Genomic DNA, 68,083 nt, shown 5'->3' on the forward strand with positions numbered 1-68,083 from the left:
GCTGGGATCGAACTCGGGTCTGGTCATGAGAGGGAAGGTGGGAAGGGTTGCATGATGCATCTGTGCTTAGTTCTTGTGGCCCTTTCTGATCTCGCCACTTTGGGGTCAGGCAGCAATTTTCTCCAGGCCAGTTTTTTGTCTTAGCTCAGGAAGGATGACCCTAGAGCACAATAATTTGTGCAGTAGTTCACAACTTTAATGGCAGTAGCTCACAAAGTAGAATTTTTGCTCACAAGTCTCTGTAGCTTAGAGGGAACATTGCTGGGGGTATGAGGGGAAGGTAGTTGTGAATTTCCTGCCTTGTTTAGGGGGTTGGACTGGATGACCCTGGAGCTCCCTTCCAACTCTGTGATTCTTTTTAGAAAGTGGGCAGGACTGGATGGGACTTTTGCCCAACTGGCAGCAGCAGGGCTTCTGACTTGACCACTGCAGATCTTCTTGGCTATGTTGTATTTTTAAAAGTTGCTTCTGCAGCAGCATCCACCGCAGTACAAGGAACTTTCACTGCATGACTGAAGTGGTTGCGTATGCAAGAAAATATTTCTAAACAACAGGTTCATTTTAAAAGGCATCATTTAAAAAGGCACTGTTAGCACTTCTGCCTGAAATCAACACCACTAACGCCACTCCCGGGCTACAGATGAACCTCTCACCACTAGCTGGCCAAAGGCAATATGTGCACGATGCATCATGCTTGCTTCCTACGTTCCTGTTATGGTTATGTTTGGTCTTGAAGCCTTGTTCTTATTGATTCCGCAAAGGCCTCTTCCTTTTTTGTGTATGATCTTAACCACCCCTCCCCCCCCCCAGCAGCCTACTTCTCATTCTCAGCATAGCCTACCTCACAGGGTGGTTGTGGCACAGAACAGAAGGACAAAGAATGATGCTTTAACCTGCGATCCTATAAACGCTTCTCCCCTGGAAGAAAGCCTCAACGAATGAAATTGGAAATGGTATTTAAATACATACATAGCCACTTTAAACAAATTAACTGCCCCCCCCCGCAAAATCAACACCACCCTCCCCTTCTAACCCCGCCCACCTCTGCCCCGCCTTAATCTCCGCCCCGCCCACTTCCCCAACCCTGCCCCCTCCTTATTCGCCCTTCGCCACCCTGCGCCCCGCCCACCTCCCCCACCGTCGCTAAGCACCGCCCATTATAACCCAGCCCCGCCCCCCCGCTCTCCCTGGGCTGCTTGGGATTGCACTTCGGCGTTCCATCGGCCCGGCTGCCGGGAGAGGCGGTGGCCGCAGCCGCCGGGAAGGAGGGAGGCGCAGCAGCAGAGGGGAGAGGCCGGCAGGAAGCGCCCGCCCGGCCCGGCCCCGTGGTCATCTGATCCCCGGCCAGCGTCCGGCAGGGAGAGCGAGCGCCAGGCGGCGAGGAGGACGAGAGGGCAGCCGGCCAGCTGCAGTTGCCGCAAGACCCGTCGCCGGAGCGCTCGTTGCATTCCTCTCTCTCCCCACCTTCCGTCGGTCTTTCTTTCCCTCCGGCAAGCATGCATCCCGCCCTCCTCCTCCCCTGGCTGCGGCCGCCCTTCCAGTGATTCCTGCCGCGGCCGCCACCCCTTTCCTTGCCACTTGCTTCCCCTCCTTCTTGGCGGAACTTTAAAGGCCACCCCTCCGGTCGGGGGAGTAGCTCTTGAGGAAGGTCTGCTGGGTACCCCCCTCCCTCTTTTTTCCTTCCTCCCCCCCAATATATTGATATCCCCTCCCTCTTCTGCTAGGGAAAGTTTCTGTCAAATTCGGATTGGCGCCCCTCCCCTTTAAAAGAATTATTAGGGGAGGAGGGCTTCGGTTTTCTCATCTCCCCCCCCCCCCGCCCCACCCAGAGTTTCTTACCGTTTTCTGTTCTCCTTGATTTTCACTTTTTTTTTTTTTGCAAATCAAAATTTTTGATCTGGGGACTGGACTTTTCATTTTCCTGTCTTGAATGCTGGCCCTGGCGCCTAAACCCTCTCTTCCTTTGAAGAAGAGCTCTCTACACCCTGGTTTGAGTTCTCTCCGCCTGGATTTCATGTGCTTCCTCTCCGGGACACCTTAGACTCACCTCATTCACTTTCAATGCCAGTCAGCACTCTTGGTTTTGAATTTAGGGGAAATTACTCTTTCTGGAAGCAGCCTCGCGTTATTTCCCACCATCCACCTCCCCCCCCCCCATCCCTCCCCTCGCCCATCCTATTGGAAGAAAGTCAAGATTTTGATCAACTCGAGATCTGGCTGTTACGTCTGAGGACGACTCATTAATTTCAGCAACCTCATTTCAACTTTATTCTGCAGCTTCCTGGCATTGTGGAAAGGCACTCTCTTGGCACGCAGTGGTGTGTGGCTTTTTCCAGACGTTTTGTTTTTCTTGTAAGGACACAACAGCATCTGGAAGACACAGAGGCTGTGCGCTGTGAAACCCCTTCCCCAGAATTGGGAGGGGGCACCTGGCAGAAACAGTCAGCCTTCATGTTCTTTGAGGCACCCATTTGAAGAAAAACAAAGGTGTGTTTGTGTCTTACACAGGCAGTTGCATTCAACAGGGTTTTGCACTCCAAGGCTTCATTGTGGGCGATCTTTATAGGAGATCCCTGTTAGCTGCCATGGGGCTTTAAGGCAGCTCAGCTTTCCCACTGGCGAGTGTGGGAGTGGTGGCGAATCTCTACAGGAAGGAAGGAAGGAGTGTGACAGAAACCGGGAGGAGGAGCTGACCCAGCACGTGAATGGCTGCCAAGGATTATGACCACTTGTTCAAACTACTCATCATCGGGGACTCCGGTAAGGACTCCACACGTCCCATGTTCTCTCCTCCTTCCTCTGCTTCGCTGTCCTCCCCCCGCCATATCTTTCTGTCACTGTTCATTTTCTCATTCCTGACTGTTTGATCCTGCCATTCTCCAGTTTCACTCATGTCCTCAATTCAAAACAACAATATCCATTTCTTCCATTTTTTTTCATGGTGATTTTCTATCTTCATCCTCTTTCATCTCCTTCTGCAATTTTGCTTGCTTCCTACCTTCCCATTATGGTTATATTTGGTTTTCTCTGGACCGTCTTGAAGCCTTGTTCTTATTCATTCCGCAAAGTCCTCTTCCCTTTTTGTGTGTGATCTTCACCACCACCCCAAAAACCCCTAGCAGCCTACTTCTTGTTTCTCCCCTCTGTGCCTGCTGATGTTCTCAGGCAAGTGCAATGAACTCATCCAATGTAGCTTGTGATGTTCAGAGTAATGGATAAAATTGGCATCTTTGTCCTTCTGTCTCATTCTTTAAAGTTACTGCTGGATGCAATCCCTGGAGGACATGTGTAACAGAAAGCTAAATTGTGGTTTTGTGTTGGCTTGAGAAAATGCAGGTTGTCTTGTTCTCCACAACTCAATTGTACTGGAGTGTAGGATTCCCAGCATTCTTTGGGCCTGACTGTGCCAATCTGTGGGCGGCTTGCCACCTGCCAGCATTCACAGGTGGCTTTTTTGGGTAGGGAAATGGTCCTTGTCAGTTCACTAAGTGTGTTCCATTTTACTCTGAGGTGGGGTGAATTAAACTAAAGCCAACCAACATTCATGCAGTTAACATTTTTAATTGCTTCATAATGTCACAGCCAAGCCACTCAATTCTTGGTAAGCTTTAGAAAGCTTTTCCTCACGGTCATTTGCGTCTGGCAAGTTCCCCTCCATTAACCAGTTTTCTAGGTTACTGGGGGAAAAGGCAGCTTCCTTCAGAGGACAGAGGCTTCCAATTTTCACTGGCCACAATTTTCCTATTGCACTTAACAAAAAAGAAAACTGATGTGAAAATTTTGAGTTTTGCTACCAAGGTTGTCGTTGATACTCATAGTATCAAATCTAGCACTACGAGGTGACAATGCGGCTGCGGGATTCTTGAATACGGCGGGAAACTGTTGTCCTTCACTGCACTTATATCCTACTTTTCAGATAAAAAATGGCCTCTCAAAGCAGCTCACAGCATTTCAACATCCCTGTGCTGGCAGGGAAATGACTATGAATGAAAACAGGGCAGGCCTTGCCTCCAGTCTTCAAAGCACAGAGGCAAAAGGATAGAATCATAGAGTTGGAAGGGACCCCCAGAGTAATCTAGCCCAACCCTTTGCACAATGCAGGAAATTCACAAATATTTCCCCCTAAGTGCACAGGATCTTCATTGCTGTCAGATGGCCATCTAGCCTCTGTTTAAAAACCTCCAAGGAAGGAGAGTCCACCGCCTCCCGAGGAAGCCTCCACTGAGGAACTGCTCTGTCAGAAAGTTGTTCCATATGTTGAGCTGGAAACATCTTCTGATTTAATTTCAACCCATTGGTCCTGGTCCTACCTTCTGGGGCAACAGAAAACAATACCACACAATCCTCTATAGGATATTGGGGAAGGCAATCGCAAACCACCCTGTAAAAAGTCTGCTGCGAAAACGTTGTGAAAGCAACGTCACCCCAGAGTTGGAAATGACTGGTACTTGCATAGGGGACCTTTCCTTTCCCTCTTCAAGTACTTGAAGATGGTGATCCTACCACCTCTCCGTGATGCTCTCCCCATTAGGGAACCATGTGACGCTGCCTAAGGCCTCTTCAGTGGATGAAAGGACACATGGAGGGAGAAGATCAGTTTGAGGAGGTCAGAAGCTAGGGAGCTGTTAAGTGGCCATGGAAGTCACGTTTTCTTCACTTGCTAGCATGGAGGCAGTGCCATCCTCCAGCATCCCTTGGCCTTTTTTTGGTTGGTGAGAGGAGCCTCCCCCCCCTTGCCCTTCCTGTCACTTCAGCCTTGAGGGCAGTTGGAATAGAGACCTTTCTGGCCCAAAGGAAGGAAGCAACATCTGTGCAGCTGCTTCTTTGACTGACAGCTGGAGACAGGCTGACCTTGACCTTGCTGTGGAAGGGAGCCATGCAGGGCTGATTTTTTGGCCAAGCATCTGCTTGGGACAGCACAGTGATGAAGGTGCTGATGCACTGCAGGAAAGAGTTTCCCAGCCATTGGCCGTGCTGGAGGTGATGAGCGTTGCCTCCTGGATCCATCCTGGCCAGGTTGAAGCCAAACCTCTTAGCCTGGCCCATGCTAGCAGTGCAGGAGGGGCAATGAGTGTGCTTTGCTTGGGGGTGCCCAGCTAGTCTTATACCAGCCCTGGAGGGCCATCAGCCTAGGTTGGTTGGCTTCTGAGCAGTCAGCCCCTTACTTTGTTCCTGCTTTCCTAACGCTGTTTGAGATACCTCTAGCTAAGCATGGCAGATTTGAACTTTTCTGGGGAAAGGGGCAGGAAGCTGTTGATTGTGTGCCTCATTGCTAGGGTTGCCAACTCTGGGTTGGGAATTCTTGGAGATTTAGGGAGTGGAGCCTAAGGAGGGTGGGATTTGGAAAGGACCTCAGCAGAGCATAGTGTCAAGGAGTCCACCCTCCAAAGCTGCCCTTTTCTTCGTGGGAAGCGATCTCTGTCACCTAGAGGTCCAGTTGTAATTCCAGGAGATTGCTAGACACCACCTGTAGGTTGGCAACCCTACCTGTTGCCCCCCCCCCACAGCTGCTTTTTTGTTAGTGAGGTCAACAGATTTGGATGGGTGGAGGGGCAACCGGGCTTTCTAGTGCCAGGAGACCGAGATCTTTCAAGAGCCCCTTCAGTAGCACCAGGGCTTCTTTTTTTGAGCAGGAACGCAGAGTTCCGGCTGCCTTGGCATCAGGGGTGTGATCTAATATGCAAATGAGTTCCTGCTGGCCTTTTTCTACAGAAAAACCCTTTGCGAAACAACTGTGACATCAGGGTGTGTGGCCTAATAAACAAATAAGTTCCTGCTGGGCCTTTTCTACCTAAAACCCCTGGGTATCACCAAATGGGTGAAGGAGCCTGGAGATCTTATAACTGAATTGAGGAGAACGTTTGATTATCAGCTGTTGGTATGGTATGTATGTGCTGTTTGCCACAAACCAGCGCACAACCCAGAAAGACACATGTGGCTTTCTCTTTCAGTCTTGCTGTGCTCTAGAGACCAAACATGGGGTAGACCATAAATGGCAAAGCTGCAAAAGAGGGACAAGCCTATGCTCTGCCTCCACTGCAAAGGCTGTTTTTAAGGAGGGGAAGGAAAAGCCTTGACAAGCTGAAAGGGCAATGCTTCCCCCATTAGGGAGCCCTGTGACACTGCGTAAGGCCCAGGACCTTTTTTTGTAGCAGGAACTCCTTTGCATATTAGGCCATACCCCCTTGATGTAGCCAATCCTCTTGGAGTTTACAGGGCTCTTAGTACAGGACCTACTGTAAGCTCCAGAAGGATTGGCTACATCAGGGGGTGCATGGCCTAATAAGCAAAGGAGTTCCTGCTACAAAAAAAGCCCTGGTAAGGCCTCTTCAGCAGATGATTTAGGGGTTGCCTGGATGCAGTCATGTCTGCTTTTGCATCCGAGCCCGGGTAGATGCATTCGCTGCCACCCATCCACAGGCTACCAGTCGTGCCCCAAAATGCCGTTTGCAACCCAGGTTGTATTTTGCAAACCTTGGGGAACAAAGGTGGGGCTTGTGGGATTGTTCACCTTTTGCAAAACCCATCTTGCTTCCTCCTGAGGATCGTGTTCGGCAAGATAATCGCACTTCCGGGTTTTTTTTATTCCAAGTTTACAATGACATGTGCTGTACCCACCCTTGGGGTCACAATAGCTGTCGGTGGGTGTGGCCGCTCTTGAGCAAATTTCCTGGGACAGGGCGTGTTTGCTTTGGGTGGGGAGCCATCTGCGTCTGTGGAGAGGATTGTCTTGGCAGATGGAAAGGAACAAGGGCTAAGTCCACACTTCTCAATATTGTTTGCTCTCTAATCTGTTGCTTTTCCCTCTTTTCTTTTCCCTCTTTCCAGGGGTTGGGAAAAGTAGCCTCCTGCTCCGTTTCGCAGACAACACCTTTTCCGGTAAGTACCCACTCTCCAGTCTTCTCATTCACTAGAGAATTATTCTATCCTCAAACCACCAGAAATCGTGACACCCAAACTGCTAGCAAGCACGTTCCAACGTTATTGCTGTGCAAGCCACTTAAAGCCAGCTGTGTGTAGCTTGTTTTGGTAAAGCAATGTTAGGCTCGCACAATAAGGCATGGTCGGGAAATGGGCTAATTGGACAGCCTTGCTCCATTCATTTTGGGTACTCAGTGAGCAAAGACTCCATCGTACTAGTTGTTTCATTTAATGCTTTTCCACCTTGTTTGGAGACCGCATCCCTGACAAAGCTATGGTCAAGTCCTTAATGGTTGCTGATGGTGGCCTCTCTAAAGCATTGCAGTCATGTGCTTTTTTTCCAAAAAGGAAGTCCTGCCCCCAACTGCTTGTTGACTAGTCTGGGTAGCTTGAGTCATCCCTGTTGATTTTATTTGGTCAACTTGAACTGAAACCATAACATGCCTAAATCCAGACAGCCAGATGCTGGACAAAAGAGCTGCACATAGCCCCAGCTGTTCTCTGTATTTGTGGCTGTTGTAGAGGTGAGAGAGGGGAATACTATGAATGGGACCGAGAATGAGGCTTGCCAAAGGCTGCCCAGAGATTATGGGGTTGAGCCACAGCTTAGACCTAGGTCATCCAGATCACAGCGGTATACCTATGTCAGCTTCTCCAGCCGGGCTGGTTGAAACGCCTTTAATATGTCAATCACCACACTCAGAGGAGTGCAACCTGTGTTGTTCTGTTTTTCTCTGTTCTGTCTTCCTCTTACCTGTTCTTTTGTAGCTTGTTTGCATTTACCGTTTCACTAATACCACTTTATGTCTCATTGCCAAGCCCTTATCCTCGGATTCTGTCTTCTCATACCTATTCTTCCTCTCCCCGACTTCTCCCCCTAGGTAGCTACATCACAACCATTGGGGTAGACTTCAAAATTCGGACACTAATGGTAAACGGAGAGCGGGTGAAACTGCAGATCTGGGACACTGCGGGACAGGAACGCTTCCGGACCATCACCTCCACGTGAGTCTGGGACAGATGGGTTGGGTGTTCACTACAGATTTTGTTTTCTGAACAAAGCAGTCTGGGCTAGAAATCAGGAGGATGAGAAATGATGTAGCTGGAATTCCAGGTTTTTTCTCTAGGGTAGAATGAAGCAATAGCGTCTGGAAGCAAAAGTCCTTGGATTTCCAGAATAAGGGCATTAACACTCACATTGGGGTCTCATACAGTTGGAAGGGACCTTCAGGGTCATCTAGTCCAACCCCCTACGCAATGCAGGAACTTCACAACTACCTCCCCTCCCCCCCCCCTGCATACATCCCCAGTGACCCTTGCTCCATGCCCAGAAGATGGCAAAAACCTCCAGGATGGATCCCTTGCCAAACTGGCCTGGAGAAAAATTGCTGACTGATCCCAAAGTGGCAATCAGCATTTCCCTGGATGTGTAACAAAGGGCCACAAGATCTAAGCACCGATGCATGCCCTCCTTCTCATGATCTGTCTAAGTTCATAGAATCAGCATTGCTATCAGATGGCCATCTAGCCTCTTAACTATGCTGTGGTGTCTCATTCTTCTGGAGGCAGGTACTACCGTAACACACATGGCGTCATCATTGTGTATGACGTGACAAAACCGGAGTCCTTTGTCAATGTGAAGCGCTGGCTGCACGAGATTGGACAGAACTGTGACAGTGTCTGCAAGATCCTGGGTGAGTGGTTCACGGAGCAGGGCAGGTAATCTTGCCCTCCTCTCAGCTCTTGTGAAGTGCATCAGTTACGCTGTCCACTTGGGCTTCTGCTTAACATGATTAGGTGCCAGAGACTTTCTACATATCCTCTTTCCTTTTCAATTGGTTAAGTGGAAGTATGGCACTCATGCTGGCTTGTGGGAGGCATGGATGGGGTGTTGGCTGCAACAGCAGGGTTTGGGTGGTGTAGATTTGGGGTTGTGTAGAGGACAGAAGGTGCAGATCTGTTTAAACAGCCAAAAATCACACAGCTGTCCCTGGTTACCCAGCTGAGAAGAATGTCTTCTGCAGGAACTTCAAGACTGTCCTGTAGGACGGTCTTTATACAGAATTGCTGCAGTCCTAAAAACCAGTGCCAGACTGCTATGACTTTATCTGGATCGGAATGATTCCACACTGCATCCTCCATGGATTTGGGAGAACCAGGGCTTTTGGTGTAGCAGGAGCTCTTTGGCATATTAGGCCACACAGGTAGAGGGCCTTCTGTAAGCTCCAGGATTGGCCACATCAGGGGTGTGGCCTAATATGCAAAGGAACTCCTGCTGCACAAAAAGCTCTGCAGAGAATGCACATGTTGAGCAGTGACTTGTGCAAGTGATGTGCCTGCAAGCTAGCTTTTCTTTGTGTAACAGCACCCCAGCATGCCCCAGGGCTCAGCCATATCAAGTGCAAGTATGACCTCTCAGCTAGTTAGAATGAGCTTGCAGAGAGAGTCTTTACTGCTCTCCAATACAAAGAACCTACATATTCTGGTTAAGATGCCAGAGGATACAGTCAGACATGCCCAACTGAGGGAACATTGTGCAGCAAATCCTTCACCGGAAGACAGGATGAAGCCTATCTTGAGAAATGTGGTCTGCAGATGCCAGGATGTAATTCTGACTTGTGTGTTGGACTAGGATAATTGCACTGTGCTTTGGGAGCTTTTCATTGTTTGATTGTGTTCCTTTTGCTCCTCAACGTTCGTTCAGTGGGCAACAAATGTGAAGACCCATCACGGAAGCAAGTGGACACGGCTGATGCCCGGCGATTTAGTGAGCAGATAGGAGTGCGGCTCTTTGAGACGAGTGCTAAGGAGAACCTCAACGTTGAAGAGGTATTTGGTGGGACATTAGTGGTGTTTAGGTGACATTCTTGGTTGCCTGAACAAGTTTGGTTTGGTGTAGTGGTTAAGTCAGTGTGGTGTAGTGGTTAAGTGTGCGGACTCTTATCTGGGAGAACTGGGTTTGATTCCTCACTCCTCCACTTGCACCTGCTGGAATGGCCTTGGGTCAGCCATAGCTGTCTGAGTTGTCCTTGAAAGGACAGCAGCTGTAAGAGCTCTCTCAGCCCCACCCACCTCACAGGGTGTCTGTTGTGGGGGTAGGGGGGAGAAGGTAAAGGAGATTGTGACCACTCTGAGATTCAGAGTATAGGGCAGGGTATAAATCCAATATCATAATCAGATTCTTCTTGGCCGGCCTAAGCAGGATTTTTGCTTGGGAGAAGATGGTTATGCTCCTCTTCTCTGCTGTCTCTCCCCTTCCCCAGATGTTCAATGCCATCACAGCCATGGTGCTTCGGACCAAACGGGAAAACCTGGCACGACTCCAACAGCAAAACGAGGTTGTCAAAATCAACAAGCCCAAGAAGAAACCGTCTGTCAAGAAATGCTGCTGAAATTGGGTGGGGACTTCTGTCTTCTAACCCCCCACTCCAAATTCCAAAAAAGGACTGGGCACTGTGCGTAGGGGATGGGGGCAGTAAAAATGTTCATGTGGGGAGGCAGTGGGTTTTGGATGGGAGGGATATGGAAGAGAATCACAGCCCCCTCTCCGCGGTTACTGGGATGGAAGAGTCACATAATACTGAAATTCTTCCTCGCTGCTGGAAGATGTCTTAAAAGAAACAGGGCAGTGGCAGATTGAGAAATATGAAAAGATTCTGCTGAAACAAACAGGACACTTTGCTACAAGGTGTAATGAAGAGAACAGGCTTTTCTAAACCTCTGTGGTGTTGCCCTTAAACTCTCCCCCCTTTATTTTACACCCCCCACCCTGCCCCCTCGTTCAATCACTAAGAATAAAACAAGGTGGACCTTAGAGAACTGTTCTCTGCTTTATAGGCTCACGTGTGGTTAATGAGGCATAAAAGTAAAGAAAATCTATGGAAGGAGTCGGAACATTTCACACAGCAATTGTGGGCATTTCTCCCCTTTGGTTGCTCAGTTGATATATGGGATGGGATGTGTGTCAGAAGCTTCCCCTCCTCTTGGTTCGTGAGACAGAATCGTTCATCTCTTCCTCAGTCCCCCACAATACCCCTGGACATTTAGGAGAAAAGCGATGACTGTTAATGACCAAGTAAGATTTGGGCTGAACAAGCATTTTCTTTGCCAGCCTTTCTGCTTACAGGCTTCACCTGTGGGTGCCAAGTGGTCACGTTGGCTTTTTCCTCCCCCACCCCAAATTTAACAGTGCATGGGGCTCATCTCAGCTGGAAGGAGCGGATGGCTGGGTGCTGCAGTTTTCCACCTCGCAGCCACCAAGCTGCATGGGCGTGATGGAGTTTCAGCCTCGTGTCTCCCCCCTTCCCAAGCCCCAGTCATTCATTTTTTTTTTGAGGGGGGGAGGGCTCCTCTGTGCAATACGTTTTGCTTCTTGAATTATTTTATATACACATAAATGAATATGTATAGAATTAAAACTTTTTTGTTTTAACCCACTGCTAACGGCATTAAACTTGGTAAGGAGACACCACTATTCAATAAAGGAACATTTAGATATGAAACAGACTCAGATTGTTTTATTTCCCTGAAGACAGGTTATCCCTCTTGAGGTGTGCTGCCAGTGAGGAGATTCGCTCTGGGAATGGGGTTAAAAGGCTGTTTTTATTGTTTGTCTAGTTGCTGGATCTCAGCCTAACCAAGGTGGGTAAGGAAAAGGATAAAAGATGAAAGATGACCCACCTTGAGCTCCCTAGAGGAAGGGCAGTGTAACAAATGGGGTGTGGGGGTTGCACAGTCAGTTCCAAGCACCTTTGGGCACCCGCTTGTCAATGACCGGCCCTAGTAGCTGAACCTCATCAGAGCTTGGTACTTGGGACAGGAGGCTGCCAAGGAAGACAATGGGAAAGCACCACCTCCGAGCTCTTGCCTTGAAAACCCCCATGAGGAGGGATTTCATAGGGTCGCCAATGGCAACTCAGTGGCACACCTTAGATTCCTATCGGGAAAAACAACAATTTGTACAGTTGTCCACAACTGACATCTGGAAGAGGATCCAACTATTGCAGTTTACGTTTTTTTTTCCTATTGCAGTCTACTTGAAAACATTCAGTATTGCTAAATTGGAATAAAATGTTTGTGGCAAAACATATAAGGCTAGATAAATAGTGGCATTTGCTGAACATCTTGAGGGGCCAGCCAGTAAGAAATCAGTGTGCTGCTACAAAGAGGGAAGGAAGCTCATATTTCCATTTCTTCTTGTATCACCCCTACTTCCTGCTGAAGTTGTACAGAAGCGCCCAAAGAAGATGGGGTAGCCATCAGTGTCCGGATGGTGGGTAGCACGGAGTTTCCAGGAGGACTCCATAAGACAACTTCTGTGCAAGGGTTCCTTTGAGAAGGAGGGAAGGCAGTGGTTATTGATAAACAATTATTCTAGATCAGGGGTCCCCAACCCCCAGGCTCCAGACCAGTACCGGTTTGTGGCCTGTTTCTAAGTGGGCCATGCAGCCGCCCGCTTCCCCCCCCCCCCAACGTGCAGCCTCGTCCCCCGTTTATACCACTTTAAAGCTGGGGAGGGTGCCATGAAGCGCTTTCTAGGCTGGCCTCCCCCACCCCCTGCTGATCAGCTGATCCAATCAGCGGGGGGGGGGGGGACCACAGCAGGGGTGTGAGCAACTGCTGAAACAGCCATGCTGCAGTAGTTTTCCCAGCCTATTAGATCAGCTGATTGGCAGCAGGGGTCAGTTGGTCTGGAAGGCGCTTCACCTTAAAGTGGTAAAGTGGCCTTAAAGTGGTAAAAACAGGAGGCGTTGAGGCTGCGCAGGGGCAGCGGCAGAGGAGGGAGGAGGCGCTGATCCCTGGGATAAAAAAGGTTGGGGGCCTCTTCTAGATGGTCTTCCTTTCCCATATCCAATGTTGTACTTACAGAGAGAGCAATACCTCTCCAGGTATAAGGCTGACCCCTCCAAGTGACCCTTGGAAAACGGAAGGAAGCGTTAATAGGGGGCAGTCTGGCATAATGAATTCCCCATCCACAACGACGTCACCCCATTGGTTTTCCTCTTCCGTTGAACCGGCTTCTCCATTTACACTATCGGAGGACAGCCTGGAAGACAGCAAGGCCACAAACTCAAGCATTGTTATTCACATCCCCTGATTATGTCCTAAAGTACGAAGCTGCAGTAATCTCTTCTACCTGCGCTGCAGTTCTTTCAGTCGTGCATAGGCCTGCTGCCACTTGGGGTTGTCCTCTTGGACTGGGAAGCCATTGGAACTGTACATGTGATCATTGTCCAGGCTGAGGGAGTTAAAGCGGGCAGCCATCTTGTCCTCTGAGAGGAATTGCTTAGAACTGGGCTCCCTGTTGAGGCAGGAAGAGAGAGAGGGCAACTGACAAAAAATATGGTAAATTTATTACTCAGCACTACAGACAGCCCATCACATTTCAACACGTTACCACAAAATGAAGGATTCCACAGTACTGTATGGCAGATTATACTACGGGTGCTGAATTGTGCCATATTAAGCTGGGCAGAGAGATTTCAATATACTCAGCAGTATCTGAGAAAAGATACATGCCCTCCATTCCCATGAAGTAGAGTTCACAGCAACCCAGTGAATATGAGAGAATATGATGACACTGGATTTATACCCTGCCCTTCACTCTGAATCTCAGAAGGGCTTACAATCTCGTTTACCTTCCACCCCCACAACAGACACCCTGTGAGGTAGGTGAGGCTGAGAGAGCCTTCTGAGTTAAATACACATGTAAAGATGTCTTTAGAGAATGGCATTTTGTTCTCAGTGCACTAACTTTTACAGAATTGTCAAGACTGAGCACATATTAGGAAAACAGTAACATCTAATTCCAGAGGAAGTCACATTATACTTTGCCATCAAAAGCGCCACTGGAAAGTAAGATACAAATCATGCAGTTCCAACTTGGGTACACAATGAAATAAAATTATGAAGGCCCAGGAGGCCCATTCCTTTTATGAAGCTCCCATCATGCACTGCACTGACTCACATATTTGTCCTTCAATTTCCCTGACACTTACTGGTCTCTGTTCTCCAGGTGCCGTTTGAAAGCAAGGGATGCAGGCCGGCAGCTAAAACAAGAGGTTCAGAGTTATATTTGAGGGCCAAAAATGCCACATCCTTGTTACTTTGGTCCACCAGTGTAAGTTTCAGTCAGAACTGTCAGGTTCCCCAAGCAATAGCAGCCATTCTAGGCCTTTTCAGCAGGTTACCACAATTCCCCCCCCCCCTTTCCCACAGCACGTTTTTATTACACTTCACAATTTATCAGAAGATGTTCAGTTGTGTCTCCTTTAACTTCAATCTCTTGTTTTCAGGGCTATTCAGCCAGCTAAGTGTGAAATGCCAAGGGCTGCAGGTTTTTTCCTTCAGGGTCATTTTGGAAGCACAAAAGATGATCTGTGAATAATGGCACCCCCACTCTCTCCCTCCCCCCTCCCTCATTCCCTTCCAACTTTTCCCAACAAAAATCATACCCAAGTGAAAAGCTTTTCTCACCGGGACCGCTGTATACCAATGGCATTCATCAGCACTTGATTTTGCCGCATCCGTGGCATTCTGCGTGGCACTTCCTGTTGCCACTCAAGGGCTCTGCTCTGGCTCCAGCTCGCAGTTTGACTTAGAAGGGAGCAGGGCAAGGGCTGGCTGGAAGGAAGCACCACGGGTGGCTGCTGGCAGGCTGTGGGATCCATCTATAGGGGGAAATACAAAAGAGTGTTAAGCTGATGCTCCTCTCCAACACAAGGCCCAACTGTGATTCACTTGGCTATGCTGAGCATGAAGATAGCTTTGCTGGGTGAAGGTTTACTAATCACAGTATGTTTGAAGGTTACCTTAAAGATGGCTCAGGGAGTCTCAGCCAGTGTTATAAGCCAATGGAGATGACTTCAGTTATCGTTTTCCAGTGCCAGGGAGTCCTTTCTACATTGACCGATCTGCAGAGGAGCCCCTAACACATTTGCCATAGAACCCCTGTGTGCCTGAGAGGATTCAGGGAAGGGAACCCACCTGGTATCCAGCTGCTTCCTGTGAACTATGAGGACAACTTATTCTACAGCTGCACACTTTTCGGAGGGAGGGGAGTTGCCTTTTAATGAACATATTGTCGTTACATATCTTTTTATTAAGTCATTTCACACAACTTTTGCCCAAAAACCACTGCATTGGAGCACTGGCTTCTTGTTTTTGGCACAATCTCAGGGGCTGCCTGAGCTGGGTTATTTGAGAGAAGGTCTCGTCTCCTATGATGATCTCTACCCATCAACTGAGAAAAGCTATGGGGTTGCCAAGTCTGAACAGAGAGCACAAACTGTTCCTCCTTTCCCAACAAACACCCCAGAAAATGTTTATTTAAAATATCAAGTCCCTGCTCTTGCTACTGTCCAAAGCAACTTATTATCATAGGGAGGCCCCACTGTATGTAACTAGGGTAGTCATGCTATGAGGCAAGGTTAAACCACTGCTTTTTGTCCCTCACAATGTAATAAGAGCCAAGATAACTCCCATGATCCTTAGCACCTGCCAAGTCAATTCAGGCTAAAACAATCTGCCTTGACCTGAATTCCACCTTGCCTAAGCCAGGACACCTCCCCATATAATGCCAAGGATAGAAGAGGGACCCCAGCAAGCTCTGCGCCTGCGGGTGGCTACTTAAGGCCTCTCCCATGATGCCTTGCAGCACTCACGCCCAAGCCAACAGGCTCCCGACACGCTTTGCGTCCAGCCATTGCCCTAAGGGCGGGTCTCCCGTACAGGAAAGGGCGGGGACATCCTTGAAGGGGGCTGGGCTCCCCACTAAACCTTTCCACGTGCGCGCGGTTGCGTAGGGAACGCGACGCCAGTTACGGTCAGTGAAAAACGTCCGCGGACGGGCTTTAGAACGAGGGGATCGAAGTACAATCTGAGCATGCGCACAAAGAATGGGAGGGGGATTTCCTCCTCCATTACCGTCGAGAGATAATTTCTTACGCCTCTTGCCTATCGTGTTAGCTCTTAGATTCTTTCTTCTACCGAAGGCGAAGAAACCCCGGATTGTGAATGCAACGGTCCCTTGTCACGTGACGCTGGGCGGCACAAGGTGTGCCGGGAAATGTTGTCCCCTTTCCTTTTGGGAACGTTGCTATGCCGGTGCTGCTAATCCCGTCATGCCGTGCGCTACCCAGTAGTCCTCATGACCGGAAGCCCCTGAGGCTCTTGGGTGTTGTAGTCATTTAAGGCACTGGATTTGGGACCATGATAAGGATAGTCCTCGATGAGAAAACTAGGACTTGGTTTGGAATATGATAGAAATGGATACTCCAGCAATATAGTGCAGCCAGCCAAAGAATTCTAGGCAGCTAGTTGCATTTATTTCTAATGGGGTTGCTGGTGCTGGAAATGTCCCGCTTCCTCTTTTTAGCAAAACGCTGGCTCTACTTTAAAGATACCTCGAGTCTCTAAAAATTCAATCTCTGAGAGATTCAGGGTTCTAGTACACTTGGCATATAAATACGGGCACAGCTTTTATCTTCTCCTATTAACTGCTTATCTATTTATTAATGGTGAGTGCTAAGAGCTGTGGTTACGGATTTATTGTTGTAAGATTAAAATTCTGTTATGCATTCTGAAAGCAATCTGATATGGTAAGATTAACGTAAAGCAGGCAGAAAGGAACCTTTAGAAATGCCTAAGTGGAACAGTTCAGGCAGCAATAGTTCGTAAATGCAGGAAATTATGTGGCTACCATCTCTTCCCTCCTCTCCTGAGCCTTTGACATCAGAACGAGAGGCAGAAATGCAGCTAGCACTGCCATCCCCTTTTGCATCAGGGGAGCCACCAAGCTGAATTGTGACCAGTGATACAGAGCAGAGGAAAATTCCAGGATGTGCTTTATACCTTCAAGTCAAATTCATCCTGCAATGTGTTTCTTCTTTCTATAGCCTGCAATTGTTGTATATACAGCATAGTCTGCAGATTGGTGGTTATTCATATAGCTCTTTAAAAGAATAGATGCCCTTGCCAAGGAACCAGAGGGGACAACTCTGTCTTTTCTGTGCCTGCTGGATGTTACCCAACATGCAGTGTAGTTAGCAGTGCCAATCTGGAGGAAATCCAAATTCATCCCCTGATTAATCGCAACATATATTTTGCTTGTGCCAAGTTGAAAATTCCCCCTTGAGACTAAAAAACCTGGCCTAATTCAGCAAGGCTAATCTTGGCATCACTCCCTCTCTTTGCTCCTCTCACCAGATGGATATTCAGCGGTCCCTCGAGCTCCTGCATATGACTGTCTATTCTCAGAGCATCTCTCCTTGTGGCAAATATTTAGCAGCTGGAAACAACTTTGGGGAGATAGGCATATTCAGGTAATCCACAGGCCTCTGTTAAGATGGTCACGTGATGGTATTGCTTTGCTCTGCTCTGCTAAGTCCTCACCTGGAGTATTGTGTTTTTTTGGGCACCACATTTTAAGAAGGATATAGACAAGCTGGAATGGGTCCAAAGGGGGGCAACAAAGATAGTGAGGGGTCTGGAGACTAAGTCCTATGAAGAAAGGTTGAAGGAGCTGGACATGTTTAGCCTGGAGAGGTAGCAGCTGAGAGGTGATATGATTACCATTTCCAAATAAGAGGGGCTGTCATATAGAGGATGGTGAGGAATTGTTTTCTGTCACTGTAGAAAGTAGGACCAGAACCAACAGGTTGAAATTAAATCAGAAGAGCTTCTGGCTCGACATTAGGAGGAACGTCTTGACAGAGCATTTCCTCAGTGGAACAGGCTTCCTCAGGAGGTAATGCTTTTCCTTCCTTGGAGGTTTTTAAACAGGGTAGATGGCCATCTGACTGCAATTCTGATCCTGTGGATTTAGGGTGAGGTATTTGCAGATTTCCTGCATTGTGCAGGGGGTTGGACTAGATGACCCTGGAAGTCCCTTCCAACTCTTAGGACTCTATGAAGACTCAACCTCTTCTGTTTCTACAGCACCCCTTTCCTGGTTTTCTTACATCTCACCTTTCTTCCCATTCAGCCTCTCATCAGCACTGAGTTCAGAGGCCAAGGAAGAGAGCAAGAAGCCAGTGGTATGCTTTACGGGTAGGTCACTCATCAGGTGACATGCAGAGAGCTCCCAGGATACATAGCATTTGCCCATCCCAACCTGTCTACTTGCTTGACTGCCCCTGGGAACTCCACTAAAGCTTTCTAGCTTGAGTAACCCTAACTAGCTGAATCTCGTCAAAGTTTGGATGCTAAGCAGAGCTGGCCATGATTAGTACTTGGATGAGCCACCAAGGAAGACCGTGGTTGCTGTGCAGAGGAAGGCAATAGCAAACCACCTCTGTTCATCTCTTGCCTTGAAAACCCCATGACCCTGGGGACACAATGAGTTGGTTGCAACTTACAGTCCCAAAGTCAATTAGGAGAGATGAAAAAAATATGTCAAAACAGATGTTCCTAAACTGAACTGTGCTCAGTGATGTTAAACTGTGGATCTCCCGGATGCACTTCACCTCCCATGCTAAATCTGACCTTGAAACATAGATGCTTCTTCCCACAGCCCATGATGGTCCCATCTATGCCATGGTCTCCACAGACCGGCAGCTGTTGAGCGCTGGTAATGGTGAAGTCAAGGCCTGGAACTGGAGTGAGATTGTGAAGAAGGTAAGAAGAGGAAGAGATTGGGTTTATATCCCACCCTTCACTGCCCGAAGGAGTCTCAGATCGGCCTACAATCTCCTTCCCCTCCCCACAACAGACACCCTGTGAGCTCTGACAGAAACTGCTCTTGAGAGGAACAGCTCTGTGAGAACTCAAGGTCACATCAGCAGGTTCATGTGGAGGAGGGGGGAATCAAGAGTCTGTTCACTTAACCATGACACCAAACTGGCTTAAGTGTTTCTTAACCCTGCTGCCCCTTTCGCTGCCTGCCTCTTTTCTTCTGTGGTGTTAATTCCTGTTTGTCTTGTCCTCTAGGGCTGCAAGGAAGCCTGGAGCAGGAGGCCACCTTACGGGTAGAGCTCCGTCTTCTTTCATTTGCATCCCGACTCTCTTTCTCGCACACATAGATACAGATGCAAAGTTCTGTTTTCTGCTTTTCTCCCCAGGAACAGCCTGGAGGTGCCAGAAATCAACAGCCTTCAGCTTAACCTCAAGGTATGCTCACAGCGCAGTATGGAGGGACAGCTTGGTCACTGCTCAGTTGTTTGGTGCTGACAATCACTGTTTCCCCCCTTCCTCCAGGATAATAGTCTTCTAATGGCTGGGGGAGACTGTGCTATCCACATGATGGATTTGGAGTCCGGAGCCTTTACTGTGAGTCCTTGGCAGGAGTGGGGTGGGATCAGGGTTTGTGTATCCTGTACTGAATGCTGTCCCTGCAGTCGTTCTGAGCTCAAGGGGCTCGTGCTCACCACTTTCTACTTGAATTAATCCGAAATGGAATAAATGCCTCTAACCCCAAGACTGTCTCCTCCCCCTGGATTTTTTTGCCAGTTGGTTTCTGAGGTTTTAGTGCACATGCAGAATGGAGGGATTTCTGTAGGCAGTTTCTTAGAGGGATTAATAATCTCCACAAAGCTGATCTTCCTATGCATCAGTGTTGAGAAAGCTCTGTTCTAATAGAATGATTCCGGCATACGTTATTTCCATGTGCAGAGATGTTATCTCTGGCCACTGGATGCTAGGAACTAAGAATATTGAAGGAGTGGATCCTCTTCTTCTGTATGTGACCCCTTCTCCCATCCGTGGCAGATGTCTCTTCGCTTGGTTTGCTGTTCTGGGTGCTGATGCCAGAACGCTGACCTGGCTAGGCTGGTTTCCTGATTCTGCTTGGTGAGTTTGGCATCATCTCCGCTTTCGTCTTGTCTCACAGTGTGAGTATCGGGGCCACACCGATTACATCCACTGCTTGGCACTTCGGGATCAGCTTCGAGAGTGCCTGTCAGGGAGCGAGGATGGCACTGTGCGCCTTTGGGGTGAGGATCTGTGGCCTCCACGTTCTCTCATTTTTTCCCTCTTGCTCCTCCCTTTACATCTTTACATCTGTTTTTGTCGGTGGTGTGACTTAGTAACCACTTTGGGAGACCCTGTTCCATGTCCTGCCACTGAAGTAAGTTCAATCTGTGGTTGGTTGAGGCAGGGCCTTTTAAACAGTGGCCCCCTGCTTGGTCACGCCCGCCAGTATTTGACTTTGCAGGAGTTCAGGAAGATACGCTAGGCCTGCTGAGATTTGTCTGAACTTAGCCTGCTGGTCTGTTATCTGGCTAATTAGCACTGGTAACATTAGGACTCCATAAACTTTGTGTTTTTAGATTTTGTGGATAGTCCAAATGCACTCTGTGGTTATATTGCAAGCTGCGTTGTGTTCTTTCCAACTGGTTGCTTTGAGTTTTGCAGGGAGAAAAGTAGAATATAAACAGGGCTTTTTTTTGCAGCAGGAACTCCTTTGCATATTAGGCCATACACCCCTGATGTAGCCAAGAGCTTACAGGTCTCTTAGTACAGGGTCTGCTGTAAGCTCCAGGGGAATTGGCTACATCATGGGGTGTGTGACCTAATATGCAAAGGAGTTCCTGCTGCCAAAAAAAAAAAAAAAGCCCTGGATATAAATACATAAATGCAAAATCTGGATAATTATCCCAGAATGCTCTGGGACCAACAGCCAATATCCTGCGTCTCCTACCCTGTCCATCTTTGAGGATGAAGTTGGAAGGGAGATCCCACATGCCTTTGGCCTCTAGGGTGGGTTGTGGATGATGGGGGTGGTTGCCTGGGTATGAGCATCACCTCTGGATTTCTGTTTTGTTTGCAGATTTGCGGGCTGGAGGTCAAGTGCAGTGCATTGAAGTGCATAAATATGAGGTATTGGAGGGCTCTGGTTTCTTTTCTCAGTCCTTGTCTTGAGTTCTCTTTCTCCTCTCCAAAGAACACAAAAGGCTGCCATCCTAAGAACGCTTTCCTGGGAGTAAGGGCCATAACATGAGGCTTATTTCTGAGATGACCTCCTATGAGTTGCTCCCCAAGTTGTCTTTTTGTCCCTTCTTGCTCACTTGTCTGCTTTTGTCTGTCTGACTACAGGAATTTCTGTTTGTATTTACAATTTTAACAAACTTCACACACTGCAAACTCAAGCTTAAAAGGCTCCCGAGGCAGCCTCCAACCAGAAATTAAAAGCAATCCAAGTAATAATACAACACTGCCCATGAGGCAGTCTGGAGAAAGCAAGACTGTATGAACTAAAAACATTCTGAAAATAATTAAGAAACATTAGAAGAGTAAAAACCAGCCATGAAGTCTTTTTGTTCTCCCTGGCTTTTGTTTTTTGATCAACTGGCTGGGAGAAAAATGACGTTTTTACTTGGTACTTAAAACGAAAAACAGGCCAGATGAAGAGTGGTCCTTAGGATGAGATGGAGTTCCAAACGGGGGAGGTCCCACTATTGAAAAGTCCCTCTAGCCACCCAGCTCAGTTCTGTCAGCAGGAGGCATAGAGATAGAGCAGGGGTGGCCAGACTTGCTTAATGTAAGAGCCACATCAAAATAAACATCAGATGTTGGAGAGCAGCAAGACATGAACATCAGATGTTTGAGAGCCACCAGGCAGAGGGAGGGAGGGAAGAAAGCAAATAGATTGGGGGAGGGAGAAGTGGAAAGGAAACAACTTTAACTTTAAATGCGTTTTCCAAGCTGCCAGCTGGCTTGGCTTGGAGAAGCGATTTAAAGAGAGAAATGCCTTCTCCAAGCTGGCTGGCGGGGCGGTGGGGGCTTCGAGAGCTGCACAATATGCTTGAAAGAGCCACATGTGGCTCCCCAGCCACAGGTTGGCCACCCCTGAGATCAAGCCTGACCAGTTAAGAGGTCCTCTTTGTTGGGAGCAGGTAATCCTTCAAATGAGAGTAACAACTCTAAAATTAATCTTTCCCCCAAAGAAGCATTTTCAGCATGCAACTTTAAATTGGTATTTCAAAATGTGTGGGAATGTTAAACTCCTACACAATTACAGTCGCATCTAACCGAAGCAAGATAAGCTTTTGGGCAACCTAAGCATTCTGCATTTCCAGTAAGGCTCTTTAGATTTCTGCTTACCAGATCAATCAGCAGCATTCCCGCCGCCTTCTGCTTGTAATGCTCACCTCCACTCCCCTAGGAATGCAGCCGGCCACAGAATGGGAAGTGGATCCGTTGCCTGGTAACAGACTCCGACTGGATGGTGAGCGTCTCTGTTTCTGCTGCTGAATGAAAATTGTGAGATTTTTCCGAAGTGTACCCTAGGCTGAGATGTACTAAATTTGGGGTTACCAGCCTTCAGTGGGCTTAAGCTGTGCTCGGTCGTCTCAGGGGGGCCCAGCATCGCCGACATCGGCTTTTCCTTCTTTGGAGCACCTTCTCTCCCCTCCCACCCCATCACTTTTGAAACTGAAGTCAGGTAGGAAGCTTGAGTGAGAAGCTGTGGATGAGGCTTCCTGCATTGAGGCACAACAGGGCTGGCGGGAGCTCTTCGGTGGTGGGAACCCTCCAGGGTATCTGATCCCGTCACTTTTCCTCCTTCCCCAGGTGTGTGGTGGGGGCCCGGCACTCACTCTGTGGCACCTTCGGTCAGTCACACCCACCACAGTCTTCCCCTTGCCTCAGTGCCAGCAGCAGGTCATGTTCTACCAGGATCTGGTGAGTTGTCTGCCTTTGGGAATTGCCCTTCCCCTCCTTTCCTCTTGCATCCGCTTTCTTCTTCTTCTTCCTCTTCTTCTTCTCAATCTCTACGTGGAATGAATCAAAAAGCAGTGGTCGGTTGGTTTCCTTTGTTCCTTGTTTCCGCGCCGGGGGCTGTTTGGTTCTTCTCTTGAACTAAGACTCCTTTCCCCATCCAAAAACGTCTTCTACAGATCCTCTCCGCTGGCCACAACCCAGCCATCAACCATTTACAGATCAGCGGGGAAGTGAAGGCACAAATCCCCTGCATCCCCCGTTGCATCCACTCTCTTTCCATCAATGAACATTCGCCAGAGCACAAGGTACCTGCTAAGGAGGGGAAATGGGGAGGCCTCTAAGGCAGGGGTGTCGAACTCATTTGTTATGAGGGCTGGATCTGACATAAATGAGACCTTGTCGGGCCGGGCCATCTGTGTACTTTTTTAAGATTATGTAGCAGAGATATAAACTTTTTAAAGTCACAAACACAACTAAAGATTTTTTTAAAAAAACTAACCTTAAAACATGCTTAAAACGTTAACATGTTGGTCTGAAAGGAGCTTTCTTTGTATTTCCCCATGGGATCCAGGGAACTGGGCAAAGGAAGCTCTGGCTCTTTCCCTCCCTCCCCAGGGGATCAGGAGGGAGAGGAACCTCAACCAATGGAGAATATTGAGGTTTTGCTCTGTAGCTTCTGTGTGATTGAGCAAGCCTTGTAAAGCAAACTGAGATGCAGAAGGAAGCCAGAGAGAGGGAGAAGGAAGCAGACAAGAGCCAGTTGCTCGGGGGCCTGATTTGGCCCCCAGGCCACATGTTTGACACCTGCTCTAAGGCTTGGAGACTGGGTTTCTCACAAGGAAGGGAGCTCTGAATGGGTTGGGGGCCTAGATTTGGCAGAATCAGAATGCAAGTGGTGCTTCCAAGGATAAGAACCAAGAGTGTCTGGAAAATGGATGGCAAGTTTTCACTCTCAGTGGTGCATGAGCTTGCATGCAGAGAGTGTAAAGCAGAGGACCACATCCTTGGTGCCTGGTAGCGCTTTTCCTGGCACCCACCAAGCATTTTAGAAAGTAGGTGGGGCTTTTGCCCAGCTAGTCTTCTGATTGGCTGGGCATAGGACTTTTTTTGTAGCAGGCTCCTGGAGCTTACAGTAGGCTCTGCACTAAGAGCTCTGTAAGCTTTTGAAGGATTGGCTGCATCAGGGGTGTGTGGCCTAATATGCAAAGGAGTTCCTGCTGCAAAAAAAAGCCCTGGCTGGGCAGATTCTTTAAAATTGTTGCTTTGGCAGCATTTGCTACCCTGGCCCAGAGATCTTCACCATGTGAGGGGAAGATGAGCGGCAGCAGCCATTGTACGGCTGGCTCCGCCTTCTGCAGCAGCCGTTTTAGCAGCTGAGCCTGTTACACATTGTCAACCTTTCAAAGGTGTCCCACAGGGTGAAAAAGGTTGAGAATCCCTGGTGTAAAGACATTGAGAGACACTGCGGTGAGTAGAATTCTGGGAATGGAGCATTTTTTCTTCAGTAGGCAGGACCCAGGATTCTGATAATAAGAAACCTTCACAAGCCAAAGGGTGCTCATCTCTGCTTTTCCACAGGGGACACCTTCACACGTTTGGGAATGCTAGTCAGGTCTGGCCCTGTCACTAGGCAAACTAGGTGATTGCCTAGGGTGCCAGTCTTCTAGGGGCACTGAATTGGGCGCACCCTTGTGACTCGGTGATGTTATCAATGCAGGGTGGGTGGGCGTGTGCCAGAAGTTAGCCTTGCCTAGGGTGCCAGATAGTCTAGGGCTGGCCCTGATGCTAGTTCTGTCCGATGAGAACTGGAGGCTGAACAGGCATGATAAAACAAGAGAGTTGCAGGAAACAAGGCTGGAAGCTGTGTGGAGGTGGGATCCTGCACACCCTTAGCTCACCCCATCCCCTGCTCTCTCCCGTCAGGTGCTGACTGCGGCTGGAAGCAGCCACCGGATCGATGTCTTCACCAACTTCAGTTACCGGGCCTTTTCCCTCGCCTTCGCCTAGCGCTCCCTCCTGTTCCTTCTCTGTGTCTTTTTCCTTAGTTAAATCTCTTTTCTGCTCTCATATGAGAACAGGGATTACCTAGGTAAATCCATCTCCTTGGGATTAGCTGCTTTTGGCGAGCATCCCCTATCTGTGCTGCCCCATTAGGAGGAACTCTCGTTCTCATCATGCGTCCCGGGGTGCAAATTTCATGAAATTTGGATGCCAATAAAATTCAGCCAGTATATGTCACACCCAGGATTGCCTCCCCTTCTGCAATCAACAGTGCAAAGCTTTTTTGCTCACCCAAACTGCAAATTTGGCAATCTTGCATTTAATCCCCTTGCCTTCTGGTGCTGATTGGTGAGGGGTGGGGTCTAGGTGCCCAGGTGCACACGTAGACCTATATCTGAATAGTACAGCGGGAGGGATATTTACCTTGCCCTTCAGTGCTGGCTGGAAGAATATGTGGCTTTCAACATGAGTTTCCCAACCCTGTTTTCATTACCTATTCCGAGACTTTTATAAACTACGGAACAGCCTTTTGCAGATCAAAGAGACCCGAAGGTATGCAGTTAATCAGGATTAGAGCGAGTGTTTTTCTTCCAATTCTCAGTAACACCCCCTTTCCCAGGACTCTTATCATTTCAAAAGAACCAGAGCTCTTAAAAATTTATGGCATCTTGAATTCTAAAAGGGGAATAAATTGCAAGACTCTCCTCCCACTATGGTTAGTTTAGATGGTCTGAATAAGGTCCTTTCCCTTCTCCATTTTCTTTCTTTCCTTTTTTTTTTAAACTTTCCAACTTGTGCTCAGTGAGCATACTCACTTATCACTATGTACCATAGAAAGGAATGCATTAAACCTATCTCAACTGAAATGTGATTACAAGCAACTTTTATTGTGTAATTGATGCGTTTTCAATGCACCTAGAGGCAGTGGCAAGAGTGCTGGAAGCCACTTTGTTTCTGTTTCTGTGTTTACTTGCACGGGTTCAGGTTTTTTCCTTCTGTAACCATGAGGGCCGGAAACCTCTCAAAGAAAACAGCGTGGTCCTCAAAACCTTGGAAAAGTTAATGACAGAATGGCCAGTTCTGAACTTCAGCACGGTTGCTCGGACTTCTAAGCTTTTGCTTGGGGCTACAGCCCTCATCCCTCACCCACTTCCACCTCCTCGTACATGTGTTCCTCCTCCATCTTCTTAAGCTTCTTCAGATCTTCCCGATGCTTATCTTTAAACTCCTGGAGAGCTGCCATCTTCTCAGCATCTTCACTGACACCGCGGACCCCTGGCTGGCCGTCCAGAAGTAGGTATCCCACAGCGTCGGCCAACATTGCTTCAGCTTCGTAACGTAGGGCCTGCAAAGCTAAGGGCCCATAGACGGCAGGGTTGGAATTGTAGCGCTTGCCAAAGAGGTTGACGGGCCGCAGGAAGTAGTGAGGCAGGTTGCTTTTGGCAAGGGTGTGAATGAGGACCTTCAAGAGATTCTGCACTGAGGACAGCAGCGTCTCCCAGTGTGCCTTCTGGTAGTAGATTTCACAGCACCACAGCAGGAGAGTCTGCAAAAAAATGGAGAGGAGGGGAGATGTTAGCAGGATCCCACAGTCACCACTGGCAGGGGAGGCCCCACCAGTTCCAAATGTCTGAGTGAAGCTTAGGGGGCTTGGTGGGTGTGCATCTATGCCAGTGACTGTGGGGAGGGAACTGGAGTGGCTGTGGACAACAGGCTCCTAGTTGGGGAGACTGAGAGGAAGGCGATCATATGGTCAGCGATCAAATGGTCAGCTGCTAGCATTAGGATCATAGAGTGGGAAGGGACCTCCAGGGTCTTATCTGGGAGAACCGGGTTTGATTCCCCACTCCTCCACTTGCACCTGCTGGAATGGCCTTGGGTCAGCCATAGCTCTGGCAGAGGTTGTCCTTGAAAGGGCAGCTGCTGTGAGAGTCCTCTCCAGCCCCACCCACCTCACAGGGTGTCTGTTGTGGGGGAGGAAGGTAAAGGAGATTGTGAGCCGCTCTGAGAAGGGTGGGATATAAATCTGCAGTCTTCTTCTTCATCTAGTCCAACCCCCTGCACAATGCAGGGAATTCAGATACCTCCCCCCCCAACACTCCCAGTAACCACAGAAGGTGGCAAAAAAACAAGCAACACCCCCCTCCCAGGATCCCTGGCCAAACTGGCCTGGAGACAGATTGCTGCTGGACCCCAAAGTGCTGATCGGCATTTCCCTGAGCGTGTAAAGAAAGGGCCATGAGAACTGAGCACCGATGCAACCCTTCCCGCGATCCCTCTCATGATCTGCCTATGTTCACGGAATCAGCGTTGATGTCAGGTGGTCATCACGCCTCTCTTTAAAAACTTCCAAGGAAAGAGAACCCACCACCTCCTGAGGAAGAGCTGTTCTCCAAGAGCTGTTTCTCGGACAGCAATGGAGGGGAGGGTGAGAGAAAAAGAGTATGGAATGAATGGGTGGGAGCTGGTGGGGGATACTGCTGGTTGGTCATTTTGAAAAGTATCGATGGGGGGAGCTGCCTTCTCACATCTGTCAGCAAGCACTGCACTTGCATCAGTCATTTGTCCAACCCCCCCCCCCCCCGCATTTCCATGCTTTCTTGAGGGCTAGAAACCTGCTTTTGTTTTAGCTGAAAGAGATTACCAGGTTGCCCAGCACGAGAGGTCAAATAAAGGATTGTTTGAACTACCCCCAGCCCCTGCATGGTAGGCCTGCTCTGCAGATTCACCTTGAGGTGGTAGGAAGACAAGAGTTTGCCGTATTCTGGCTTCCATCTTGTATTGTTGACAAGCTTCAGAAGCCTCAGAGCTGCCCGTCTCTGTCCCCCGTCAGCATCCACATCCTTTAGAAGTTCAGTCTCAGGGTGGCTGAAGGAGAGCCTAGGCACAGAGTGAAGAGACGAGTCAGGGAACCTTCTGCATTCTTCCTGGCAGCGCTTCGCTGTTTTGTGTCACTTTAGTTTAATGAGATCTTGATGTTCAGAAGGTAGGCAAGAACCCAGTCCCCCTCTTAAGTGAAGGTGGTCCTCCTATGCCTTGAACAGCTTGTCTGCGTGGCATCTCTAAACCAGAGAATAATAGATGCCTGTATAGAAAAAGACCAGTAGAAAACTGGCAGGGATGGCCAAACTGTGGCTCATATTGTGTGGCTCTCAAAGCCCCCACTACCCCACCGGCTGGCTTGGAGAAGGCTTTTGTCTCTTCACATCACTTCTCCAAGCCAGCAGCTTGGATAATGCATTTAAAGTGAAAGTTGCTTTCTTTCTCCTCCCCCCTCCTATTTCCTTCCTTCCTTCCCTCAAACATTTGACATTTATTCTATGTGGCTCTTACGTTAAGCAAGTTTGGCCACCCCTGCTCTATGGTATGCATCTATGATTTCATTGCCTGGGTTAGTGGCAATATTTTCCTGTCTGTGAAGAGGGTGTGAATTGTGAATGAGGGCTCTTTCCCCTTAGGCATAACCTTTGCATAAGTACCCAGCAGTGTTCATATGAATGCTGGGACCGTGGGGGTTATCCCTGCATCAGACAGCCCCCACTCGACTCTGGCAGAATTAAGGGAAAAGGTACCATCACCTTTTAAGTAGATGCACTGATGCTGTGCTTGCAATTTAATGTGGAGAGGAGTTAGTTCCTCCAACCCTTGCATTCAGCTTGCAATCAGAATTTAACCTCAGGCACAGATGTTATTGCTCTTCAGGTCCAAACCATTTGTAATCCAGGCACTCAGCTGCAGCACCTGTCTGTTATCCAGCAAGCTAGGATCCATTCCCCCTGCCCTGCTTTTCTTGTGGCAAACAGGGTGTCTCAGCTGCTCAGCATCAGAGGGGGTAGCTCAGTCTGCCCCCTGCCCAATGAGTGGCTCCAGACAGGGAGGAAAGGCTGCAGGATTTCTCATCCAACTAGGAATGGGTGTACCAGGCAGCATTCGGATGAGGGAATTTTACAACAAGCAGGGTTTCAGGTACCAAAATTTGGAAGATAATATAAAATTGCTTGACTTGTATCTGAATGAAACTTTTATCAAAAGAATCCTTTTAAGTCAGATTTCAAAAGCAAAACATGAAGAACAAAAAAGTCATATTCAAATTCTGTAATCATACAAGGCTCTGCTTTCCCTGCCAGATTTTCTTTAGCACCAGCCCCTCATCATCATCATCACCCCCTTCCCAATCCATCTTCCTAAATCAATTAGTTTGTCATTACCTCCAAAATCCCCCCTTGGCTACCAACTCCGGCCCAACTTCCTGCAGGACAGCCACTTTCCGGAGGAAGCTTCTCTTCTCATTGGTCAGGTCCCCACCCCACCAATCAGAGAGGTGGGTCAGGTCTTCCCTCAGCCACTGGTTGGAGAGCTTGATGGCCCCCTGGATGGCAGGCACCAGCTTCACGGACACTGCCTCAAGCCCTGCGAGGAGGTACAGCTGGATGGCTGGACTGGCTGGATTCAGGACCTCTAGCTGGGCATTCTCTTTAGGAAATCAGACAAAACATCACACCAGTAAGGAGTGGCAAAAGATCCTTAGCTACTGATGGCATTTCTAAGCATTCTTAAGAATACAAGAGAAGCCATGTTGGATCAAGCCAGTGGCCCATTCAGTCCAAAACTGTCACACAGTGGCCAAAAAACCCAGGTGCCAACAGGAGGTCCACTTGTGGAGCCAGGACGCTAGAAGCCCTCTCACTGTCTCTCCCCGCCCCCCAGCTTTTATTTCCTGCTTTTTTGTGGGGGTGGCGACGACCCTGGCAGCACAGTCAAAAGCAGTAAGGGAGGGCCAATGGCTCAAGAGGCAGAGCATCTGCTTGGGATGCAGAAGGTCCCTGGTTCAATCCCTGCCATCTCCAATTAAGGATTAGTTTGTAGGTGATGGGAAAGGCCTCAGCCTGAGAGCCTGGAGGGCTGCTGCCAGTCTAAGTAGACAATACTGACCTTGACGGACTAAGCGTGTCATTCCGTATAAGGCAGCTGCATGTATAGTGGCCACATATCAGGCCCAGCACAAGTGTCAGAGAAAACATCTGCCAGGGTCTAAAAACTAGGCTGAACAGCACCGCCTTACTACTACCTAATGTTGCATCAGGGGACCCGTTTAGGCAATCTTTTGTGGGGGCTGCCCTCAGCAGTGTGGCACCCCTGTGGTGAGCTTTTTGTTACCTACCTGGGCAACCCTCAGTAGACCCCATCCTCTCTTTCTGCTTCCACAGCTAATGTGATTGAAAATACCTTTTTAAAACTGGCCACTTCATTATGAGATGATTCTCAACTGCTGGGGGGGGGCGTAAAACTCACGTCTCATCCAGGGGACGATGGTGGGCACTTTGGGGGGACGGAGCCTTTGTTGGAAAACTGGATCTAACGAATGACAGAAAACCAGCATCATGTTAGAACTCAAACTAATTTGATGTTTAGTGTTGACTGTATAACCCACCTCCCCAGATGAGGAACAGGCATCTGGAGACCTCCTCCAGCCTAAAGGGCTCCCTTTCTGCCCTTCCCCCAACATAGTTTATTATCCCAGTGTGTGTGTGTGGGAGTGGGGGGGAGATGGAATCTCTTAAAAATTGTTTTACACTTACCATTTTGCAGAGGGTGTGAGTACGCTGGGAGAGGGTGAAAGAGAGAAACATGAGAAAATGGTTTAAATAATTGGCAGCTGGTGAATTTATCCCCAATCTATTTCCCCCCCCTTGTGCCTTTAGACCATTATGCATTGGACAGAAATTCAATAGGTGCAGTTTTTCTATGTAGAATAGTAGAAGGCTACTGGATTTTTTTTGACTGCAGTTCAATGGTTATAAGCCTGGGAACCCCATTCAAACAAAGGCTGTGATTTGAATATCTCTTGGTGGGAAGTGGGGTCTACCTGGAGCAAAAATATCCCTAAGCATGGGCTTTCCCTGGAATTGTGCCACAGGGAGAGAGCAGTAACAGGAATTGCAGAGTTTACCCTTCGAGTATTCATTTTAGAAGGATACGCTGCAGTAAGTGCCAAGGGATTTCTCCGTGGAGGAATGTACCTGGATCCAAAGCAATTTCAACGTAGCGGTGGAAGTTTGTCAGGGTTTGGACGGGGTCTAGGTTGTGGTGTTTGAGGCTCTCCTGGTAAAGAGAAGGGTGGGGAGTTAGAAAGAGTTCCAAAAGCGAAGGGGGGTGCAGCATACAGACCGGGGAGGGGAGGGCAATGTCTGCGGTGACTGCAGTGTCCTGGCCAGGAAAGAGTCTCTCCCAGGCGGGTCACAGGAACTCTGCAGCCTCCCAGCCAGCTATAGGAGGAAGGTTAGATGTCTTGCAGCACATCTGCATGGGGTGAGGCCTGGTGCAGCCCACTTAGGCTCAAGCAGGGGTTGCTCCAGCATATTTATTTATGTTATTGACAGTCTTCCCCCCCCCCCCCCCGCAAAAAAAAGAAATTACGAAATAAAACTCATTCCAGTTGATAGGATAAGGAGACATCTAAAAAATGATTGAATAGAACTAGGATTGTAGAAATCTGAAAAAAGGTTTCAATGTTAAACAGTGCAAGACTGGCACGACAGAAGCAGAAATTATAATACAATGAGAGCAAGATAAAAACATACAGCAACAGATAATACAAGGCACGAGTATTGTCCACACAGTCTCATTTTCTCTCCGCTGAAACATCTTCCTGAATCGTTCTGTTATAAGAACAAAGCCAGACTCCAGTGGTACCTTTAAGACCAAAGGTATAAGCTTCCATGTGCAAGCACACTTCCTCATGCACCTGCACATGAAAGCTTACACCTTGAATAAAACTTCTGTTGGTTTGGTGTAGTGGTTAAGTGTGCAGACTCTTATCTGGGAGAACCGGGTTAGATTCCCCACACCTCCACTTACAGCTGCTGAAATGGCCTTGGGTCAGCCATAGCTCTGGCAGAGGTTGTCCTTGAAAGGGCAGCTGCTGTTAGAGCCCTCTCAGCCCCACCCACCTCACAGGGTGCCTGTTGTGGGGGGAGAAGATAAAGGAGATTGTAAGCCGCTCTGAGTCTCTGATTCAGAGAAAAGGGCGGGGTATAAATCTGCAGTCTTCTTCAAGGTGCCACTGGACTCAAAACTTTGTTCTGCTGCTTCAGACCAACACGGCTGCCCACCTGGGTCATTCTGTTACAATGCATCCCTGTTCCTTCATTTAAAAAATGTCCTCCCAAACAGTTATCATTTGCCAAAAGTGGGGGAGCCTTCCTGGCCGCTTTAGGCAGGCTATTCCAGAGGAGGGGGCACGACAGAGAATGAGCATGTATGGGCACTTGTTGATCTTGCCTGCTGGCAGGGTGGCACCTGCAGAAGACCCTGCTCAGGTGAGTGCATTTGTTGTGGTGGGGATAGGAGGATAGGTAGTATGCATCTGTTGTAGTCATACACCGCTGGCTGAGAAAGGGAAGGGTGTCTCACTTATGTCAAGAGTGACCTGGAATTTGCACCTGGGTCTTTTAAGGGCCTTTTCACACATTGCATAGTGACCCCCCCCCACCCCCAGCCAGAGTTGCAGTCCCGGCTCCTCACCAAGGGTGCATTTGCAAATGTTTAGTTCTCATACTGTTTATCCTCACTTGTTTGCTCTTTTATATTTTCAATTTGCACTTAAACTAAACTACATTAGGCATATATGTGTAAAAAAATCGCATCAGCTGCAGGCAGAATGGAAGCAGCTGGTGCATGAAGGAGAAGTGATTCATTCCTGAGGGCCTTCTCCAGAGCAATCTCTTGAACAAAACAAAACAGACTTGCAGTAGGTCTCATTCAGTGTGACAAATGCATGCTTATCTCACTGCACCTATCATTGATGGGCATCTGCCACTCATTTTCATGTACCAAGATGGACACCATCTGTCCCAGTGTGCACATTTCCCTGTAGCAGTCACCTGGGAAGCCTCTAACATACAGGCAAAAGTTCTCAATAGCATTTGGGAAACCCACCTGGTACTCGTCCAGTTCGTCCAAGTCGATGTTGTCATCCTCCAGCCACGCTTTTTGGTTATGACAGTAGACTTTCACGTGCGCCTCTTCCACAGCCTCCAGATCCACGAGTATTTTGGTGCCCCAGCGGTGTAGGGGCACCCCCTCGTCATGGAACATGTAGGTCGGAAGCCTCTGTTCCAGGTGGCTTGGCTGTTTGGCGAGCTCCCCACTTACAAGGGCCAGCTTCGGGTTAAATCTTACTGGGATGAGGAAGTCAAAATTGGTGGACCCGTCTTCTGGCTGGAGATGAAGTCCTTCCCTGTAGCTGCCCACCGAGATGGGGCTTTGGGGGTACAACCCGGTACTGGACTGGTAAGCCCATTTCACTATCGAGTCCACCAAGGTCTCCACTGTGGAGAAAGCCTCTTGCACTGTCTGGTCCTTGTCCCCAGAAAGGAAGACGTGGCTGGCATAGAACTGCTGCAGACGTCTCTCTGACTCCCCGCTCATGTTAGTGGTCCCCTGAAAAGCCTTCTTGTTCGGCTTTGTTTTTCTCTGGCTCTGCTTCCTCTCCACTTTCGCTTTCCCTCTCGGTCAACCCCTCCTCCCCAGGCCGTTTAGTCACTGAGTCTTTCAGCTTTGCCAGCTGCTTGGAAAAACCCCAGCAGGGAAGTTTTTGCAAAGTGCTCAGCTGGTGACAGGCAAAGGAAAGGCGCGGATTCCAGAAGATCTTCCCTGCTGCTCCTCTGATAAATACCAGGAAGTTAAAAAGGAGAATCCAAACAACCCTTCTGGCAGCAATGGGAGCTGTTCCTGGATTTCCTCAGGATCTTTTATGGAAAGGGAAAGCAGTTTAGCCTTCCCTGCCTTTGAGGTAGGGTGTGTGTGTGTGTGTGTGTGTGTGTGTGGTGGAGAGCAGGTTGCCAACCTCCAGGTGGGGCCCGGAGATCTCCTGGAATTACAGAGATTTGTCCCCTTCGAGGTAATGGCTGCTTTGGAGGGTGGACTCCCTGGCGTTATACCCTGCTGACTTCCCTCTCCCCCTCCCAACCTGCCCTCTACAGGCTTCACCCCTAAATCCTCAGGACTTTCCCAGTTCAGAGTTGGCAACGCTAATTAAAGCAGCCGGAGCCGGCTATTTCCCATGTGAGCAGCTGAAACTTGGCTCTGATCCCCGTGTGGCACAGAAAGAGGTCACAGAATGGACTGCACTATTTTGTTGTCTGTGGATTAATCACCTTTTTGAAATTTATCATTTAAAATGTTAATTGCATCAAGAATCACCTTTTAACACAGGGGTGTCAAGCAATGTTTCCTCTAAGCTGCAGTCTTGTGAGCAGAAATTTTACTTTGTGAGCTACTGGCATTAAAGTTCTGGAGCTGCTGCATAAATCAGTGTGCTCTGGGGTCATCCTTCCTGAGCTAAGACAAAAATGTGTGAGCTGGAGGCTAAAAATCTGTGAGCTAGCTCACTCTAACTCAGCTTAGTGGGAACACTGGTGTCACACATGCGGCCCGGGGGCTGAATCAGGCCCCCAGAGGGCTCCTATCAGGCCCACGAGCACTGGCTGCTATCTGCTTCCTTCTCTCTCTCTCTTGCCTTCTTCTGCATAACAGCTTGCTTTGCAAGGCTTGATCAATCGCACAGGAGCTACAGAGCAAAACCTCTGTTTTCTCCATTGGCTGAGGCTCCTCCCTTGGGGAGGAAGGGGGGAGGCAGAGTTTGCTTTGCCAGGCTCTCTCAATCGCACAGTGGAGTTATTGAGCCAAGCCTCTTTTCCTTCTGTTGATTGAATCTCCCCCTCCTGGTCCCCTGGAAAAGGAAGGAAAGAACCAGAGCTTCCTTTGCCCAGTTCCCTGAATCCCATGGGAGAAATACAGAGAAAGCACCTTTAAGAGCGAGTGCTGTTTCAAGCATGTTTTAAGTTTTTTTTCTTAAAAATCTAATTGTGTTTGTCTGTGTCCTTTATGAAGTTTATGCCTCTGCTACCTGATCTTAAATAGGTACGCACATGGCCCGGGCAGACATGGCCCGGCTCAACAAGCTCTCATTTATGTCAGAACTGGCCCTCATAACAAATGAGTTCGACACCCCTGTTTTACAGGGCTTTTTTTGCAGCAGGAACTCTTTGCATATTGGGCCACACACCCCTGATGTAGCCTATCCTCCAAGAGCTTAGAGGGCTCTTAATACAGGGCTTACTGTAAGCTCCAGGAGGATTGGCTACATCAGGGGTGTGTGGCCTAATATGCAAAGGAGTTCCTGCTACAAAAAAGCCATGCCTTTTAAAAATGCGTTATTTGTATCAAGAATTGTATTGATTCTTACTCAAAGCAAAATCCTGGCTTTCTTCCCCCTCCTTAGAGCAGGAGGTGATTTACAAAACCCACAATGAAATGACAGCCTCCACCCTAGACTGATGCTTGGCTTGGAACCTTGAAATGTTTTGTGGAACCTCCTTGCTGTTTGTCATTGGCTGAAGCGTGCAGGGCAGCCATTTTACGATTCGTCCCGCTCCACGTGGCAGCCGTTATGTTGTGATGCCCACTGCCTTTTCTCAATGTTCCAAAAATGCTGTCAGGATCAATACTGAGCTAGATGAATTGACGGCTGTATTATAAGGGCACCAGTTCCTATTCTCTATACTACTAGATTCGTCTTCTTTCCTATATCCCTACAATGAAGACAGGAAGGGCCATCCCTTGTTTAATTTGGGTTATTTTATTGACTCATTATTTTTATTTGATTGAAGGGACAATGATAATAGGATTTTGGTGACTACTAGGAGTGGGGCACGGAGAAGGAAGATGATGTCCTTGCAATTTATGGTTCCATGTCCCAGTGGAACCCGATGGCATCGACTGAAGACCCTGAACGGCCGCTGACAGAACGCAAAACCATGTTTGGGAATGAAGGCTCTGCAGTAAAGAAGGTCCCTGGGCCGAAGCTGGGTCCAAAGGCAAAGATGCGGCCTTGGTTGGTGCGGAGGGCGAGATATTCCACGTGGCTTCCAAAACGGCCCAAGACCTGGATGATCCCCTCTCCGAGGAAGAGCCGGACGTTGGCTGGGCTGCCCACCAGGCCTCCTTCAGTGTTGGACCAGGAGTCTCCATAGCGAACCTGGATGCTAAGTGAGTAAAGGAAAAGATGATGTGATTTCGGGCAGCTTTCTTTTGGTTCTAGTATCACAATGGAGAGGGATAGGGACAAAACCAGAATTGGTGGGCTTTACTTATCATTGGCTCTGGCTCTTTCTACCGTTGACTAACCCTCTGTCTGCCCCATCAGTCCTCCTGGGTACCAGTGACCATAACTCCCAACCACCCCTCTTCTGGAGGGTCCTGACATATGCGCCCTCCAAGGTCTTACCTTACAATATATCTGTCATTAGATCTTATCCTCAAGCCTGTAATGGGACCCTCCGGCTCATGATCCGATTGGTCAAAATGGCTCCCGGCGTCACTTCCAAATTCTCCAGAGTAAGAGGCAGAGGTCCTTGCCTGGGCTGGATTCATAGAGGGAAGACTGCCGGTTATTCAGTCATCTGCAGCTCTCTCTCTCTCTCCTGAGTAGACTCTAACTTAACAGGAGTGTCAAACTAGTTTGTTGTGAGGACCGGATCTGACATAAATGAGACCTTGTTAGGCTGGGCCATGTGTGTACCTGTTTAAGATTAGGTTGCAGAGATATAAACTTTATAAAGGACACAAACACAATTAAAGGGTTTTTTTTTTAAAAAAAACTTAAAACATGATTAAAACATTAGCACTCATTGGTCTTAAAGATGCTTTCTTTGTATTTTTCCCATGGGATCCAGGGAACTGGGCAGAGGAAGCTCTGGCTCTTTCCTTCCTTCCCCAGGCGGGGGAGGCGCCTCAGCCAATAGAAGGAAGAGAAGCTTTGCTCAGTAGGTCTGCTGTGTGATGGAGAGACCCTGGCAAAGCAAACTCTGCCTTACCCCCCCCCCCATCTTCCTCTGTAGCTCCTGTGCAAGCCTGACAAAGGAAGCTGTGATGGAGAAGGAAGCAAGAGAGAGGGAGAAGGAAGCAGATGACAGCCAGTTGCTCAGGGGCCTGATAGGAGCCCTCTGGAGGCCTGATTCGGCCCCTGGGCCAAATGTTTGACACCCCTTCTCTAACACATCCTTTTTCGCCTGCTTTTGCTGCCTGTGACTGGCCGTATATATATTAATCTTTAAAAGTTGTTGCACAATGACAGAATTGGATCTGTGGCTTCTCTGTAAAGCTGCCTTCCGGAAGTTTCTTTCTCTTGGGCCCATGTCCAGAGATGTTGTGGGGCACTGCCTAAGGGTACTTGGAGGGCAGGGGGGGATACTTCCTACCGACGTCAATGCTAAACTATGAAAAGTACTTTAATAAGCGGTAATTACTTAATCCGGTGCCTGGGAGTGACTGCTGGCATGAACCAGGCCTGCCTGCCAGCCACTTTTTTAATGTCTTGCCATCAGAGGAGCCCTCCTCCCATAGGGTTGTCAACTCCAGTTTGGGAAATTCCTGGAGATTTGGGGGAGTGAAGCCCACGGAGAGCAGGGTTTGCGGGAAGACCTTAGCAATATAAGATAGCATGCAGTCCCCCCTGCAAAGCAGCCATTTTCTCCAGGTGAGCTGACCTCTGATGTCTGCAGATGAATTTAAATTCTAGGAGGAGGAGGAGAGTTCGATTGATACCCTGCTCTTCACTGGGAGTCTCAGAGCAGCTTACAATCTCCTTCCCTTCCTCTCCCCACAACAGACACCTTTGTGAGGTAGGTGGGGCTGAGAGAGCTCTGAGAGGACTGTGACTGACTCAAATTCACCCAGCTGACTGCATGTGGAGGAGGAGGGGGGAATCAAACCCGGTTCTCTCAGATTAGAGTCCACTGCTCTTAACCAAACTGGCTGTAGTTCCACTGGAAGCTGTTGGCAATCATATGAAAGCTGTGCTGTTCACAGTGGCTTCATGTGGATATGCCAGAAAGGGGCGATATGTATCATAAGATAGAAACCTCTCCTGCTACCAGGGCTTTTTTTGAGCAGGAACACAGTTCTGGCCGGCTTGGTGTCAGGGGGTGTGGCCTAGTAGTATGCAACTGAGTTCCTGCTGGGCTTTTTCTACAAAAAAGCCCTGTGTGAAACAATGGTAATGTCAGGGGTGTGGCTGAATATGCAAATGAGTTCCTGCTGGGCTACTTTCTGTAGATCTGAGTTGCTGCAAAAGTCAGTGTGTGTGTGAGGGACAGCAGTATGAATAGGCTGCTGTGGGAGCCAACACACTCCCAGGGGAAATCTAATGCAGGTGAGGAGTAATTTTAAAAATGCACTGGAAGAAAGGAATGGGAGACAGAACAGAATGTGGTGGTGGCAGCTGCTGCCAAGTCAATGTCATTTTAATCTGCACATCCAGTCCAATCTCCACTGACCAATCAGAAGTTGCACCAGGCAAAAGCCACCTCTGTCCCCACCCCCTTTCCACTTGGCAAGAGCCAATAAGGTGTTGGTGAGTGTCATGGCACCCACGGGCACCAAACGGAGGACTAGTGGTATACGACATCCGTCTAGGCTCGAGCCCAGAGCTGCTGGTGCCCCATTCTTCAACTAGGCCTATTGAATATTTGTATGTTGGCCTCTGGGTATTCCTTACTGGTCTTAGGGGGCCTGAAAGATGTTGCACACTCATGCAATCCTTGCTTCGGATGCACACTCCAGTGCTCCAGGTTGCAAACGGTCATGACCTTGCTAGGAGGGTTCTTGTTCCCTTGATGCACATTGCACTTTATGGAGGGGCCAGAGCCCAGAGGGGAGAGCACATACAGTTTAAAAGATTTGGGGTTGCTGGTGATGGGAAAGCCCTGCCCGAGACTTTGGAAGGGCGCTGCCGGTTGACTGCACTGGGCTACATAGACCAATTGTCTGACTCAATAAAGGGAGCTTCACCGGTTTGCATGTTTTGTGGCAGTCAAGGCTGGCCCTAGAGCAGGAGTGGCCAAACTCCAGCTTGGGAGCCACATGTCACTCTTTCGCACATATTGTTTGCCTCTCAAAGCCCCCACTGCCTTGTTGGCCAGCTCCGAGAAGGCATTTCTCTCTTTAAATCACTTATCCAAGCCAAGACAACTGGCGGCTGGTTGCTTTCTTTTCACCTCTCCTGCCTGACTGCCTGCCTGCCTTCCTTCCTTCCAGTTTGGTGTAGTGGTTAAGTGTGCGGACTCTTATCTGGGAGAACCGGGTTTGTTTCCCCACTCCTCCACTTGCACTTGCTGGAATGGCCTTTGGTCAGCCATAACTCTGGCAGAGGTTGTCCTTGAAAGGGCAGCTGCTGTGAGAGCCCTCTCAGCCCCACCCACCTCACAGGGTGTCTGTTGTGGGGGGAGAAGATATAGGAGATTGTAAGCCACTCTGAGTCTCTGATTCAGAGAGAAGGGCGGGGTATAAATCTGCAATTCTTCTTCCTTCCTCTCTAAAACACCTGACATTCTTCTTTTGCAGCTCTCAAACACAGGACATTCATTTCACATGGCTCTTACATTAAGCAAGTTTGGCCGCCCCTGCCCTAGAATGTCTGGCACCCTAGGTAAGGCTAATTTTTGGTGCCCCCCCCCCACTGATAAAGTCACCAAGGCACATCGGGGCACCCAATCTGGTGCTCCCAGAAAGCCGGTGATCATCTAGTTTGCCTAGTGGCAGTAGGCTTTCCAACCCCCCCGCCCTGCTGGGGGACCCCTGAATTAGCAGCCTAATCCCCCGTTCTCTAAAAATCTGATAGTGGGGGTGGTGGAACGGCGCAGTGTCTCTTTCCCTGCCTGGCTTCAGGCTTCTCCCTTCCTCCGAGTCACAAAGACCCGCCCACCGCCGGACTGCTATTCGCTCCAGTCCGGCCTCCCTTCACGAGGTGCATGCTGGGACTTGTAGTCCTTGCATCCACTCTGGCTGCTGGGTGGCATCTCCTCGGGGAGTCTGGACCATGTGCGTTTCTACCTCCGGAGGCTTCAGTCGCTGATTGAAAGGCTTCCTCTTGGGATGGTGTGTCTGTGTTACTTTGAAGAAGTTGGCAGCATCCCCGTCAGAGTCGTCAGAAATGGGGGGTGGGGGGACACGTCTGCTGAGCATTATTCTCTATGTGGAGATTGATTCTCATAGGGTATAATGGGGAATTGATCTGGAGGTTTCGGGGGTTCTGGGGGAGCTGTTTTTTGAGGTAGAGGCACCAAATTTTCAGTATAGTATCTAGTGACTGTCCCCAAGGTATCTCCCAAGTTTCAAAACGATTGGACCAGGGGTCCCATTCTATGAGCCCCAAAAGAAGGTGCCCCTATCCTTCATTATTTCCTATGGAAGGAAGACATTTAAAAAGGTGTGTGGTTCCTTTAAATGTGATGGCCAGAACTCCCTTGGAGTTCAATTATGCTCGTCACACCCTTATTCCTGGCTCCACCCCAATGTCTCCTGGCTCCACCCCCAAAGTCCCCAGATATTTCTTGAATTGGAATTGGCAACCCTAAGTGGCAGGGCCGGCCCTGGTGGCAGATGCCCCTTCTGTGCTCCTTACCTGAAACATCAGATGCTCCTGCACAGAGGAATGACAGGAGAAGCAGTGTCAGCATCTTGGAGGGTGACGTACGGTGGCTCTGAAGGTGACAAAACAGTTAAGAGGGGCCTTCCCCATTATTCAGAAAACAAAGCAACTGAAATATCCTGTCTTCCCTTGACTCCGTAATGGCAGCCAGTTGCTAAACCAGAAGTACTTCAGGATAAGGAAAGAGGAATGTCTGTTTTGCTATAATGAAAGGTACAACACTCATCCAAGGTCTTACCAAATCCAGATTGGGGAGCAGCAATGGGACAATTTCCCTTCTCATAAATGATGCTTAAATATAATTCTTAGTTATTGGGGGTAACACAGGGCTTTCTTTGTTGCAGGAACTCCTTTGCATATTAGGCCACACACCCCAATGTAGCCAATCCTCCAAGAGCTTACAGGACTCTTAGCACAGGGCCTACTGTAAGCTCCAGGAGGATTGACTACATCGGGTGCGACAAAAAAACCCCTGGGGGCAGGTAATACTTGGGATTGTAAATGTTTGAATTTTGGCTATGTCATTTGGCTTTAAGGTGCCGGCATAAAAGCTACAGGCATAAGAGTTCTAAAAACAAAGCTAAAGAATCACAAAAAAAGCCCCATAAACGCTTTCAGCCGCTTATCAATAACGCAGCGTTTGAAAGCGAAAACTAGATTCCTTTCAGAACAGTCTTGATTCCCTCTCCCCTCATAGTCAGGAAAGTATTTACTTAAATGTAAGACTAAGTCCCTCCCCCCAGGTATGCCACAGAAAGGCAGTTGTCTTAAATCTGCATGCAAGTTACAGTTATGTCCAATACTAAAACATGTTTTGGGTATATCCTTTTTTGGAAGAGGATCACCTTACATTCAGGATTGTTTTCCTTGGAAGCAATAAGTGTCTTCTGCTTCTCAAGATTTGGGAATCAGTGAGCTTCTAAGGGTACGAAAGGGAAAGGCTGTCTTCCTTTTGAGTACCCTGTTTCTGCAGCACCACAATCTTACTTACCTTCCTGAGGGAATGCATCTGGCAATCAAAGCACAAATCAGAGAGGTCTTTCCCTGGGGCGCCTGTTGTTTCGGGAGGTACAGGAAAGTGTTTCAGCTAATCAAAAGGGCTGCTTTCAGTACTGATAGCTCCCAAAGGAAACACGGCCCTTGTCTTTGAGAAAGTGGCTCCGATTGGTCGGGCAGCAGACTCGGTAACTTTTGGGGGAAGGGTTATCATCTTACCTGTCATTGGCAAGGGGCAAACTAACAGTCCTTCTATTGTGGTCTAATATTTCATACTCCTGGGCAACGTTCAAAGAGGAGCATTCGGATCCAGAAGTCATAACCAACTGGGCAAAAGATCCCACTGTTATGTTTTCGACCTGTGGGGAGGGGGTGAAAATGTGGGTAACTCCTGCAAGTCCTTGCAAGTCAAAAAGAGAACTATTCAGGTAGAACATCAGTCTGAGATCACAGCCCCAAGTTTTTCGAGGGCGTTTTGTTGGCTGCATTTCTTTATGTCAGTCAGCTGCTAAAAGGTGCAGGAATGAGACTGGGGGAAAGACAGCCCTCTACAAGGGGCCAGCTATAGTAACCCACCAGTTGTTCTTCCACTGGCCTTTCTTCTGTGCCTTTAACTGAAACTGGCATCCTGAAACAGCAGGGATTCCTTCCCACCCCCTCCCACTGCACCAAGGTAAAATGATGGGGAAAAGTGTAATTTTTGCTAAAGGTACACATACCCGGCTTGCTGGGGGTAAAATGTAGATGACTGGGGAAGGCAATGGCAAACCACCCTGTAAAAAGTCTGCCAAGAAAACATTGAGATGGGACGTCACCTCATGGGTCGGTAACAACTCAGTGCTTGCACCTTTTTACACATAGACACACAGTTGCCTTATACTAAATCAGATCACTGGTCCATCAAAGTCAGTATTCAGATCACACACACACACATCTTCCACATCACTTGCTACCTGATCCTTTCAGCTAGAGATTTTGGGGATTGAACCTGGGACCTTCTGCCTGCCAAGCAAATATTTTACCACTCCGAGCTATGCCCTCTCCCCCAAGAGGAGCAATGGACAATGAAGAAAACTGACAAAACAGAATCGATTCCTTTGAAATGCAGCGTTGAAGGAGAGCTTTAGGAGTACTGTGGACTGTCAAAATGACAAATCAGTGGTTCTAGACCAAATCAAACCTCAACTCTCCTTAGAAGTTAACTTTACTAAACTGAGGCGTTCAGCCTTGGTTCACATAATGAGAAGACAAGAGTCACTGGAAAAGATAATAGTGGTAGGAGAAATTGAAGGCAGTAGGAAAACAGGAAGGGCCAATGTGAGACGGATGGACTCTGTAAAGGAAGCCACCGTTTGCAAGACCTTAGCAAGGCTCTCAAGGACTGGACATTTTGAAGGTCATTAAATTCATCGGGTCGTAGTCGCTTGGAAGCTGCTTGAAAGAAGTTCACACACACATGGGAGCAACAGAAGGCTGGAAACTGTGACACATCCCCCTCCACAAGTGGGTGGAGTTTACGGCCCAATAACTGCCTTCACCAGAAGGATTATTAAAGGCCAATTATCACATGCAACCCTCCGCGACAAAAATACCCCTGTTGAAATTTTGCAGAGGAGCAGAAATGCCACAGGGTGGCAGCAAACACCATAAAATTGGGCTGTCGCTGCTGCTGAACCTGCCCTTTTCTCTGTTTGTATTTACTATTTACAGTTAGCCTAAAGTAGGCTTAATCTGGCAATGGCAAATCTGTGCCATCTTTTACAATCGCTCCTGTGGATTCCTGCAGCCATTTTCTTCCAGCTGCCTGTAATAACAAGCTGAATTTCAACAGGCAAAACTTCATCATGCAATATCTATATGTTAGGCTCGTGAACTTCCAGGTACGGGCTGGAGATCTCCCGGGATTTCAACTGATCTCCAGATGACAGAGATCAGTTCCCCTGGGGGGAAAATGCCGTGACTCTTTTAATCTGCTAAAAAACATTTCCATGACTACATACTAACTCACTGCCCACTTTCTCTATATTTAGGATTGCTTGCCATTCCATCCTATTGTCTGATGAAGTCTGCTTCTTCTAGCACACAAAAGCTTACATTCTGAATAAAACGTTGTTCTTAAAGGTGAACTTGACTCTTGCTTTGTTGTACTCCTTCGGCCCACTCAGTCTGGAGGAAGTCGACAGGATCCTTGCAGCTGTGCACCCTACGACCTGTAGGTTAGATCCGTGCCCGTCTTGGCTTATAAAGGCTAGCCAAACGTGGCTGCGTGAACCACTACAGGACATTATCAACAGGTCCCTGATTGAAGGGATCTTTCCCACACCTCTTAAAGAGGCAGTGGTCTGTCCCCTCTTTAAAAAACCATCAGCAGACCCGGCCATATTGGCGAACTATCGACCGGTGTCAAACCTTCCCTTTCTGGGCAAGGTCATAGAGCGGGCGGTAGCGATTCAGCTGCAAGGATTCCTGGAGGACACTTCCGCACTGGATCCATTCCAGTCCGGCTTCCGGCCAGGTCACGGGACGGAGACAGTTCTGGTCGCCCTCATAGATGACCTTATGCGACATCTGGACCATGGCGGTTCCGCAGTGCTGTTGTTATTAGATCTGTCAGCCGCTTTTGACACGGTTGACCATCAGCTACTGACTAGCCGCCTTGCCGATGTGGGGATTCAGGGACTGGCCTTACAGTGGCTGACCTCCTTTCTCCAAGATCGGGGACAAAGGGTGGTGATAGGGGAGGAAGCATCCCAGAGGCACTCTCTTAGCTGTGGGGTGCCGCAGGGAGCGGTCCTATCCCCGATGCTATTTAATATCTATATGCGCCCCCTTGCCCAGATTGTCAGGAGGTACGGACTGGGTTGCCATCAATATGCGGATGACACCCAGCTCTATCTATTGATGGGTAGCCAGTCTGACTGTACCCTGGAAAATCTAGACCTGGCGTTACAAGCCGTGGCCTTTTGGCTCAGACTGAATCGGCTGAAATTGAATCCGACGAAGACGGAGATTCTCTACCTGGGTCGGGGCGGTCCGGGGAGAGAGATCCAGCTGCCGGCCCTTGACGGGGTACCATTGATACCGGTCCCTAAGGTCAAGAGCTTAGGCGTGCTCCTTGAGTCCTCCCTTACAATGGAGGCTCAGGTGGCAGCCACTGTTAGATCTGCCTTCTTTCATCTTCGGCAAGCGCGGCAGCTGGCCCCTTACCTGGAGCGCAACGACTTAGCGAGGGTAATCCATGCTACGGTCACCTCAAGAATAGATCACTGTAATGCTCTCTACATGGGGCTACCCTTGACGCTAACCCGGAGACTACAGCTAGTGCAGAACGCTGCGGCACGGCTGCTAATGGGGCTGCCACGACGGGAGCACATTCAGCCAATGCTGAGAGAGCTGCACTGGTTGCCTGTTGTATTCCGAGTTCGCTTCAAGGTGTTGGTATTAACCTTTAAAGCCCTCTATGGTCAGGAACCTGCCTATCTATGGGACCGCCTTTCCCCATATATCCCCCAGAGAGCACTGCGATCAGGGACAAAAAATCTGTTGTCTGCCCCTGGCCCAAAAGAAGCCAGGCTATGTGTAACGAGATCCAGGGCTTTTTCGGTGGCAGCGCCAGAACTTTGGAACACCCTCCCAGAAGCTATAAGGGCCCTGCGGGATTTGTCTGCGTTCCGCAGGGCCTGTAAGACCGAACTGTTTAAACAGGCTTTTGTGGTCTAATTGAAAAAGGGCTGCCACCGGACACCGGTGGGTCTGATCATAGTTAAGAAGTCAATACCGCCTATACTGGATTGAAATAGCGCTATAGAATGGTTTTAAAGTTGATATGTAAATTATGGTTTTATATGTTTTATTGGATTGATTGTTTTGTGGTGGTGTGGGCCGCCCTGAGTCCGCTTGCGGAGAGGGCGGGATATAAATGAAAAGTAATAAATAAAAAATAAATAAACTCTGTGTTGTTCATCTGTTAGAGTCAAGAGGAGCCCTGCTGGGGGAAAAGTGACATCCATGTTTTCCCCTCTTTAGCCACGAGGAGGCGCATGTGCTGCATCATGAAGACGACCAGGTTGCAAGGGACTCATAGAGACTTGTTGGTCGGCGTGTTCCAGGTAAGAGACTGTCAAAGGTGATTTGCCATTGCCTGCCTCTGCATAGCAACTCCAGGCTTCCTTGGTGGTCTCCCATCCAAGTACCAACCGGAAATGGCTCTGCTTAGCTTTCGAGCTCTGATAAACTCTGGCTAAGCTGGGCAACACAGATTGCTTCTGTATTGTGAGGAGGTGCCAAGGATGCTTTTACAAAGAGAATTTCCCAGGGAGGACGGAAAGAAGCCAAATTCTTTGCAATGGCCAGAGGCCCCCTGGGAACACAGAGAGGGGGCACAGTAAGTAGGCTTACCAGCTGATTTGCTTTAGCAGTACACTGGCACACATGGACACATGGAATTTTACAGAGCATGATGGTTTGTACAGTACACTATTAGATTGGCTGGCAAAACACACCCGGGGCATGTTCCTGTGCCTTCATTGAGGACTGGGCTTGCGAAAACATCACTCCATGATGCTTGTGGGCCCACACAAGACTTCACAGCATTGTAAATGCCAAACAAAACAGCGTTACAAGATTTAAGAAGTACATGCATAAAATGAAGTTTAAAATGTTCCATCTGTTTGCAAGACCTGGGCAAACCTGTCAATGATAGAACATTTTGGGGGTCATGGATTTATGGTGGTGGAGGAATGTTCCATTGAGTCACAGCTGATTTATGGCGACCCTTGGTGGGTTTTCAAGGCAAGGGACAGTCAGAGGCGGTTGGCCTGTATCTCTGTATCGCACGCCTGGTATTATGTGGAGGTCTCCCATCCAAATACTAGCCAGAGCCAACTCTGCTTAGCCAGTTTGGTGTAGTGGTTAAGAATACAGATTCTAATATGGGAGAACCAGGTTTGATTCCCCTCTCCTTCACATGCACCTGCTGGTGGGGCCTTGGATCAGTCATGAGTTCTCTCAGAGCTGTTCTCTCAAGAGCAGCTGTCTTGGAGCTCTCTCAACTCCACCCACTTCACAGGGTGCCTCTTGTAGGAAGGGGAAGGGAAAGGAGATTGGAAGCTGCTCTGAGACTCCAAGTGAAGGTCGGGATACAAATCCAATCTCCTTTTCTTCCTTTTCTTTCTGACAAGATCAGGCTAGCCTGGCTACCCAGTTCAGGGCTGAATTAGAATAATGTCCCAAACAGTATGGTGCTGGGAGGTGTCCTTAAATCACCACTGACTTCTGGTGACCCCTAGTGGGGGTTTTCAAGGCTAGTGAGAGGCATTGCCTTCCTCTGTGTAGCAACCCTGGACATCCTTGGTGGTCTCCCATCCAAATACTGCTCAGTTTCTGAGATCTGATGAGAGTGGGCTGTCCTGGGCTATCCAGGGTTGCCATTAATTCATAGGATCATCATAAGTCAGCAGTGACTTGAGGGCACGTAACACCCACACAGCGGATGTCAACATACGTCGAGGAGTTCATTGATGCAGTCAATTGTTGCTAATTACCGTGAAAGGTCAGGATGTTCTTTCTCATTATGTTTAAAGTGAGCATGTTTAGACATTGTTTCTGAGACATCTTTATCAAAATTGCAGAGAGTTAGCCGTGTTAGAATGTGGTAGCAAAAAAAGCCCAGGATGACATCTTAAAGATTAAAGACGTTTTATTTTGGCATGAGCTTTTGCGAGTTAGAGTTCTCTTCCTCAGATGCTGTGAAGAGGAAATCGAAGCCTTTGAAGAAGGAAGATCTGCCTCAGGAAAACTCAGGATGAAACAACTGTGGTTAGTCTTTAAGGTGCACCTGGACATCTTCACCTGCCATTCCTAAGCTATTCACTTGGCGCCAGGATCTGACAACCCAAATTCCAGCAACAGTTAAAAATGCTTATATGTCTGTGTGGACTGTCAAGTTGCAACGGACTCCTGGTGGGCCCAGCAAAAGGCTTTCAAAGCAGATGAGAAGCAGAAAGGGTTAACCGTTGCCTTCTTCTGTAGAGTCTTCCTTGGAAGTCTCCCATCCAAGCTTCTGAGTTCTGACAGGAATGAGCTATACTGTCTTCCTCCTGAAAGATCTCATATGAATTCATATTTGTTTGGCACCATTCCTTCCAATACTTCATCTTCAAAACCATTCTCCTGAAAACAGCCCACTGAAGTGGGAGGATACAAACCAGGCTGGGAGCTGCTTTCCCTGAGGCATGGATGGAGCAAAACCTAACAATGCACATCTCCTAATTCACTGTTAATATTTACCTCAAAATAAATGGTTCCTTTAGTTTTAAACAGAAACAATCTTATATCTGTTTTACCTCAGTGATTGATTCAAGATTGGGTGGGTTATATTCAGGCCCAGCTATATTCAGGCCCCTTGAGCCCAGTTTTAGTTGTGAGTGTGTGAATTTCCCACTGGGAACAATGGGGTAGGCGGGAAATTGTATTGTGGCAGGTGGATGGAAATTTCTGTGGGTCTCTAGCGGGGGCCCTCAACATAGCACCCGCCAAACCAGGGCTGGCCCTAAACTGTCTGCCACCCTAGTCAAAGCTAACTTCTGGTGGCCCTCCCCCCTGCACTAATAAACTCACCAAGTCACATGGGGGCGCGCCGAATTCGGTGCCCCCATATGGCTAGCGCCCTAGGGCTGGTACTGGGTACAGTGTCACAGAGTCCACTGTCCAAAGCACCCATTTTTTCCTGGGGAAGCTGATCTCTGCAGTCTAGAGATGAGCTGCAATTCTGGGTGATCCCCAGATGCCACCTTTAGGGATGCCAGCCTCCAGGTGGGACCTGGAGATCCCCCAGAATTACAGTTTATTTCCAGACTACAGAGACCCTGGGGAAAATGGCTGCTTTGGAGGGTAGATTCTGTGACACTGTGACCCCACTGAGGCCCCTATCCTCCTGAGTCTCCATCCCATTATCTCCAGGAGTTTCCCAACCTGAATTTGACAACTCTGCCTCTCCATCCCTTGCCCATAGCCAGCGTTCTCCCACCTGGAGGCTGGCATCCCCTTTCCTACCCACCATGCTGTCTCAGAATCTCAAAGATGCCTGCAGGCTCAAAAAGTTTGGAGACCCCTGGCTTATATGGTGGTGGCTATCCCCTCCACCCCTGAGAAGTTCATCACAATTTGATGGCAGCGAGGATGGGGTAGGAAGAAATCCTGTCTTTCGAAGCTGGCAGCACCCACAGAGACCGTGAGTTCCATAGGGAGAGCCAGGTTGGTTTGCTGTCATGGAAATAAACCAGAGTCTCAGGAATTTATTCCAGCAAAAGTTCTTGTGGACTAGATCCCTCTTCATCTGGTGCATGTAGCGATCATCACATCACCCTTACTGGTTGGCAACATTTATGGAACTAAACGCTACAAAACAGAACCCTCGATCGAAGCTTTCTGTGAGAATAGTACATGGCAAAGATACTGGGATCTTTGGTAATGCTTGCATCCCACTAAGGAGCTGAAGCGTCTCCTCCCACATGAGATCTGCCAGGAAAAAATCAGTAGCATCCCCAGTGGCTTTTGGAGCTGCCAAAAAGAAAAAAGAAAATCATAATGAAATAAAATTTGACAAAGCGCTTTCCCCTAAAGGCGCACAGGGCTTCATGGACATTGCAGGGCTACGACATTCCATCAGGTGGGCCACGCCAGGGCTGGGGAAAGGCTTGGAGCAGCTTGCCAGAGCTGATAACCGTGAAGGAAAGGAAAGGTCCCCTGTGCAAGCACCAGTCGTCTCTGACTCTGGGGTGATGTTGCTTTCACAACGTTTTCACGGCAGGCTTTTTATGGGGTGGTTTGCCATTGCCTTCCCAGTCATCTACACTTTCCCCCCAGCAAGCTGGGTACTCATTTAACTGACCTCGGAAGGATGGAAGGCTGAGTCAACCTCGAGCCGGCTATCTGAAAACCCAGCTTCCGCTGGGGATCCAGCTCAGGTAGTGACTTAGGACTGCAGTACTGCAGCTTTAACACTTTGCACCACGAGGCTCTTTTGATAATCGTGAACTCATGACAAAAAAGGATATTCCCTGCCTCCCCTTGTGCAGTGTGTGTGTGTGTGTGGGGGGGAACTTCACTGGTTGAATTCCTGTCTGCCTGCCATGCGAAAGCGGTAAGGGCACAAGAGAAAACTTGGCTGCCTCCCCCCACCTTCCACTCCAGAACTGGTTTGTCTTCCACCCCCTTTGCTTCCTGTCTGACTCACACGCCGTTCAAACAATCCTCGGTTCCTTTTAGATTTTTTTTCCCTTTTGGCTCCAAGCCCTTGGAATGTCTGAAATTAATTCTTTTGACTAGCAAGTGGCACGGGGGAGGGAGGCCAGAAATTGACAGGTCAGGACTTCCAAACTCTCCCCCCTGAAGAAGGGGGGGGGGGGTTTCTTGGCAGTTCAAATTATGGGGTGTCACAGCCTTGAGAAATGGGCAGGTGGGCTCCAGAAGGGCAGGCAGGGTCCGAGCCGGGGTTCCCTCTCCGCCTCTGATTCTTTCTCGGACTCTCCTCTTCCTCAACCTGTGATTCATTCTCTGGTTCCGGCTGGGTTGCTTCCACCGTCCATTGCTCGGCCCCACACATTCCTTCCCCATGAGCTGATCCGTCTGGGCTTTCTCATCTTCTGGTTTCCGTCTCTTTAATCTTCTCTTTCTCCTTTGCAGGCTCCCTCACCCGTTCCCCCCCCTCCTTTTCCAAAATTGGATTTTAAAGATTTCCACATTTATTCCTTCTGCAGCCAAATTCGCTCTGTCTGTGTGGCCTCACCGTGTGAGAACAGGAAACATTTACTGATTGTTGTTGTCTCTGTACAAAGGCTTGAAAGCAACCTGCTCGCCTGTAGTGAGCCAAAATTGTTTCCAGGTAACCAGACGGAAATGTTTTTGCAAACAAAAAGATTAGCCCCCCCCCCATCATCTTCAAGCCTTTCTATGTGTAGGTCTGCTAGTAATTTTAGAAAGGCTGCCAGTGGCTTTTAAGAAACTTGCTCTCTGTGTCAATGTGGTTTAACTGTTGGGAAAAGTCAGATTCTTCTAAATAATGTACTTTCAATCCACTTTCAGTGCACTCTGCAACTGGGTTTTACTGTGTGAAATGGCAAGGTCCACTTGCAAACAGTGGCTGAAGTGGCTGGAAACTGGACTATTTAGCATGTGTGAAAGTGCCCTCATGAAGAAAAAAGGGACTGTAAAGAGAAGCACCCCTCTCTTTACAATTGTCTCAGGGTGTATTTTTGTGGCAGTGTGGGGGAGAGGAAAATTGTGAGGAGGGAGGAGAAGAACATTGGAGAAATCTATCCCTACTTCCACCCCATTGCCTTGAGCCACAGAAGGAATTTACCCAAGACATTTCCAGGCCACGGGTGATGGAACTATGCTTCTGGGTCATGCCTGCAAACTTCATTTTCCAAGTCTGTCACCGCTTTGGCCAAAAATCTCAGAGGAAGCAGAGTATTCTTTCATATGCAACAGAACTACAGTTCCCAGAATACCTTGAGGAAAACTCCAGTAATTCAGCTGGTTGGGTTGTACAGTCTAAACTCTGTGGCTGATTTCACAACTGTGTCACATTTTGTGCGGATGTTTGTGTTATCATTAGCAGTGAGAAAGAGGAGGTAATCTTGTGCCAGCCACATGGCTAGATAGAGTGGAGAACTTGGCTATACTTTTCACCCTGCCTGATGAAAGAGCTCTGTGTGTAACCCAGAAGTTGGCACACAACCAGTTCTCTCAGCTAAGAAGTGCTGGGGTTCAGGGTGGCCTTAGGATTGCCCCATTTTTCTATGGGGCCCTGCTTTTGGGGCAGGTCTCTCACACACAAACTGCATTGGATTGAAGTTTTCCTGTCATTTTGGCAGAAGAGCTGAAGCTAAGGTTTTGAGAGCCGTTGAGGAGGAAAATGCTGTGTCCCCCCTCCCCAAACTTCAAATCTCAGATTTGCCAGCATCAGTGTACATCATAATGACTTTTTAAGATGCCTTTTTGCACATGCTCTATGGGACTTTTTATTGCTATTTCAAATGTTACAGTGCTGTGCATAAAAGAGGCATATTAAGCCCTCTGGTGATTTTTTTTTAAATCACCTCACCTATGTGGGGTATGTTAAGCATTGTCAAGTCATTTCCCACTTCTGGTGGCCCTATAAATTAATGAACTCCAAAATGTCCTCTTATTAACAGCCTTGCTCAGGTCTTGCAAACTGAAGGCTTCCTTGAGTCACTGGGTCTTATGTCAGGTCTTCCTCTTCTCTTGCTGCCTTCAACTTTTCTTAGCATTATTGTCTTTTCCAATGGATCTTGTCTTCTCATAATGTGGCCAAAGTACAATAGCCTCAGTGTAGTCATTTTAGTGTTCAGACTTGATTTGGTCTAGAACCCACATCTTTATCTTTTTGGCAGTCCACAGTGTCCATAAAACTCTCCTCCAACACATTTCAAAGGAATCAACTTTTTTCCTGTCAGCTTTCATCACTGTCTGACTTTCATACCCTTGCATAGTAATGTGGAATTCTATGGTATGAAGGATCTTGATCACCTGTTGTGACACATCTTTACTCTTAAGGATCCTTTCTAGTTCCTTCATGGCTGCCTTTCCCACCCTCAGTCTCTCCTTCTGATTTCTTGGTTGCAGTCTCCCTTTGGGTTGAGGATGGAGCCAAGGAATACAAAATACAATTCCATTTTCTTCATCATAAGCTTTAAAGCTGTGCAGTTCCCTAACTTATACATGCTTTTTGAAAAAATCCCAGATTTTTATTTGCCTGCTCTCCCCCACAAGCTCTTGAAATAAGGTGGGGACAACCCCCCCCTTTCTTCAGCAGTTTCTTCAGCTGAAGAAAATTGGGGACATACAAACACCATGTAGGCAGATCTCTGGAACCAGTGGTGGCTTCAAGGGTCACCCGTGTCCAAAAGATACCTCTGATTTTGCTCTCCTCCTGCTGCTGCTGCTGCCACCTTTGGATGACTCACAGGGGTGGTGTCAGACACAGGCTGGTATGAACTAAGGGGACAGGAATGTGCAGCCAGCAGAGGCCAGAAGGGCAGACGCAAGAAAGGGAGAGTGAGTCACAGAGTGAGGGAGAAGGAAACTGTGGGGGAGGGAGAGATCCCAACAAAGGAGCAGAAGGCCTCAGGAAGGGGAGAGGGGGGGGGCTTTAAAATTTTAAAAAACCCACAGGGAAGGGGTGTCACAGAGACAGAAGTGAACAGAAGGCAGGCTTGGGGAGGAGGGGAGAGTATGTGGATCATTTTCACCCTCCCAATAAGGCTTCATTTCTAAGACCTTTCCCCTCACTCCTTGACTACAGGTTCTGTAGTACGGAATCAGGAAGAACAACTGAAAGGAGGAAAGAAAGCAGGGTAAAAATATAAACAGAGGGCAATTTGTTTTAAGGAACTAAAAGATGTTGTGATTTCCCTTCAGTCTAAATGCAAATGACACAAAATATAGGTTTCACATGTTACTCCAAGTCTCCTTGAAGGAAAGGAGAAACACACTGTCATCTGTAAACCTAATGAAACAGATGCCCACCCTACCATCCACTTCCCACATGGGCACTTAGCACCAGTGTCATAGAGATGTCATAAGGAGAATAGCCACCCGACATGAAAACATACTGTGGGTCACGATCAAATTATTTTGTTACTGATTAACAGTACAGCCCTAAACAGAGGGACACCCTTCTAAATGCACTGAAGTCAATGGGCTTAGAACAATGCAACTTTGCTTAGGATTGTGACTCCAACTCTGGAGTGGGGGGAAAAGCAGTCTTCTGGTTTGGGGTGAGAGAGATACATCCCTACAAGGCATCCTTCTTGGGCAGTTCCTCTCTGGTGAGCAAGAGGAGGAAGAATGCTCCCCTTAAAATGGCACATTTTAAAAGTTTATAGGGTTGCGCATTTCATACATGGAATTTCCCCCTCCTCCTCTTGAAGTCTTTGCGGGCTTTTTATGTGCAAGCCTCTTTTGTGGGCTGCTGGTTTTAATCTGTAGATTGTGTTACTGCCTGGGAGTTCAGTTCTGACGAATTATTTCACTGACCCATGGTTTTAAATTGGTATCATTTCTTTTTTGTTCTTGCTGCCTCCTGGGGATGCTTGGAGAAGCAAGGAGACCAAGGCGTTAAATGCTTTCAAAAGTTCTGTTTCCACTGATCAGACACGAGAGGTTTTTAATCTTTTCAGCCCACTAAACCCTGGCTTATGATCCTTTACATCCCTGGCAGGGTTTACATCCTTTTCTCTGCTAGTACCAAGGGGCAGCCATGTTATTTGGTTTTAGCAAAATTGAACAGGAGCCCAGTAGCACCTTAAAAAGGTAAACCAAATTTATTTCATGAGCTGCTGAGGGAGAGTTGAACAGGAAACCAGTGGTGTGATCATCCTTTGTCAAAGCACCCTGTCATTCCTTCAGGGAACCTGGTGTAGGGTTTCCAGGTTGTCTCTTTCTCTGAAGTTCTGGACAGGTTCAAACCTGCTTTGCTTCAGAGATGAAAGTACATCAAGGTACATTCAGCTATCCTCTGGGCATGAAGAAAAAAAGGAAACCGCACATACAGCTGCGCTCTCAAGTTTTGGGAAGTCCCTTCACACCTCAGTCTGCGGCCTTACATGGCAGGAAAGCCATGCCGATTTCCACTTGGTGAAAGTTTTCTTTTCACATTTTCAGGGCCTGGTAGGGCATGTCTTGAATGCCAAGGCTCAGCCATGAAACAATTGAGGAATTTCTGAGCATGGGCAGAGAGCATTTGCCTTCCATCTGTATAAAAATGGCTAGAACCAGGCTGGCATGTCCAGAGCTGAAGGAAATAGCTTTCAGCAGGCTGAGATCTTGCCACCTTTTGAGGTAGGGTTTGAACGCTGGGGAAATGCTTTTTTTTGTCTTTTTAAGCAAAAAAGAGGCAAACCAAAGAACAGCTGAAGCACAGGATGCCATCTTTTTGTTGAAACAAAAGAAGGCTTGGCACAATTTAGATAGGGATATTTCTTGGGCCACTGTTTAGAAAAAGTATACATTAGTTAAAGCAAAAAAAAAAGGAAGGACGTAGAAGAAAAAAGATTCTTACAGAGAAGGTATCTTACCCTTACTCTTATGAGGCCTTGCTAGATGACTGTGGGCAAGCCATTCCTCCTGGCCCATATTTTGCAATAGATAACAATCGCTGTAATCCGTATAATCGCTACTGTGCCATAGGCGACAGTTGTATGGATTAGTGACAATATACACAATGTGCGCTAATCACTACTTCTATTTCTATCCGGATTGATGAATGGGTCTCAGAACTTGTCTCAGCAGCCACCACTCTTTTCGTTCCAAAACACGGCACCTTTTGTTTTCTTAAGCGTTTTATTTTTTTTTGTTTTGTTTAAATCCACAAACTTTGCTTCAGGAAGTGACATGCAAGGATAATTTTTTTTTGTCTGCTAGCTTGCTTCAATTCACAACCATAAAATTAAATTTCTCTTAGAGCAGACGACATAAATAGTAATCTCTCTGTGGGAGCACCAAAGGTTTGTGGGGGAGGGGAGCGCGAGAGGAAAGAAGAACCGACATTAGTGTTGGCTTAAGCACCGGCTACTTGGCCGATTTCACATACAGTGGCCCAGCCACAGACAGAGAAGAGCCTGAGGGAAGACTTGGGAGAAGCATATAGACTGTGTGCTCCTCTTCCAGAGAGACTCAGCACCCAATATATACTCTCTATATACAGAAAAAAAATCTACCAGTCACATTCATGATAAACCTCAGTGGCTTCGCAGAGGGAAGCAAACAGTAGATACTGTGAGGCTCTTTGTGAAAGGGCTCCCAAGATGGGAAGGATTTGGAAACGGCAAAGTTCCTCACAGCTGTGCCCAGTTCGAAAATGTCACCCCAATGTGGGGCATTAGATCGGGGGGGGGGGGGTGTTAGAAAAAGACCCTTTCACTGCTCCCCCTAACACTGGAAAAAATTTAACGGGGAAGCTGATGTACCTTTACAAAAGGGATTACTCCCTGCTTCTCCCTGAAATGTGCATCAGAAAAGAGGACTGCAGACCCTGCCCCCCCCCGAAAAAAATTGTGTGCAAAAGTGAAATGCCCCAGAATCTCAGGGCATAGGAAGAAACATCCTTCAGGTGTCATTAGGAAAAGTCAGAGGTAATCCAAGGTTGAAGTTGTCCTTTTTTCTTAATTGCTGACCAAAAGATCTGTAGGGGGGAAGGAAAGAGTTTGTCAGTGGAAAGTGTATCAGTTATGGGCAGAGGCTAAGAAGCTGCAGCTAAGGTTGGCACAAAAGTCAAAGCCAAGAGGCCCTGGCAACGAGAATCTGTCTTTACCCACAAAGTGGCTGGCAAGAAAAACCCACACATTTCCTATAACCAGTGAGTAAAGAAACAGCATATATGTTTATTGGGCTTCTTCCTATATGATAAAACATAAGAAGGGCCCTGCTGGATCAGACCAGTGGTTCATCTAGTCCAGCATCTTGTCTCACGCACTGGCCAATCAAGTCTTCTGGAGGTCCAACAACAGAGGCTGACTGCCTCTGAATATGGAGTTTCCTTTTAGTCACCATGGCTGGAGGCCGTTGATAGACCTGCCTTCCTGAATCAGTCTTAATTCCCTTTTAAAGCCATCTATGTCTGTGGCAACCTGGCCTCTTCAGAAGTCAGGACTAGCCATGGTTAATACTAGGATGGGAGACCACCAAAGGTTGCTATGCAGAGGCAGGCAATGGCAAACCACCTCTGTTTGTCTCTGGCCTTGAAAATCCTATGGGATCGTGATAAACCAGCCACGACATGACAGTGCTTTCCACCTTCATGCCTGTGGCTATCACTACATGAAAAGGTCAAGGTAGTCCCCTGTGCAAGCACCAGTCGTTTTCGACTCTGGGGTGACATTGCTTTCACAATGTTTTCACCACAGACTTTTTATGGGGTGGTTTGCCATTGCCTTCCCCAGTCATCTACACTTCCCCCCCCCCCCCAGCAAGCTGGGTACTCATTTTACTGCTCTCGGAAGAATGGAAGGCTGAGTCAACCTCAAGCCAGCTACCTGAATCCAGCTTCCGCTGGGATTGAACTCAGGTCGTGAGCAGAGGGCTCCGACTGCAGTACTGCAGCTTTATCACTCTGCGCCACGGGGCAGAGTGCACGTCACTGCATACTCTGGCAGAAAATTCTGCATTTTAATGTGATGTGTGCGTGCTGGAATGGAGGGAGCACACAGAGAGGTTACAAGGCTTTTCCTTGCCAGTCTTGAGAGTTAGAAACAGCGTCTTGTTCTGCAATGTGAAAGAAGCCAACTCCTGACAGATGGGAAAGGGAAGGAGTAAAGTGCTTGTTCTCACTTTCAATCGATCAGCGATTCTTGAGCCGAATGGCCTCCAGTCTCTTCAATGGGAGCTGAAAAGGGAAAAAAAAAGGAATAGTTTAAAATAAGCGGGAGCAAAAGGATAAAGTGCGTGAAGAGGATCAGAGCTCTGTTACTGTGATGCTCACAGTGAACAGCTTGGCTGGGATTGATTAACAACAACAACAACTTACTTGTAAATTTTTCTCGCCGCCGGCAGCGAGCATAGTATATTATTCCACCGATGATGATAAACAGAACGAAGGCCCCCATTGATGCTCCCAGAATCCACCAGTTGAGTGTGTCGGGGGTCTGGGTATCTCCACCTGCAAAAGAGGGGAAAGAAACACATGAAAATCAGCCTGGAGAACTGATCTGTTTCTGATCCAATCTCCACCCATTTTCAGCTGTGTGGGAATAACTCACAACTGCAGCTTAGAAAATTGTTGAAGACGGTTAATATAAAGAGATGTGTGTGCAAGTATACCTCTTTATAACAGTCTTCAACAATTTAATATGTTTATATGCTTTTGTAGAAAAAGCCCAGCAGGAACTCATTTGCATATTAGGCCACTCCCCCTGACATCACAATGGTTTCACATAGGGCTTTTTAAAAGGTCCATCAAGAAGTCATTTGCATATTTGGCCACACCCCCGACACCAAACCAACAGGAACTGTATTCCTGTGCATTCTTGCTAAAAAAAATGCCCTGTGTGTATGTATGTACACATATATATTTGGGGGTGCTGCACCCCAAAAGACCATCAGCCTCCCTGTGAGCTGATTTTTTGGCCAGAATGCCCCCCTCCCCTTTGGAAGCTGAAAAGCTGCATCAACCCTGCAGCTTCCTGCATCCTCTATGATTTTCTGGTTCCCCCTAACCAAAAGGTTGCTGTTCTTTCCCCTACCTCAGACACAGTTACCAACTTAGATATAGATTAGTGTTCAGTAGAACCTTAGAAAACAACAAGACTTTTTTTTGTGGGGCGGGGGGGAATCAGCTTTCAAGAGTCAAAGCGCCCTTTGTCAGATACACAACAAAGGTCACCGTTCCTATTCGCATCTGATGAAGTGAGGCCTGGCTCTCAAAAGTAGATCCCTTGACCCTCTGGTTGGTCTGTAAAATGCTCCTCCTGGATGACTCATGTCTAGCTCTTCTACAGCAGACTAACACAGCTATCCTCTGAAACTGTCCCTCTAACAGAAGTTCAATGGGTGGAGCTGGGCAGGTGATGCTTTCCTTGGCAGGGAAGTACCCAACATTCCCATCAGGCCTGTGTTTAAGAGGTAGGCAATTTTTCAAGAGGCCAACCCCAGATTGCCCTGTTCAGAGGCCATGGCAGCGTGCCGTGTGTGACACAGGTGCCAGTCCCAGCATGCGGCGGGTATGCTTTGAGGCACACAGAGTCACACATGGGCCTGGCCGCTCCAGGCCAGCCTAACCTTGGAAGCTAAGCAGGGTCTGTGCTGGTGAGTACTTGGGCGGGAGTCCAGGGTTGCTGTGCAGAGATGGCAGGCAATGGCAAGCCACCTCTGTTAGCCTCTGCTCTTGAAAACCCTCCGGGGTTGGCATAAGTTGGCTTGTTCTTTGACAGCTCTTCGTGCCCACGCATACTCACATGTGGAGCAGAAGTCATTCTTGTTCTGTGTTTGGCACACTGCGCAATCCATACACTTCTCCAGGTCTGGACTCCAGGAAAGGCCGCTGGGACACATGGTAGCTGGTGGGGCCAGGGGAGAAAGGAGAGATGGGGAAACAAAAAAAGACGGCATTCACACACGGTGCTTGGCATGCCAGTCCCAGCAGCTGATAAGCCAACAGCACGATAAAGACGTTAGAAAAATGGGTATTTCATCATGGGGGCCAATGCGGCATGTGTGACCCCATAAGCACATTTAATTGAAAGCCAAACCCATCGTGATCTCGCCCAGGCTTTGATTTCCGAGCAGTCATGGCTGGCGGGATGTGGTCGTAAAACTATAGTTGGGCGTAGAAGAAAGGGGCAGAAGCGATCAAAGGGAAGGAGCGCCTGAATCAGGAGCCAGGAGCAAGCCGGAACACGAAGCGAATTAACAGCTGAATGCAAAGGAGAGAGAAAGAGAAAGCCTCCGCCACAAGCCCCCCCCCCCCCATGACACACAGGGCTATTTTCGGAGGGGTAACGTCAGTGGGGAAGGGGGGGGGGTGTTGTGTTTCACCCCGAAACACGAGCCGGCCCGAGCAGGAGGGCTGCGGGTCAAGCTGGGGGAGGGAGGGCCGGGGGCCTCGTCACATGGGCAATGGGGGGGGGGATTGAGGGACCCAAATCTCTCCTCCCCCCTTCTCAGGTCTCTCGCGCTCCCGGTGACTTCATGGCCTAAATATGCCCCGGGCAGCAAGCAAACAGGGCCAAGGGAAGGCGGCGGGCGCCAGGCCCAGAAATCGGAGCGGAGAAGGTGGGGCAGCGGGAGGGGGGGGGGGATGACTCATGCGGTGGGTCGCAAGATGCGCCCGTCAAGATCCTCCCCCCGCCCCCCCTCGGAGGTCTCCTGATGCTCCGCGGTCCGGCCCCATTGCCCTCATTTATAGGAAAAGGGGAGGAAAGGAAAGTGCCCCTCCCCGAGACAGCCGCTGGAGGGCGGGGCTCTCCCATTCATAAAAAAATGCCCCTTTCTTTGGCGGGGCAGGCTGAATTCAAGCCCCAGCTGTGCTCTGGCACGTGTAAATGAAAGCGGTCCTCTGGGCATGGGCAGACTGCCTTTGTTTCCTGGCGGGCTCGAGTCCCGCCCCCTCCTTTAGTGTTTGGGGGAGTAAACTAATCAGAGAGAGAGAGGCGCCCCCGTTTTCTAATCCGCAGGGCCGGGGGGGGCTTTACCGCCCCCTCCACAGATGCCCCGCGGGCAAAAATTCAGCCCGTTCACAGCCCGCCTCCCAGCAGTGAGGAACGCGGCTACCCCCGTTGCCCTTCTGTCCGAGGAACCCCGGGGCGACATGCCACAGTCCCGCTTGGAAACACGCGGATCGCCCCAAGCCCCGACCTTTACTCTCAGCAGGACACACGCAACACCCCCCCCCCCCCGGCATTGCAGACCCGCCAGCGCCGCCTTGTTTTCTGCTTGACACGAAAGCCGGCGGCACACTGGCCCCGTTAAAAGTCAATTGGGCCCCTTGGGGCACATGATCTCTTCGACAGTTCTGTTGCTAGTTCTCCGCGTCCCTCTAAGGCGCTTTCACGCGTGCTGAATGAGGCGCTTCCAAGCGCACTTAAGTTTGCAACTGGATTGTGCGGTTTCCCGCAGGAAGCCCCGGACTCCAAAACCCATCCAACACCGCCCCACCCCCCAGCCGCAAAACTTTGCAATTACTCCCCCCCCCCCCCCCCAAGCAGACGAAGCGAGAAGAGTAGACGGAGGGCGAACCCATCCATGGTAACTTGTGCAGACACACCCGGGAGCTTATGCCCAGAATGAAACTTCGTTCGTCTTAAAGATCTCGCCCTGGGCACAACCTTCCTTTCATTCATTCCCAGACACCTCTGCTCTAACTCATCCTCCCTTCTGGACTCCTCTCCGCACCTTTCGCTGCCCCACCTTGGATCAATCAACAGTTACAGGCAGAAATTCAGCCGGTGCAGCCCCCACCCCCGGGGGGTGCCAGGCAGAAAGGGCTCCACCTGGCCCTAAAGCCACAGAGGGCGCGGGGCTCCTGCCATCCCTCCAGAGGGGCTCCCCGACTCCCGCTTCTTCCCGGCGTCCTCCTTACCCGCCGGCAGCGGCTCTCCCCAGGCGGCTTCGAGCAGCAGGGCCCACAGCCCCAGCAGCAGAGGTCCTCCTCCGCACCCCAGCATCTCGCCTCGCCCGGCTGCAGCAGCAGTGCACCGATGCCTTCAGGGAACAGAAGCCGGAGCAGCGCCTTCGCCTCTCGCCGGCCTCCCAGTGATTCAGCGCCAAAGACTTTCCCCGGCTGCCTCGCGACGAGAGACGCCCCCGCGGATCCGGGAGGCCCCGATTGGCGGGCAGGGCGCCACCACGCCGGGCAGGCCTTCGATCCGGGCGGGGGAGGAGGAGGAGGGGGGGCGCTCCGGCAAGTTAAAGCGGGAAGAGGGAAGGGCGGGGTCCCGCGGGGCCTGGGCGCAAGGCAGCCGAGGGGGGCGAGGACTCCCGCTGGGCCCCTGGAACTTTTTGCAGGGAGTGGGAGCCACAGGCCTGGGCGGAAGAGCGCTGGGCGGTGGCGCCGGGGCTGCCCTAAGTGGTTGGGCGACATGGGATTGTGTTAAAGCCGAGCAAGAGGCCTGCCGTCATAGGAGGGAGGAATGAATGAATGAATGAATGAAGGCCGGTGGGGAGCTGGAGGCCGCCAGACAACAAGTCGACGGTGATCCCAGCGTCTGGGTCTTGAGAGCGGGGGCCTGGCGAAGCAGGAGACGGGCGGGGTGGTGCTGGGTTGGCCGGGCTGAAAGGGAGGCATTGAGGCGACTTCTGAGCGAATGGAATCTTAAAGCACAGAAGACTTTTCCTCCCCCCTTAAAAAAATAACCCAAGTAGCCTAGGAAATGGAAAAACAAATGAAGAGAGGCTGGGCTGGCAACCAGGACTCTGGGGTGATTTGGAAGAGACTGGCTCTTCTGTGTCCAGGGCTCAGTTTCTAAAATAATATGCACCGGGGCTCAATCCTGTCTGGAAACTGTCTTGTGCTGCTCTGGAAGTCCTTAGCCCTCCACCGTGACTGAAGGCCCTAGAGCAGAGGTGACCAAACTGTGGCTCGGGAACCACATGTGGCTCTTTCACACATATTGTGTGTCTCTTAAAGCCCCCACCACTCTGTTGGCTGGCACGGAGAAGGCATTTCTCTCTTTAAAACACTTCTCCAAGCCAGCTGGTGGCTTGAAGAATGCATTTAAAGTTGCTTCCCCCCCTCCCTCAAACATCTGATGTTCACGTCTTGTGGCTCTCAAACATCTGATGTTTATTCTATGTGGCTCTAATGTTAAGCAAATTTGGCTACCCCTGCCCTAGAGGCTAGGTGTAGTTGCTCAGTAGGGCTGGAAATGCATTCTGTACATGCTTAGAGGCGCCGCCCTCTTCGATGCCATCATGCTTTCTGCAGCTGATATCCTGACACTGAAAACAGTCTGAGACACTGGACAGGATCCAGAAAGTAGAATGATAAATGTACATGCATATTTTGAGTCCAGCAGGCCAACAAAGTTTTATTCTGGGAATAAGTTTTCATTTGCATTGGAAGAGATCTGGAGAAGTGTGCATGCATACAATCACTTATAGAGCCGGTTTGGTGTAGTGGTTAAGTGTGCGGACTCTTATCTGGGAGAACCGGGTTTGATTCCCCACTCCTCCACTTGCACCTGCTGGAATGGCCTTGGGTCAGCCATTGCTCTGGCAGAGATTGTCCTTGAAAGGGCAACTGCTGTGAGAGCCCTCTCCAGCCCCACCCACCTCACAGGGTGACTGTTGTGGGGGAGGAAGGTAAAGGAGATTGTGAGCCGCTCTGAGACTCTTCGGAGTGGAGGGCGGGATATAAATCCAATATCTTCTTCAATATCTTCTTATATGTGCTACACAGATATGTCCATATGAGGCTGCCTTTTACTGAGTCAGACCATGAAGGTCAGAATTGTCCACTTGGACAGGTAGCCGCTCTCCAGAGTCTCAGGTAGAAAGGCCGTTTCTTAAAAGGGAGGTATCGGGGATTGAACCTGGGACCTTCAGCATGCCAAGCAGGTGCTCTGACACTGAGCCACAGACCCTCTGTGAAAGAATGGAGGATTTTGGAAAGATCTCCTTGGCTGGAATATTCAACTGTGAATCACCCGGTCTGTTTTTTCTTGATAAGGTTTTTGTATCAATGTTTGCCCCAGATAAAGCTACTTTCGAGTGCTATTAGACCATGCAGCCCAGTCCGGCGTGTGGTTGGCACCAGCTCGCCAGGGTCTTAAGAAGGCCTCCTTCCCAGCCATTCTCCATTCCATTTTGACGGGTGAAGACTGAATGCTGGGGGAAACCTGCATGCAAAGTGAATGTTATTCCACCGCTGCGCTATGGCCACCTTCTGTCTTCTCCCCAGAGCGGGCTAGTCCCCAGGGCTTTTTCTGTAGCATATTTGGCCTCATTTGCATATTAGGTCACACCTCCTGGTGCCAAGCCAGCCAGAACTCTGCATTCTTGCTCAAAAAGTGCCCTGGTGGTCCCTTCCTACTGTGCTGAAAGTTCAGAGCTGCCTTTTGGATTAAGGTTGTTCTTACTTCTAAGCATCGGACATGGAAGGATTCATGTATATTGTACATTATAAATGAACAAGCCCAAAGTGCAAATCCCTTCCCTGGCCACTAGTGGCAAACGTGCAGTTCAACTGAATGATCTCTTGAAATCAGCAAAACTTTACAATGAGCCTTTTTTTCTGACACCCACCCAGAAGGGCTCATTCATACTTTGAGGGGTCTTAAATGTGTAGGTGTTCCTTGTTGTGCAGCACCCAGAGTTTCTCAAAAGCTGAAATTTCCAGGGTTTCGGTACAAGGCCCATGCGAGAGGGCTTGAGCAATCTAGGAATTTCCCCGTGAAGCAGACGAGGGTGCCTGCCAAAAGGCAATAGCAGTCCGGCAAGCCGCAGTAGTGCTGAGTGTACATTTGCCACCTGTGAGCTGCCCTCGCAGGACTGGAGTCAAGTTTTGTCACAGAGTCCAAAGAGCAGATTTTGAAAGCTGGAAGAGAACAAGAGTGCTCATTTCAGAAAGTCTCTGACCATGTGCAGACCAACTTTCCATCAGAGTGTCCATCTGCTGACCATGAACCGAGCCTCCTAGTCAGTGTTTGTCAGCCTTCTTCACAGAGATCCTGTGCTTTAACAGCAACGGAACAAAATGTAGCAAATGAAGCATTTCCTGGCCCAGAAGTGAAGTGGTGGGAAGAGCTTCACCTGCTGAACTCTTAAGAGGTGAAGTATTGGGGAAAGCTTTGCCTGCTCATTTTTTTTTGTATTTTGTGTGTGTGTGGTGTGTCTGTGCACACCTGGAAATCATGGTGACTTCTGGTGACTGACTCCTACTGGGGGCCTGGAGGATATTCTTGGAGGGGGCTGAAAAGAGACTGCCCCTGTCTCCAGCTTTGTTATTCCTTGGAGGTCTCCCAAGCCAGAGTCAACCTGCTTAGTTTCCGTGATCTGACGAGATCAGGCTTGCCTGGGCTATTCAGGTTAGGGCTACCTGCTCAATTCTTCAAGAGATATATATCAGCCCTCTACATGTAATGTATCTGTGTACGTGGCCAATATGCACACCAGGAAAGCAAGAGTGCCCTCCCATCTACACATGTTCACTGTGCAGGGACATCTGTATGCTTTCAGGCTATACATCAGGGGTGGCCAAACTGCAGCTCAGGAGCCACATATGGCTCTTTTGCACATATTGTGTGGCTCTCGAAGCCCCCACTGCCCCATTGGCCAGCTTGGAGAGGGCATTTCTCTCGTTAAACCACTTCAACAAGCCAGCCGGTGGCTTGGAAAATGCATTTACTGTTAAAAGTTGCTTTCTTTCCACCTCTCCCTCCCCCATCTAATTTCCTCCCTCCCTTCCTGCAGCTCTCAAGCATCTGAATTTCATGTCTTGTGGCTCTCAAACATCTGACGTTTATTCTATGTGGCTCTTATGTTAAGCAAGTTTGGCCACCCCTGCTTTACATACATTGCTTCTGTCCCCATGATTAAAAAATGCTGTTTTAAAATGTTCCTGACTGCTGGGGCAAAGCCATTGAGGACATATCTTGAACCTATGTATTTGCTGCCCCCCAGGTGGGAAACAAGCACAGGAAGGTGCAGGGCTGGTTCATGAGTTCACATCTCTTTAGGGGCCTTGACCCCGTGCCCACAGACATTGTTTGCCCTGAGCAAGTGAGTCTGTAAGTTAGAAACGTCTGCTTGGAACCCTTTTTCTCATGCACCAATTTTCTCCATCTAACATCCTCTCCCCACTATCTGTATGTTTCTCCCCATGAGGCAAATAGCAGCTTGGGATGTGCATGTGTGATTTATAATGAGAAAACACCCAAGGGGAAAGGATTAAGACTGCAGATTTGTACCCTGGCCTCTCTGAATCAGAGTCTCGGAGCAGTTTACGATCTCTTATCTTCTTCCCCCACTACAGACACCCTGTGAGGTGGGTGGTGCTGAGAGCTCTCCCAGAAGCTGTCCTTTCAACGGCAACTCCTACGAGAGCTATGGTTAACCCAAGGCCATTCCAGCAGCTGCAAGTGGGGGAGTGGGGAATCAAACCCGGTTCTCCCAGATAAGAGTCCGCACACTTAACCACCACACCAAACTGGTGCCCACAGTGCCACTTCCACAGTCCTCTCCCCCTCTCTGCTTTAAGCTTTTAAAAAATTATCACAGGATGTCTCAAAACTTCTGCCAGGAAGATTTAGTGATATCACTTCTCTCCCCAGGCCTCTGGTTTCTATAGCTGAAAGACTGGCATCAATTCCAGAGGTGCAGTTTACCTTTCACCTCCCCCTGCCAAATTTAAACATGGAGCCAGTGAGTCTGCTTGAGGATATGGTGTGAGGTCATGCCAATTTATCCTGGGCCAGATCCTGGAAAGAAAGGCTTCTTCAAAGTCACATGAAGCTTGCCTTAAGCTGGAGCAGACCGCTGGTCTATCAAGGTCAATGCTGTCTATTCACACTGGCAGTGGCTCTCCAGGGTCTCAGGCTGACTGCCTGGTCCTCTTAACTGGAGAGGCTGGGGATCGAATCTGGGGCCTTCTGCATGCCAAGCAGACGCTTTAGCAGTGAGTCACATTCCCTCTTTTGAGCAATTGTGACTTGAGCTGTATTGCTTTCATCCCAATGAAACAGCAACTGGTCCAAAAGCCAGGTCCAAAGCTCCTCTTGCGAGGCCAGGAGTCCCATTCACGTGGAGGATACAGCATTTGGCCGTCAGCCTTTCCTGGATGCTTTAGCCTAGTTCTCTTTGAGCAGAGATGAATTGAACATTCACATCATGCCCCTGACAAGTCCTTTCTTGGAGATCTCAGGCCCAAAATGCAGCCTCCTGGAAACGGCATCCATACCATACTGGGCAAAGGAGACGGCGGGTGGGAGGGGCAGACTGGCAGCCTCTCCTGTTCCCTCCTCCCGCCTGTCAGTCATTCTCACCTCCAAGGCCTCTCCAGCCTGAAATTAATTCTGTATGTGTGGTCCTTTAGCACCCCCTGCTGTCTTTCCCTTTTTTTGCTAGTTCATTGCTTCCAGATGTCCATCATGAGCAGAGCATGTGGGCTGAAGGCACATGGATGAATAGCAGATGCCTTGCTTTGTTGAAGCCCAGTAGAACTTTGTCTGACCAGGAGATAAATATTAGAGAGCAAGAGAGAGTGCCTGCGTTTGCACGTTCTATGAAATGTAGCAGGGACAGAAATAAAATAAACCTGAATAATTTCCATTGTTGCACCATTGTAATGGTGCAGGCATTTTTACAGTAAAAAAAAAATAAATCAGTGGGAGATCTGTCAATGCCATAGTCCAGGGGTGGCCAAACTGTGTCTTGGGAGCCACATGTGTGGTTCTTTCACACATATTGTGCGGCTCTCAAAGCCCCCACTGCCCTGTTGGCTGGTGGCTTGAAGAATACAATTAAAGTTAAAGTTGCATTCTTTCCACTTCTCCCCCATCTTCCTTCCTTCCTTCCTTCCTTCCTTCCTTCCTTCCTTCCTTCCTTCCTTCCTTCCTTCCTTCCTTCCTTCCTTCCTTCCTTCCTTCCTTCCTCCCTCCCTCCCTCCCTCCCTCCCTCAAACATCTGATGTTCACGTCTATGTGGCTCTTACATTAAGCAGGTTTGGCCACCCCTGCCATAGTCACCTTGGGCTTCTGCGTAACAGAGGCTTTTCCAGGTAAAACTTTCCAAGACATCCTAGGTGACTTTCCCCCTCCCATGCCCCTCCCATGCCTCTTGTTCAGGAAAATGTTCAGGGCCAGCAGTGTTGTTGCAAGCAGTGGAGGGGACACAGGATCCTATCAAATGCCTTGTCAGCATCTCTGGACAGAAGAGGGGGTTTATTTTGCCTTAGAGATTGTACTGCAAGTCTGTCCGTTCATTATTTGAAAGGAGGAAATTCACCAGGACAGCCAGTGGTTATAGACTCAGATCAGAGAGTTCCAGGTTCAAATCCCCCACTCTGTCAGAGAAGCTTGCTTGAGTAACCTTGGGCCAGTCATCACTCCATCGGCTAGTTGTGAGGAAAAAGTGGAGGACAGGAGAATGGCAGCCATTTTAGATCCCCACTGTGTGCGTGTTTTTTTTTGGGGGGGGGGAGCAGGATATAAACCAAATACATCATGGCCTTTCTATTGCTTTATCAGGGCAATAGGTCTAATGATGGAATGTCCCAGTGATCCTTCCATGCTTCGCAACAAATGCCATTTTGACAAAGACCAAGATGGCAGCAGTATCCGTTATTAAAGAGTTTATGGAGTTATTTCTCTAAGGAATCAGTTTAGAAGCGGTTGGCCAGGTTATTCTTGCTAATCTGCTGAACTCAATTGTGAGATTGGTATTTGTCTGTGGGCTACCCATTGCTCTGGTCCTTAATTAGCTTTTAATGGCTTCTCTTCGATGTGCCCAGAGCATTATATGGTATACCCTGCAGATGTATGGTTAGCCTCAGCAGTCTGGCTGGGAAACTGTCCATTGTCTGGCTATGAAAGGAGATTCGCTTTGCTGATGCTTAAGCTGTTGTGATTGGTCTCAGGCCTACAAATAAGGTTTCTTTAAAGAACAGAAGGATTTTTGTGCTTTAGCAAAGATCTAACTGTTTCCTAAGGATAACTGTGCACCTATTTCTCCTGCTCTTGATTGACCGTGTTTTAAGTCAGAAAATAGTTGAGCTGTGCTTGAAGCTTTTACGGGGAGTAATCTTGTTTATCCTCTGATCTCTTTCTATTGCACAAGGGAAGTAGCTGGGCTGGTTGTTCTCCTGAAAACATTTATTTAAATTTGTGTGAAGTTTTGGCTGCAGAAGATTTATTATGCTGGTGCAATGGATTTAGTGTCCAGGAAAAAGGGGTGACAAGTTCTCAAACTGATCCTTAAATTGCCCTCTGATGGCTGTCTGATGAGGCTTTACAAATAGCTGAGGAAAGAAGGAAAGTGAAAGGCAAAGGTGAAAAGGAAAAATTCAAACAACTGAATGCAGATTTTCCAGAGAACAGCAAGGAGAGATGAGGCCTTCCTGAAGGAACAATGCAAAGCAATAGAGGAAAATAATAGAATGGGAAGGACAAGAGATCACTTCAAGAAAACTGGAGAAATCAAGGGAACGTTTCGTGCAAAGATGGCCATGATAAAGGACAAAAACAGTAGGGACCTAACAGAAGCAGAAGAGATCAGGAAGAGGTGGCAAGAATACACAGAAGAATTATACAAGAAGAATCTCAGTGTCCTGGAAACCATGACAGCGAAATCGATGACCTTGAGCCAGCATCCTGGAGTGTGAAGTCAAATGGTCCTTAGAAAGCATTACTAACAACAAAGTCAGCAGAGATGACAGTATCCCAGTTGAGCTATTCAAAGTCCTAAAAGATGATGCTGTTAAAGTGATGCACACATTATGTCAACAAATTTGGAAAACGCAACAGTGGCCAAAGGATTGGAAAAGATCAGTTTATATTCCAA

General features: G+C 48.7%; 5 protein-coding genes and 1 long non-coding RNA gene across 7 annotated transcripts; 2 read left to right on the forward strand and 4 right to left on the reverse strand.

Moving 5' to 3' along the window:
* The first annotated feature begins 2,153 nt into the window (after positions 1 to 2,153).
* On the forward strand, positions 2,154 to 11,423 carry LOC132584842 (ras-related protein Rab-35-like). The gene is made up of 7 exons (XM_060256785.1): positions 2,154 to 2,318; positions 2,567 to 2,760; positions 6,829 to 6,879; positions 7,803 to 7,926; positions 8,491 to 8,615; positions 9,626 to 9,750; positions 10,185 to 11,423. Exons 2-7 carry the CDS (start codon positions 2,706 to 2,708, stop codon positions 10,311 to 10,313), a joined length of 609 nt encoding a protein of 202 aa, XP_060112768.1. The 5' UTR covers positions 2,154 to 2,318; positions 2,567 to 2,705; the 3' UTR covers positions 10,314 to 11,423.
* LOC132584843 (uncharacterized) lies at positions 11,417 to 16,071 on the reverse strand. 2 transcript variants are annotated; one of them, XR_009556267.1, is made up of 6 exons: positions 15,847 to 16,071; positions 14,398 to 14,591; positions 13,916 to 13,970; positions 13,058 to 13,218; positions 12,788 to 12,967; positions 11,417 to 12,250 (listed from the first exon to the last, which is right to left on the reverse strand). It is a non-coding gene; the product is annotated as an uncharacterized LOC132584843 (long non-coding RNA). The 2 variants fall into 2 exon arrangements; XR_009556266.1 differs by lacking the exon at positions 15,847 to 16,071 and adding an exon at positions 14,733 to 15,606.
* On the forward strand, positions 15,576 to 25,445 carry THOC6 (THO complex subunit 6). Its single transcript, XM_060256784.1, has 13 exons — positions 15,576 to 15,745; positions 17,128 to 17,243; positions 17,906 to 17,970; positions 18,434 to 18,537; positions 18,850 to 18,887; positions 18,981 to 19,029; positions 19,117 to 19,188; positions 19,748 to 19,850; positions 20,687 to 20,736; positions 22,022 to 22,084; positions 22,429 to 22,539; positions 22,755 to 22,883; positions 24,502 to 25,445. The coding sequence occupies exons 2-13, from the start codon at positions 17,128 to 17,130 to the stop codon at positions 24,583 to 24,585; spliced, it is 984 nt and encodes a 327-aa protein (XP_060112767.1). The 5' UTR covers positions 15,576 to 15,745; the 3' UTR covers positions 24,586 to 25,445.
* On the reverse strand, positions 25,446 to 33,308 carry LOC132584840 (uncharacterized). The gene is made up of 7 exons (XM_060256783.1): positions 32,518 to 33,308; positions 30,600 to 30,681; positions 30,159 to 30,182; positions 29,872 to 29,934; positions 28,788 to 29,052; positions 27,309 to 27,459; positions 25,446 to 26,125 (listed from the first exon to the last, which is right to left on the reverse strand). The coding sequence occupies exons 1-7, from the start codon at positions 33,007 to 33,009 to the stop codon at positions 25,715 to 25,717; spliced, it is 1,488 nt and encodes a 495-aa protein (XP_060112766.1). The 5' UTR covers positions 33,010 to 33,308; the 3' UTR covers positions 25,446 to 25,714.
* Positions 33,309 to 35,316: 2,008 nt separating this feature from the next.
* On the reverse strand, positions 35,317 to 40,124 carry LOC132584845 (zymogen granule membrane protein 16-like). Its single transcript, XM_060256786.1, has 3 exons — positions 40,046 to 40,124; positions 35,870 to 36,005; positions 35,317 to 35,627 (listed from the first exon to the last, which is right to left on the reverse strand). Exons 1-3 carry the CDS (start codon positions 40,098 to 40,100, stop codon positions 35,324 to 35,326), a joined length of 495 nt encoding a protein of 164 aa, XP_060112769.1. The 5' UTR covers positions 40,101 to 40,124; the 3' UTR covers positions 35,317 to 35,323.
* Positions 40,125 to 56,405: 16,281 nt separating this feature from the next.
* Positions 56,406 to 58,151, reverse strand: TNFRSF12A (TNF receptor superfamily member 12A). The gene is made up of 3 exons (XM_060256096.1): positions 58,045 to 58,151; positions 56,619 to 56,750; positions 56,406 to 56,477 (listed from the first exon to the last, which is right to left on the reverse strand). Exons 1-3 carry the CDS (start codon positions 58,139 to 58,141, stop codon positions 56,425 to 56,427), a joined length of 282 nt encoding a protein of 93 aa, XP_060112079.1. The 5' UTR covers positions 58,142 to 58,151; the 3' UTR covers positions 56,406 to 56,424.
* Positions 58,152 to 68,083: the final 9,932 nt, after the last annotated feature.

This window comes from Heteronotia binoei, chromosome 15 (genome assembly GCF_032191835.1).
Source record: "Heteronotia binoei isolate CCM8104 ecotype False Entrance Well chromosome 15, APGP_CSIRO_Hbin_v1, whole genome shotgun sequence".
In the NCBI taxonomy this organism is placed as follows: Eukaryota; Metazoa; Chordata; class Lepidosauria; order Squamata; family Gekkonidae; genus Heteronotia; species Heteronotia binoei.

Coding starts and splice junctions, on each gene's coding strand:
- LOC132584842 (XM_060256785.1), top strand. CDS start 2,706: ATGGCTGCCAAGGATTATGACCACTTGTTCAAACTACTCATCATCGGG. Junction 7,927..8,490: donor TTCCGGACCATCACCTCCAC/GTGAGTCTGGGA, acceptor TTCTGGAGGCAG/GTACTACCGTAACACACATG. Junction 9,751..10,184: donor AGAACCTCAACGTTGAAGAG/GTATTTGGTGGG, acceptor CCCCTTCCCCAG/ATGTTCAATGCCATCACAGC.
- THOC6 (XM_060256784.1), top strand. CDS start 17,128: ATGGATATTCAGCGGTCCCTCGAGCTCCTGCATATGACTGTCTATTCT. Junction 19,851..20,686: donor TGGCACTGTGCGCCTTTGGG/GTGAGGATCTGT, acceptor TTTTGTTTGCAG/ATTTGCGGGCTGGAGGTCAA. Junction 22,540..22,754: donor TCATGTTCTACCAGGATCTG/GTGAGTTGTCTG, acceptor CGTCTTCTACAG/ATCCTCTCCGCTGGCCACAA.
- LOC132584840 (XM_060256783.1), bottom strand. CDS start 33,009: ATGAGCGGGGAGTCAGAGAGACGTCTGCAGCAGTTCTATGCCAGCCAC. Junction 30,183..30,599: donor TGAAATTGCTTTGGATCCAG/GTACATTCCTCC, acceptor ACCCTCTCCCAG/CGTACTCACACCCTCTGCAA. Junction 26,126..27,308: donor TGTCTTCCTACCACCTCAAG/GTGAATCTGCAG, acceptor ATTTTTTTGCAG/ACTCTCCTGCTGTGGTGCTG.
- LOC132584845 (XM_060256786.1), bottom strand. CDS start 40,100: ATGCTGACACTGCTTCTCCTGTCATTCCTCTGTGCAGGAGCATCTGAT. Junction 36,006..40,045: donor AGGAGCATCTGATGTTTCAG/GTAAGGAGCACA, acceptor CTATGAATCCAG/CCCAGGCAAGGACCTCTGCC. Junction 35,628..35,869: donor AATGACAGATATATTGTAAG/GTAAGACCTTGG, acceptor TTACTCACTTAG/CATCCAGGTTCGCTATGGAG.
- TNFRSF12A (XM_060256096.1), bottom strand. CDS start 58,141: ATGTGTCCCAGCGGCCTTTCCTGGAGTCCAGACCTGGAGAAGTGTATG. Junction 56,751..58,044: donor GAATGACTTCTGCTCCACAT/GTGAGTATGCGT, acceptor CCTCTTTTGCAG/GTGGAGATACCCAGACCCCC. Junction 56,478..56,618: donor GCGGCGAGAAAAATTTACAA/GTAAGTTGTTGT, acceptor TTCCCTTTTCAG/CTCCCATTGAAGAGACTGGA.